A 70,821-nucleotide genomic window follows, 5' to 3' on the forward strand; every position below is an offset into this window, starting at 1 on the left:
AATCACTGAGGCACAAATCAAGTGAATCAATAATCGATACATCATCAGCAGCAGAAAAGTTGATGACACTTTTACTTACGCGATCCTTTTTGGCAGGGCTGAAATTCGCAGTAAGTAAAACAAGCTTGTGATTGGAGATGCCATCACAAACACCGACTCTAGTTTCATCTGGAAAATTTCCAACGGAGTTCTAGCACGCTTTCAGTGCTTTGCGTAACTTTTGTAGCTTCCTTGACAAGTTGGACGAGATTAAAGTTTAACATCAATTCAAGCAACAAGTTACAGTTGCCTGTGCCAATTGACCCAGCGTGGAGACTGTGCCAATCATTTGATGGTAGGTTGAAGTCCTCCAATAATATGACTTTTTGATTGGGTTTGTACTTCTGTTGGATATAAGACTGAATGTTTTCTAAAACTGTTTCGGGTAAGGACTACACCTACGAGCGCCGAGAACCCACGATAATCAATTTGGCCCCACACACTTTCATGGTCGGTTATTGCATGGGGTATGCTCGACAGACAAGGTCACGTAAGACCACATCGCTTATGCCAATCGGCCAGTGTTGTGTAAGACTACAAAGCAGTGGACTGCCGTGCAGAAGCATAGTGCGCCCAGCACCAACAGCAGTGCGCATCGGTACTTTTATGTTTACGTGTAGTGCTTTCGTAACTTGCACTCTACCATATGGTATGAGAGTGCCGCCACACACCATCCCTTGGCCCAAATCCAAATCCCTGATTTGAGCAGTGGGAGGGTTTTTGGTTGAGCAGCTCCAACCCGAATCAACAACAGCATCTGGTAGACCGGGCAAGACAGGCCGCCAAGACCCAGGACTTCCTGCAGACTAAGGAGCCCTGACCACCTGGTCACCACCTCATGGTCAACCCAACAACAGTGACTGCTCCATTAAATGTTTATTCCTCCTCCTCCTCATTGTTTACCCCACCATTCTTACGGCTGCAAAATGCATATATGCACTACACTTGGGTGCAAATAGCTTGTTTGGCAAGCTTATAAACCCTACAGCCATTATTAATTTGCGTTTGCCGGCCTCAGCCAATCTCACAAGTGGCCACATATGACATCATAATTGTTCTGTTGCGGGAAATGAGTGAGTGGGTCGCATGGCCATACCATTTTTTTCCTTGTTATATCGCTTATTTGAGCGAAGTGTGCATTAAAAGTGGTGTCAGTACAAGTCTAACGAGGCAATCTTTCCAATGAACTAAGCTTGTGTTTTGTCTGGATCGCCCCTTTAAGGCAATGACGGTAACAAAGAACGGCTTCGAATAAATCATGAACGTAAATTGTATACGTGTTTATACTACACTCAGTTCACGTTAAAGGCGGCCCCAACTAGGTTAATTTTGGGTGAGAACATGTATGCTTTGCTCATACTTCTTCGTGGGCTTGTTTTTGTTCTGTACCATTGGCCTCTGAAGAATCAATATGCTATTTATTGGAGCTGCTATCATTAAATTTGAACATTTCTTACTTGACGCAGCGTGAAAGCGACGCTAATCATACGGGTTCCCTAATAACAAAATCAGTTGAAGACCGGACATAAGATAATAGGCCAAATAAAGACACTGAAAAAAATCTTCGATTGTCGAAAACGTGAAATTTTTCGTCAACAGAAACACACCAAAGTGTTTTTTTAAAGCAAACGAAAGGAGCAAACATTGACTTTCAAAATAAAAATCGGTAAATGTAGGCGTTTTGAAAGACAAAAACCTTGTAACGCTGTTCCTTATTTACAACTGGCTAGGCTTTTTGTTGTAGCACCGCACCGCTTTTGCGATGAAACCGTTAAAAACACGTCGGTCAACGTCAATACCATCTCGTGCGTTATGTTCCTCTGGACCTTGGATAGTTGTGTATGTACGTGTATTTGTGTTTATTGGTGCAAGGGTATCGAAGACCAAAGAATGCCAAAACTATGTTACGTGGTCCTTCAGTAGTCAGGTTTGATCACAAAATATCTATGAGATCAGTGTGATATACCCGAAAATATTGTATATACGGGGGTAGAGGGCCCGTAGATTAAAACATGAAGATGTTCATAATGGCTGATGAAGGGGATTATGGATGGAAACGTGACTGCAATTGCATACATTGGCTGTTTGGTAGCATGTGAGCTGCTTCTACATACCGTTAGAGAACATGCTCTGGTAGAAGCACAACTATAAAAATTGTGTAAGAAGATGACTATAAAAGTGCACTCTTATGTGGAAACAGCGTCGTTGAGTAGAAACATATCCATGGAGAGATACTAATTTAAAAAAAATCACACCAGAGATCAGAACAAGAAAGAAATCTCGTCCAAGCTAAAAATTACCAAGTTGCTTCAGCCACATTCATTAATTGTTATGCTAGATTGCATAGACGTAAGGACACCCGAAAAAGAAAAAAAAAACACATCCGCAGGAGGTCGTCAAAGCATGACGCTCAGTAAAAACAGAACAAAAAGCGCACTAACAAGTCTTGGGACATTTCAAACGAGGTGAAGGAACCAAACAGCCTCGGAAGTGCCTTTGCGTGGTTCCTTGACGCCTGAAGCAGTCCGCGGATATCTGAATGTCGTTGGGTCAAGAGGAAAGCACGTCGCACGCTTCATCGAGGAACGAACTCTGGAGCAAATCCCTTATGTCCTCCGCCCTGGAGCGGACCAATTCCACGACATCGTCGGGACCTTCGCACGACACGACGGTGCGCCGGGGGTGCGGGGAGAAGTCGTCGTACGACAGGTCCAGCCGAAGCACGCCGTCGCTGCCTTCGATTGTCAGCAACATGTCCAGCCTCACGAAGGTGCAGCTGCCCGCTGTCTCAACCTTGCCCCCTCGCAACCGCGAGCCGTGTTTTCGCTCGGTGTCCAGCACCTGCTGCCGGCGCGACACGTACGCCTTGACTCGCCCGGGAAGACGGGCGAGGGCCTCCTCCAGCGACGACTTTTTGATGTCTTCGAGCAGGGACCAAGACATGGCGAGCGGCAGAGTCGACGAGCGAATCCTGCGTGGGTCCTGGAGTGTGCACTCGAAAGTGTCGTCGTTAAAGGTGTATGAAACTTGCAAGGTGCCGTCGTGGAAAGCGCGTAGCCTCAGGCCGTGTACCCACTCTTCCTTGTAATTTTTCTCTACGATCTTGCTCGTGGCGCTCCCATCACCCGTTGCTTCAGATCGGGCATCTTCCATGGTCTTCTACCACACGGACTACCCAGAGAAAATGCGCTACAGTAACGTGACGACACTGAACTGAACCTGAACGCACGCCTACCTGGAAGAGGCACTGACTGGGGCCAGCTGGGGCGGTATCGGCGGTATTTGAAAATGTCCCTTTTGCGCTCCTTTCATCGTGCCATACTTCCGGTTAAGCAGTTTGCCGCGCTTGCGTTACGTCACCTCCGATTGTTTGCTTTTAGCCAATCAGGGCTCGCCAAGCCAAAGGACAAGTCGTTTGATGATTCAAATGGTGCAGTGTAACCTCCCCGTTATGCCGCAGGGCAATCTATCGCATTTACAAAAAAAAAAGATTCAATGTCTGCTTTGTTCCGTTTTGTTGTCTTGTGCCACGCGTGTGGCGCGAGACGCTGCCTTGTTTAACATTATGACGTTGACGACCACACAAAATTTATTTACGCGCTAATGCTGATATACTTTTATACCTACTGTACAGTGTTTTTTAAATATAAGTTACAACTTTCATTAGCTCTAGCGAAGAAAAAAAAAGAAAACAGTTTGTTTTTGATAGAGAAAGCTAGCCAAACAGAGCCGCTACTCCGACTGCTGTCGAATCCAGAATCGCGGCGGCGGCGGCGGCGGCGGCGGTTTCGTTTCATTTCACGCGGCGTTCGCGGCCAAGTTGCGGGACCGCCACCCGGAAGCAGCTCTTGCACCGTGAGGTAAAAGGTATGCCCCTGTGCCGTAATTAAGCGTCGCAGCAAAGACGAGACAAAAAGAACAGACCGCCAGCGCTGGTCAGCGCTCGTCCTGTGTGGTCAACTTCTGTTCAGTTTTTGCTGATCTGCGTTTCACTGCTCGTGCAACGACGGAGCACTGTTGTCACCCAATTTCTTTTTTGCTCTTGTGAGTGCCTTCTAGCGTATAAGCTATATCGCACGAATTAAGACTGACCAGCGTGGTGCTCGTAATGAACTACAACACCATTCGTGCCGTCAGTAAGCTAGTACAGCGGGGGCCGTCATTTTTAAGACACCAGCCATGACGTGGGCTTGAAAAGTTCTTCCTAGTTCAATTAAGGATAAGCCGCAGGTGGCCGTTCTGAATGGACGTCCTACAGAGGTTGGGGCGACGCCTTTGGGGTGGTGGACCCAGATAGGGCGAAACGGGTCAAGAGGCTCAAAATTTGAGCCCAAGCAAATGAACTTTCTACGTTGTGCTAATATTTCTGCCGTGCACTAGCTTGTCGGTTTCATTCCCGAGTAATATGCATATCTCCAAGAAGGAACCGGCAGACCACTTCTAATTCGACCAGTAGGAAGCTTCTAGCTTTGCTCATGTGAGCTGCCCGGGTCATTTCTGCATTCAACGTCAAAGAGCGGCCTTTTTAGATTGCGACAATAAACTAATTTAAAATTTCTGCCGCGGAACGCCTGACATCCATAATTACCTCTTCTCATTTATTAGAACCATATCACTTTTAAATAAGTTATTGCTTCTTCAATGTACTGAAATTTACGCAGTCTGCAGCGTATTGTGTTCGGAGCCCATGAGAGAGAGGACCGACCCATTCAGCAGCAACAATGGAACTCTTTCTTCCCGACAGCCTTGGAGCACGCACTCCACGTCAGGCGCTCTCGCTCACACTTGTCAGAGTGGCCAGCGGCCCCTACATCTCCCCTCTTAGACCATAACAAAGGTGTACGCTCGAGCGCTGTAAGTTCAGTCTTTGCGGGAGCTGGACCACTCGGCCAGATCTCGTGCGGTAGCTGCCTGGAGACCACACCGAATCAGGAACAGAAACTGTCCCAGAAGTTGGCGATCTCCCAGTACTCTCTTCTTCCTCGTGTCCCGTCCACTCTTCTCCCTCGTGTGACGCCGAGTCCTGCGTTGCGTCGGGCTGGAACCGTACCCAGTGGCGGCGGTTTCTTTGCACGACGCCCCTTGGTGTTTCGCCCGCGAATGAACGAGTCCTTTGAGCTGGGCTGAGGAGTTTCGCCGGGCAGTTTAGGTCCTTCACCCATACACGGTCACGGGCTGTTAAAGGCGGCAACGGACTAGCGCGGTGTCGAGAGTTGAATGCCTTGGCTTGTTGGGCTTTACAGGCAGCATCCCTATCCTTGAACTCCCTATGACTTGGGGTATGTGGGCTCAGGCGTTCTGGAAGACAGGGAAGTCGTGTCTGAAGATTGCATCCCATCAGGAGCTGGGCTGGGGGAAACCTGGATGGTCCCGGTGTATCATGATAGGACAAGCTTCTTTACCACCCATACCGTGCGTTCCGCCTCCCCGTTGCTTTGCGGGCACCACGGGCTGCTGGTTTCATGGCGAAAACCATTCGTTTGAGCAAACTTTACAAACTCGTTTGATGAAAATTTGGGTCCATTGTCCTTCCGAACGACATCAGGGATCCCGTGCCACGTGAAGCAACTCTTGACCGCATTTATTACTGCTACGCTAGTCGTGGAAGTGATGGACACTACTTCGGGAAACCGCGAGTAGTAATCTACGACGACGAGGTGTTCACGGCATTTGCAGTGGAATAGGTCGATCGCAAGATGTTGCCATGGACGTCTCGTTGTGTCGTATTTGAAGTGGTCCCAGAACCAGGGTGACCTGCCAGTGAGTGCAAGGCCTGGCCTTTAAAGGTGGACACGTGTAATTCTGCCGTTGCTCGAGGAGAACTAGCCGTTGGCTTGTGCACATTTTATGCTGGGTCACACAGCAGCCATTGTGCAGCAGCTATGGAGTATTTCGAGAAAAGTGGAATGTGGTAGCTGACGTCCTGTCCCGCCTTACCTCTTGCACATGGTGCAAGATGCATGTTAGGCATGTGCAAATTTTATCTGAAACAGGGCATGTGCAGTGACATTTCGTCGCCCTTGTTGGCGCAAGTGAAACGACACAACAAGTCTCCGCCCCCCCTCTCTATCAGTGTGAGGGCAAAACCTTGTATTAACTAAGCCAGGCAGTTCACGGTAACACAGGTTATAAAAGTAAGAGCGCCCATGGATTGCCAGCACTGGAATGAAAAACAGAGGGGACAGTTGCAAAAAGATAGAGGAGCGCCATCCTTGCGGCTTTGACAGAGAATTGCACCGCTTGTGTAGAAGCTGTTATTGAACAAGCATATTGCGCAAACAGATCGAAGAATTGTCTCTATTCTATTGTGACATTAGCAGAGTCGAGCTATATTCTGCTCCCATTTCTAATGCTTGCATTTTTCGCATTGTTGTTAAGCTCAGTGGACAGATAAGGGTGTAGTAATTTTCAGCCCTTGTGCTGCGAGACTTGAACGCCAACTCTCTCTCTCTCAAAAAAACTTTTTGTAATAACGAGTAACCAAATAATAAGTAAGCACCCGCTGCACTTGCAGGGGGAGCCAAATGGATGTGACGCCTTCAGAATCGGGCTGCGACAAAAGCACCGGGCCAGAAGACCCTGCGAAGATGCTTGACGCCCTGAACACTTGTGCTGAGGGGGATCGGGACTACAAGTTGTTCTTCGAGCCGAGTCGCGATAGGCTGAAGCTGCTTCACAGAGTGCTCCTTTTCACAGATCGGGATGGCAGCTTCGAGCGCCGCGCATCCCAGGCTAAAAGCAAGGAGGAGATCGCCGAGTGCATCCTTAAGGATCTCACGAGACTCAACTATCAGCGGGCTAATGAGTTCGCAGCCTTCGTCCAAGGTGCGGCCAGCGTCAGCGACCAGAAGCGCATCTGGACACTCCTTCTGGAAACAGCGGAGTATGTGCAGAAGAAGCGCAGTTGTTCTCGTCAAGGGAAAAAGACTCACAACCTGACCTTTGAACCACCTGTGACCTCAACCCCCCTGCAAAGCGGCTTGCCACTGGAGCCATCGGCAGAGGTCGAGGGGCCTGATCGATTGCATCGTCCATCTAGCGGGCGAGGACTAAAGTTTCCAGCTTCCGGAGAAAAGACGGTACGTTCTTACTCTTCTGCAGATCTCTGGAAAGCAGCAGGTTTCTGCTGGTTGTTTCAGGCGATTCAGCACAGAAAAATATCCCGGGCCATCTCCACTAATGTGAAACCTGGGGCGAAGCATGCAGTGTAGAAGTGTATTCTTGGTGCCTCGGTGTTTTTGCCAACAGAGGTGAAACCGTTGGGAGGTAGAAGCTTTTCTGTAAAAGACTCTTGCCTTTGAAGCACGAAGCGCTCCAGCGCGAGGGGTAAACGAGTGTCCCGGTGTTTTAGTACTGGGAGTACATGAAATGACGATTATGACGACGCGAGGAGACTCCAACACCCCAGCCCCTAAGGGGGCTTTGCCCCTAAAAGAGTTACACAAAGGAGACGGAGAAGGCCGAGGGAGTCATGCACAATGATTAAAAAGCGGCTGCTAACTAATCGAGCCGAGCCGTACTTGTGTTGTGTGGGTGCATGTATAATGTATGTGGGGGACTCAATTGCAGGATTGCTTTTAAAAAGTTGTGTCCAGGTTTGTGACGATCCCACATTTCACTGCACTTCCTATACTTACATCTATCCCATGTTTGACCAAAGCTTCAGGCTATCTTGAGGCTTTAGTTAAAAGAGTGCATCGTTCCGTTCTTGCAATTAAGCTACTCTGTTAAACCACTAGACATCTTGAATTCTACCCATACTCTTGGCATTGTGTCGCTGTATGCTCTGACAAATTCAAACGAAGGGGAACCTATTTTTATCTCCTTCAACTTTCTTCTTGTTTTTTTGTTTGTTTGTTTCCATTCGTTTAGTGCACTATGCTTCTTACCACTGATCTTTCATGCAGCCTGCGTCGGTGTCTAGAAGCTCATCTCCTGAGCAGCTTACCACTGTAAGAACATTTATCGCGGCTCCCATAAGTCCTCTTCTTTCCCGTCGTGTTCTATTTCTGTTTTGGCTGTACTCTTCTGTGCAATTTTTTTTCCAAGTCTTTTTTTTCCCCGCTTTCTTTTTTTGCCCTTGTTCATGACAGTCCACTTCTCACCGCTTCTTCTTGCATGCAGGTGGAGTCACGGACGGGATTCTCGTTTTCGCATCTAGAGCCCACTGTGAGTATGCTTCTCGCGTTTTGTGAATACAGTATAGACTCGCGACAATTCAAACTCTGATAATTCAAACTTGGCCCGCTATGTTTCCAGTGTATTTTAAAGTGGCTCAATTCAAACTGCTCCACTGCGTAAATTCGGGTAATTCCTACTTTTTGCTTGTCGTTGCCAGAAAACATCTGCTGAATGTGCCGCTTCTAACTCCACATTTGCAACCTTTAAGCTTATTGCTTGGATCCGCAAGTTTTTGGCCAGTGCAGAAAACTCTCGCAAAAAACTGGCTTCCCCTTGCTGGCATCAAAAACTTCATTTTGAACTGCAAAAACAAAGCAGCCGTTCATTCGTGATGTTTTTTTCTTTTTCGAAGCGTGAGCGCCATTTCAGCATTGTGTGCGAATATTGTATTGTCAAATATATATGAATCTTTCATTGCAACACAACTTGGTATGTTGCCCCGAGTAATATTTATGAGAACCTCTGATAATTCAAACAAAGCCCCAATGTCCCTTCGAGTTTGAAATATCGCGAGCCTATTGTTGTAGGCCAGGCTTGCACAATAGACGCTTTGAAGTTCGTATGGGTCCGTGGTTTGCTACCAGCGTGAGACAAGTGTGGTGGAGCCTGTTTCCTTTGTAGTGCTGCCATCTGCTCGTTCCCATGAACAAGACTGGCATTATTGCGATTACTGTCAGATCGCTGTGGAAGACTAAAGAGGTAGTTCTCTTGACATATAGATGTGGCTTGAAGTATGAATGTTTCCACTCCTTGATTCGAACTTTATATATTACTTGGGTGATCCACTCGTTGCCAGTTAGTACAGGTGCCCTCGTGAGTAAATGGAACAAGGATTTGGGAATGTCACAAAATATTTGCCTTCCTGGCTTTATGACTGCCATTACCCATTTACAGGAAGCTCCGTCTATTTCGGAGGACTCTTTTAAACGCACACCAATGGAGCCAGGCAGTTTGTGGAAGAAGAAATTTCTGTAAATTTACAAGACCTTGTTCCAGTCGCTTTTGACGGCGCCTGTACGTGTGTGTAAATGTTAAGCCGTCTGCAACAGGCGTCCGTGTGCAAGAGATGCCGCACAGACATACATTTTGTGTTTTGCCCTCCTGCATGCATCTCTGGTTTGCTTATTAGGCTTTCAGGTTAGCTAGCATCAAGCTGCAGCCATCTGTCGTTTATGCCCAATCAGTGGTGTGAAATCATCTCCCCTAAAAATTGGAATAGATACCTAGGCCGGGGAGGGGATTGAATTGCCACAGCAGCAGCTTTTTTTCTACTGGGAATGTAGTGCGAGAGCACTACTGCACTGGAATGGGTGACAGTTGCAACTTGCAGGGTCTCATTTTTTTGCCCCTTACCGTATTTGCATCATTCTAACGCACCCCCGATTGTAATGCGCAGGTAAATTTAAGCAGGAAATTTGGCAAAAATAATTTGACGCCGATTCTACCGCGCAGCCATGACACCACGTACCTGGCAGAAGACGTTGTATTTGACGTGTGCAACTGTGGCAGCAAAAATCACTTGAGTTTCATAAACGTGCTTATCCAGCTCCTGCTGGAAATAAAGCTGGAGTGGGGAATATTGGAAGTGTTTCTGATTTTAAGTGCCGTGACCTTTCTAATTTTAGACGTGGCATGCTAGTTGCAGCAGCAGAAAGTTGTGCTACAGATAACTAAGGTATGCCCGTTGAGGTATGGGTGTGCCAAAATTTACTCACGTGAAGCTGGCGGATTGTTTTGATTGGGTTGATTTGGAATTTGGGCGGAGTTGTATAATGGCCGCTTTAAGGCTTATGTTGGTTTTGAGCCCGGTTATAATGCGCACACAAATTGGAAGGCTACTTTAGCAAAAAAGGATGCGTGTTGGACTCGGGCAAATACAGTAAATATCCTTAGCTTGCGACACCTGTGCTTGGCTGTAAACAGTTTGGTAGTGCTGCTTCGCGTGAGGTGGCTAAGCCTAACAGGTGGCTAAGCCTAGCTAAGCCTAAAGTCCCTGCTAACTTTAGTTTATGGGGTTGGGGGGTAGATGCGCATAGGCAGTGTATTGCAGCTAAAAAGAGCTGACTGGTACGAAGTTGGTTCGTGGCGACTTGTAGTGAATGACGGAAGCACAATTTTCAAACCAAGTGTAAAATATCAACTAATGTTTCTTCTCGCAGTTTTTTGACAACATGCCTTGTGGGCCACTGCAGCTGTAGTGCGGCTGAAAATTTCATCGGTTAGTCTCTTAGGCGGACGAAATTGGTGCCTTGACTTTTATCGCATATCGTGGCTACGCAGTGTCATCAATTTTCATAGCTACAGGAGAAGCTTGCCAATCACTTCAGGGGACACTGAAGTGAAATTTTTCACTCCTGTTTTGTCCACACGCTGTGTAGTTGCTTAATCCATCTAAGCATTTGTTTTTGCTATTTATCCAAAAACTTGTTTTTTTCAAAACCTCTAAAGACTAAACCAGGAACGCGTGGAGCCTACCTTACAAGTCCTCTACTTCCTTATGTACTGTCTCCCTGCTTCCTTACTCTTCAAAATACTATTGATGTCGGCCTTTTTCACAGTCAATACCATTTTTTCAGTTGTGCAGTTGCAGTTTATGCTGTATGTGCTGGAAATGGTTAAATGATGCCCTGTGAACTTGCCAATGTTGTTGTCACAGATGACTTTGCCAAAGTGGCAGGGAAGTTGGTGAAAGGAAAGTAGTCCTTTCGAACACGGTCCCTTTGCGTGCAAGAGTGCGTGTCCGTTAGCAAAGAAAACTTAAAACCTGGCCTGGTCGCTGTAAACATTAGCCGAACCGAATGATGACATTGTTTACCGCACACTTCTGTGTCCCGAAAAGGGGGCCATGAAGACAAACTACAAGTTTGGCTCGTTAAAATGGTGGCTTTGTACCGGTAACGACGATGTCAGTTTTATCGCAAACTTCAAATAAGTAAAGACATAATAAAGAAAAAAATCAAGCAGTGGCGACTCCCTGGCCACTTTCCAGTGATTTCTTACATCACAGAAACTTGTTTGTGCGATATGACTGGCTGACCGTAGTGGGGACTCTAGTTCCATTTTATCATATCACTTGGATGCTAGCGTGCAGTTAACACGCTGATGACTGTGGTTTAAACTACAGGTTTTAGAGCTACTCTTGGGAGCGTACACCACTGACACACACAACAGACACAGTGAAGTTACCCTGGCTCGATTACGGATAGGGCACAGCCATGCCACACACTCCTACCTGCTCACAGGGCCTTCAAGACCTCTGTGTACCAGGTGTGGAGAGGCCTTATCTGTAGTTCACATACTCATTCAATGCAAGGCACTTCACACAACACGACGGAAACACTTCCCACAACTGTATAGACTACACATCCCGTTACACCCAGCCCTTTTCCTCTCTGACCATCCCATGTTTTCTGTACAGCATGTTTTTAAATAATTAGCAGAGGTAAAATTTTTGGAACTAATTTTATGCCATGCCTAATCACAACCTGGCCTTCTACACCAGCCATCCTTATTGTCTTTTACTGATTTTGCTTTCGTTCTTGTTGAGTGATCTTAGTGTTTAGATCTTCATCCTCCATACATAACCACTGTTTTGGCGCTCTTTGCCCCAGTTGGCCTTGCATTATAAACATGCAATCATCATCAATAACTGTTTTCATTGCTGGGCCATACTAAGCCACTCGTGCCCATAATACGGCACTGTAGAACGAAATTTAGAAGTTTTTTGACATTTCGTGCATTTTCAGGGGTTAAAAATGTGTTTCAGACGATGGAATGGATGGAGCTGAGTGGGTTAGCAAATGCCAGTTCTCTCAAACTGAGCAAAGTTGTATTAAAGAGGATAGTCTGTTTTGGGGTACTTAAATGCGAAAATTTTAAACTTTCTGTCTGTCTGTCTGTGTGTCTGTCTGACTCGATGCAGCCACCTGGCCAAAGGGAAACAAAAGCTGCGCAATAGTCTTACATACCCACAGCCAAATCTCAACGTTTTATTTGTTTAATAAAAACAAAACATTACGCAAATATAAGGCAGAAAATAAATACATAATTGATACTTAGTGGGGCTCTTCGATTTACAGTCTCGGATTCACCGCGGATAGTCCGAGGGTAGTCCGAGGATTTCCCGAAGCCATAGGGATACATGGGAAAATCGAATGCCGCACTGCTTCTCAGGTAGTCCGCGGGGAGTCCGTAGCTGTAAATCGAAGAGCCCGAGTGTTACGGATGCTTGGTTTTTGTGAAATGATATACCACATCCAGTACAGAAAAAAAAAATCACTCCGTCGCCTGCTGTCACCCGCACCACTATAGGTGGTATTCATTGAAAAGTTTAGCAGTCAATTTCTTTGCTTGACAACTCTGTAAACGGACATGGCTGCTGTGCCACGAACATGGCGCGGCTTGTGCCACTGCACCCGCACACCGAAGAAAAAAACCAGTGGCGTGCGATGTCTGCTCCGTTTCAACCTGATTCTCAACAGTGGTGTCAACAGAGATGTTATTAATTGCACTCACACTGGACTCGAGGCTTTATTTTGCGTTCGGGGGGTAGAGTTTGGAACGTCCAATACAAATCATGTGCTTAGCACGGACAAGTACCGCCATCCCGTAGAGTCCAGCCCGACGTAACCAGTGACGGCGCACTCACATGGTTGCCTGCATGCGTGCCTCCCTGGTGAATACAAGCAACAGCTTCTGGCGGCATTTTAAGAAATCAAGCGGCAACAGTTACAAAAGGTTCCACTAGATAGCTTCCACGTTCTGCTTGAAACGCACGTGGAGAAGGGCAACGTGGATGTAGCCTTGATTCACGTGCGTCTCCGCCATACGGCAGCGCTGGCATTGAGGCACCCACGGTGAATTTAAATTAATTTGAGCGTACATCTAGTGTGCTTAGCTTGGGAGGAACAGCATGGAGCTGAGCGGGAAAGCAAAGGGAGGCATTTACTTGGAAAATGTCAACGGAAGACTTCCGTCTTTCGTCGACATTTGCAATGAAAGGAGCAGATATGCGGCCAATTGTTTTTTTGTCTTCGCGTTAAGGTCTGCAACCCTTGGTGCAGGTGATTTGTGCAGGAGGCAGCCTGGCCAGTTTGGGCGAGCCTGGCAGCGGCGACACCGGCTCCAAGGTGTCGCAGCGCAAGCAGGTCCCCGACCAGAAGCTCTGCGAGGATGTGATCGAGGCAGCACGCGGCCTCTGTCTGCATGCCGAGTCGCTAGTGGAAGACGTAAATTCCCGTCTGGCAGCGGATGCTGCCCAAGGTCCCAGAATCGATTTTAGCAGCACTGCCATCAAACGATTGTACGATGCTGTGGTGCACTTCGAGATGCTCGAGTGACGGGCAAATGCCGTCTGTGTGTCTCCTTCAGCTACGCCCTACCTCCTACCTTTTCCTTTTTTTTGTAAATATGACTGATAAGTTTGTTTGATTTCAGTCACTTTTCTTTTTTTTTTTACCTCGCTCCTTGGGCATAGAGCTTCATCCTTGTCGGCCGGTGTTGCTGGCACTGCTGTTGTCAGTCCACTTCTCGGTGTTTTGTTTTTGAACAAGTAAATTATATATAGATGTTCACCATTTTTGGTTTTTGTTTCGTTTCATGGACACGCTGTTTTTAATTAGTTTTAATGTACGTTTTAAGTTTTTTTGAGGAAATAAATACATAAACACCTACACTTGTTTTTGGAGGTTTTCTTTGAATGGCAAGTGTGTATTCTGGTTTTAGCGTTGCTGTTGCTGTGAAATGCACATTGAGAGGCATCAAAAATGGCACATTTGCTCATCAAACTTGAACAGCGACGCGAGGAACATGTACACAAATACAAGCGAGCAAAATATTTTTGAGTCCACACAGCAACTGCAAGTTTCAGTTGCGATTAAGCTACGATTACTTTTGGTGGTTATAGTAATGCACATGCATTTTCCCAGGCGTTCTCGGGTTATGCGTGCCCCCTCTGTTCTGTAAATCACCCGAAGTTTGACGAAGAGGGAAGTTAATGAAGCGAGCTGCTGTGGTACCGAGTGTCGGCTGATCAAATGCAGCCACCAAAAGAGAACCGGTACTATGCTTTCGAGCATATATCAGGTTTTTTTGTTTTTTTCCAGTTTATAGAATCTTTTTCGGGCTCTTTGTATCTTATTGTGCCTGCAATTGACACAGCTTCTACAGACGTAAAAACTTCTACAGAGGTAAAGTTTTTCACATGGAAGCAAGATTGATTTCATTTTGCACTCTGCCTCAATCAAAGTGCTTCTACATCAGGAATCTCCTTCAGTGCGTTCACTGCACTCAACCGCAAAAATGAAAAGGAGAGCTTTGGCGGTTGTAGCTGCTTGCTTCCACAGCTTTACAGATCACGCGTACATTGCTACCATGATCCCCTAAGCAGCCATTTTCTTCAAGTGGTTCCTTGGCAGCATGTGGTATTCAAGTAATTTTTGGTTCGTTGCACTTGACGCCACCTGCATTACAGCCGGCCTCAACAGTGAACTAAAGGTGAATGGCAACGTGTTTGAACTCGGGTGATGCCTTTCAGGCTCTCATAGCTAAGGTTGCTTTGATCTGATGTAAAACTGCCGTGACCCTCCCAATTGATACCATTTTTTTTTTCTAGCGTAAAAGCACGTCACTTTGTGGGAGATGTAGAAACTGCCACTTTATTGTGCAGTGAATGGCAACAGGCAGTTTGGTCACTTAGTTTCTGTCCCTAATACTAATCCCTCATTTCTGATGCTGGCTGCAAAAAGGGGCGATAGCTTGTTTGCCCCCATAAATTTTTTCACTGCATTTGTGTATAGCAGCAGAACACAGCTGAAATTGAAACACTGGTGACCGCTGGTAATAGCGAGGCAGCTTGAGAGGTCTACTAAAAAAGACGTCGGAATGTTTACTATTAGGCACTTACCATTTTCTTTAGGAAACACTTTGTCGCTGGGTGTAGATGAAGTGCATAATGGCTAATCGCCCCTTCTCCCGGCAAAGACAAACGTGTGTAGCGTGTAGCCGGGCTCAACCAATCTCGTGGCCGACATGATGCAAATACACTAGTATTCACATACAACAATCATTCGCCTGATTTTTGTCCTGCCACCAGGTAACAATATTTTACAAGACCTGCCAATCTCCATTTGGCTTTCGTGATTTGTGATGCAAATCGCAGGGTGGAGACGTGTTTGGGGCAGACCGCCCCACCCGCTCCCTGTTTAGAGCGCAGCTCTAAACCGCTTCTGCAGTTTTGCATCGCTGTCGGCCTCAGTGTAAACGAGTGTACGAAAAGAACACCGAAGATAGACAAAATAGAGAGAGCAGGAAAGTGGAAGAGGAAGGTATGGCAAGAGTGTGAGGAGAAGGGCAGTATGCCGGGGGTGGCTTGCGAAACGTTCTGCCAGTGGCGGCACGCTACAACAGAACTTCAGAGTACAGCATGCGTCATTGCGCTTTGGTTGATGAGGCGATCACTTCCTGAGACGCAGCAGCTATGCGACGTTGCCGAGAAGACTACAGTTCGCACTGCGCTCAAATTTCACATTAGGGAGTACCGTAACTGCCAGCCCGTTTTCTTTCACAGTTTTTAGAATTTTCTGTCAACAACTGGTGAAACTGAAAACACTACATTTGGATCTTTGCAGCACTTCAGTGTATTGGCACAAACCAATGTGTGTTCATGTTATAGTGTTCCTTTAAAGCAGGTTAGTTGATAGTGCTCACACACAAAACAGACTCCTTTTCTGTCCTCTGCGTCCCTGGTGGATCCAGTGACATGCACGTGCCGCCTCCCGCCCCCTCTACCCAGTTACAAGAGAGTGCACACTTGGTATCCTTGTCAGCAAGTGACCTCGGCCAATCCCCCCTCATGGCGATCACTAAGTGCAGTTGACATGAACATGTGTTAATAACGAAACTGTAGTTCCCATGAAGCGCGATTCCAGTCCCTTGTGGGTGCAAGCTCACTACTTCCTGTACGCACCAAGCGCCACCAACTGGTTCGCTTGGAACTAATCTTCTTCTATTCTATTCCACTAATATTCTTCTATTCTATCTACTAATCTTCTTCTATTATTCTATTATTCTTCTTCTTCTATTCTATTACTTTTATTCTACTAATAATCTTCTATCAAAGCGAATCTTTCTGTCTCACTGGTAGCGTACGTCACGTTGAAAACGCATGGCAGAAAACTTTCTCCGACGATGATCACGATTGTGGGTGAGGTGAAACAAAAGATGCTTCTTGTGGTGGAAATCGAACCTGCTTCCCTTGCGTTATGAAACCAACGTCTATCCAATTGCGCTATTTCGACGCAGTTGAAGCACAGTTTGGATTTGGAGAGGGGTGCATGGACGTGCATAAGTAGAATGAAGAATCACGCACCACTCTGTCTAATGATGACGTCGGCTGAACGCAAAGCTTTCTTTGTGCTAAACCAAATAGCCAAGAGTAAAAGTCAAAGCTGCGGCGATCAAGTCCACACTGTCTGCGAGTCAAAGTCCAAACTCGGACAACAACCAAGGAATCCCGCACAAGAAAGCTTTGTGTTCAACCATCATCGTCGTTAGATGGAGGGGTCATAATTTTGGTTCTCAATGACTGCTAAAACAGCCCTGCTATTTTAAAACAGCTTCTCAGTAGCCCAGTAGGTAAAGCCACGGGAAGTGGCACGAATGGCCTTGTTCAAGCCCCACCAGCGCAGAAAAGTTTTAGATACGTGACGGTAAAGAAATCCCGTTGGCTCAATTCTACGCATTATTTTTATGAATAAGGGTGGTTTGGTATCTTTTTTAGATCAGTTTAGGGGCTAGTGCTGCATACAAACACAATTAACATTCAGCATCGCACCGGAAGTGCCTGGAAGTACCTGTCTTGGAATGGAATATCACTTTCACGATACCAGCACCCATCCCAGCTTAGGAGCGGCTGTTTTTGACCCACTTTGCTTTTTTTTGTTGTTGACAGGCAGGAACTAGGTATCCCAACACAGTTTCGTTGCAATGCGCTTGTTCTATTGAGGCCCACTAAAGTTGGACGCAGCGTCACATTACACAGCCGAACAGTGCTGTCACGTGGATATGATGGCACAAGTGTAGAAAGCGATGATCGTGGTATCTGCAAAGGAGAGGGCCAATGGTATAGAAGGAGGTGTCAGCAGATTTTGTAGTAGGCTGCATGGGTTCGACAGCGCGGCAAAAAATTTTCACCGGTGAACACTACAAAAAAAATTACACCATCTTCCCATAGGGGAACGCTGAGTAGTGTGCGAAGCAGGCATGGGGTCGATTCAAGTGCCCATTAGTTTTCAGTTTGTCGTTTTAAGTGCGAATGCACTTTATAAGCGACCCCAAACCATCCACCGCCGGCGGCGGCGGCGGCGGCGTCCGCAGTGCTCCTCTATATTTAAAAAAATTCCCCCGCATTTCCCCGAGGGGGAGAATGTGAAAGTGCGAATGCACGGTTGTCGGCCCGCTTGCGGCGCTTGCGCTCGGCCCCCGCAGCTAGCCCACCGCCTCGCCGCCTTCTCTTCCATCTCTTCCATCGGGTTTGTAGCATCACGTGTACACCACGCAGTTATCAAGCCGCTATAACGCCGCTGAGTCGCCAACGCACGCCGCTGACGACGTAGTTTGAATGCGTTAAAGATATAAGGCGCGTCACTAACACTGATATCAGCGTCGCGTCCGTGGCTTGGTCGGTAGAGCGTCGCGCTGCGGCCGCAAAGTCCTCGGATCGAAACCTGGCGCCGGATGCTGTTTCTCTTTTAAATATAGAGGAGCACTGCGGACGCCGCCGCCGCCGCCGGCGGTGGATGGTTTGGGGTCGCACGCCGCTGACGACGTAGTTTGAATGCGTTAAAGATATAAGGCGCGTCACTAACACTGATATCAGCGTCGCGTCCGTGGCTTGGTCGGTAGAGAGAATGCACTTAAAAAGAAACAGCATAAGTCAATTAGTTACCACCAAGATAATTAGCCATTTTTGGAGGAAAAATAGACATGACATTTGTCAGTACTATGAACCCTGGTGAATGCAATGAGTATCATTTTTTTGATGCATCTAATTTTAACTAATTTTACAGCTCAATAAACGGTGTTTGAAATGGCCATTCGACATGGCTCCTCGACACTGGTGCCACCAACGTTTACTGAGCTGTAAAATTAGTTCCAAGCGCTGCATCAAAAAACAGATTCTCTTATTGCACTCACAAGGGTTCATAGTATTCGAAAATATAAAGATTACCTTTTTATGACCAACGCTGTCTTGTCTAGTGTTCATCCGAAAATGGCTACTTATCTCTCATTATCTTGGGAATTGGAAGGAAGGAATAGTACAGGAAAGGCAAGGAGGTTAACCAGGATGCTGTCCGGTTGGCTACCTTACTCAGGGGGGAGGGGATACGGGAAATGAAAGGGAAAGAAAGGACAGCGGTACATATAAAGGAGAAAATGAGAGGAAGGAAATCAGAAAAAACGCAAGGACTGACTAAAAAAATAATGCTGTATTTGAAATCGGTGGAAAAAAAGCAGCAAGGCTGACAAGTTTCACAGAGTTTACTTAAAAATTAAAGAAGTTGTTTTAAGAGCAGTGTCCCCCCTTCTTAGCCCACCCGTCGCGCGAGACCGTCTGCTACGCTGGCATTTACCCGCACCCCGATCATACGACGCTTTCGCGAGACTCCTTGAATGCTGTATATCAGGGTTCGACTGTATAACATTTTAATTGCAAGTGTGGACCAGCACCTTAATGTCTTCCTTGCACCTTCAGTAACAAGTATGTTTGTCTATGCGTTACATCTCTTGTACCACTTTTTTTCAAACCAAAGGTCTCGTTTTCCATGGAGACCTGGCTGCAGGGACACACACGACCACGAAAACAAAGTCAAGGTAGAAGAGAAGCCTTTATTAAAAAGAAACGTCTGCCATTCACATCCTATCGAAAATGACACTCGTGTGCGTATAAAAGTCTAGCTCTCGTCTCGTGCATAATACAGCCCCTTTTGTGGCTCAACACAAAACAGCAAGGTGTTGTCGTGTGGACACCAAATCGGGCTGCAATGGTGCGCTGCTATGCATTGGCAGCACGACAACTTTCTGGCCATCGACAAACCACCAACGCCACGCACATTCAAGCCCAACTGGAAGCAAAAGCTCGCGTGCACACCTTTCGATTCGTTGCAGTCTATGGTCGGAAGCTTTGCTGCAGAGTTTTTCTAGAAATTTGCTTCTGAAAATCATTTTCACCATGTACACCACCTCTCTAGTGTGAGCGGTACAATGTACAGCAATTCAGCTTATACGTCAGTCGACTTCGCAAAACGTCGCGCAAATTTTTGTAGCGCGTTACCACACACGTCTTGCATCGGGCCTTTTACAAGAAAAACGGGAAACATTACAGTGTCTGGAAGCGTATAAAGTAGTTCCTGGAAATCGCATTTATAGGCTTGTTCGCACAACCAGGGATTGATACGATTCTTCTCGCAGGTTTCTACCCTCATCCTCGGCTTTTTTTTCTGCATAAGCCGTCATATATTGCTTCTGTTTGTCATCTCACACGTACGCATATATTAAAACAACAAGGAGACAGCAAGCAGATGTGACACAAACGAAAAACACAACCACGATCACAGATGCAGCTTGCGTCGCTGACTACACTGGAATGTGCACCCCAAGATAGGTTCCCGTGACTGACAAGATTCATTCCTTGATAATCGCCGAACAGTGGCAACGTCAAATTCTTTGCCGAAAAAAAAAAAAAAAAAAAAAAATATTGCTAGAGAACACACGGCAGCCACACAGCCTCAGCATAACGTGATGTTAAAACCTTTTTCCCACTGCAATGCCGTAGCTAGGAATTGGGCAAGCGCTACGAGCCAGCAATAGAGCTCGGTGGTTTAGCCCTTATTGTCTCCACAGCTAAGTAAGGCCTCATCAGTTTTCACTTTCAAACGACCCCAAACCACTAACAATGGACTATTCACGAGATACTTTCCATAGTCACGCTTAGGGAAAATATCTTAGGAGTCGGTACGCAGACTTAGAAAGGACGTCTGGATGCCCCTTCCTTTCAAGGCGTTTTTTCCTTGGGGGAGAAGCAGCTGTAGTAGGAAACTAATATTTCCCCCTCTGTTTAAAAACGGAAAGTCGGAATGCTGTTACAGCATTGGAAACTGCGAGATTGGAAAGGGATCAAGTTTAAGGTCAGGAGGCCTACTTTACGCGTAGCTTTTCTGGCCAATGCAGTCATTGTGGCTTCCTGTCCTCAATTTTTCCCCTCGCCTGGCACTGTTATACACGATAGCTGTAAAGCACTCAGCAGAATGATCGTTCAAATGGTTACAGCCGAGGAATTGCTCTTTACATGAACTTTTGTTCTTGACTATAGCAAGTTCTTGGCCTATGTTTGGGGGGGCCTATGTCACGTGGCCTATGCCACGCATTGCAAGTGCTCTAGGCTATGTGCTGTTCACGGTTTGACGGGCTGCATAAATTCGTTGTAAATAAAAACACTTCCCGAAAAGCCAGCTGCTCACAATCCTACTCACAGAAAAAACAAAATGGCAACTAAAGCACTGTGAAGATTAAATGTAACGTATAAACGGGCAAATGGCAACGTAACCTGCTTCACGCGCATTGCTTTTTTATAAACGTTCACCAATACCTGATACCACCATGTTCACAAGTTTTGTTCCTCAAGAAAAAAAAGAAAAAAGGGCTGCAAACACAACCACTTGATTTTTCAACTAAGACTTCCTGCGTTACGCAATCAGGCAGTGTGTTATTTATATTACTATCGTTAACTTGTTTTGCATAAAAATATCTGCCTAGAACAGCCTGATATGCACATCAACCTGGAAGAAATTTGCTGTTCTTCCGGTCCTGGCTGCAGCATGCCAGCCAAGAGGGCAGTTCATAACATTGCATACTACAGTTCCACTGAACTCTTTCTTCACCATTCAAAACTCTCTTTTCGGAAACAATGCCCCAAATGCTGGGTATCGGTGTCTCGCGCACACCCTAAAGATGGGGACAAAAAACAAAACACAAAAACCTCTTGCCTCTCTCAAATGAATACGAAGGAGGCTACACTTATGTACAACGTTGATGAACAAAACTAAATGGGTATGTTTGTTCGACAGACTGGATGAACGCAATCTCGTGACGAATTTCGGTGGCAACGTCGGCGCTATTCTCGAACACCAAGGAACAGCCAAAAGGTAAAAAAACGAATCCAGCAACAGGACGAAAGAGAACTCGAAACGAACACCTAAACAGGTGGCAAGGTAGTAGGTAAGGTGCAAATGAGGTTGTATTGACTAGCCTGGCACTGTGAATCCGGCAAGCTTCTGAACTAGACTTGCGTGACTCAAAAGGGCAAAAAAAAAAAAAAAATACAGACCGCACGCACAATAAGTGCCTACTATATCAGTAGAACTAGAGCTATGCACTGGCTGGAGCCACTAAACATCCTGCCATTTGGCAACATATCCACCTTTCTCGCAAATGTACAACGTGACAGAAAAAAGGGAAGGAAACAGACCGACGTTGATAGTTTTCGATGTGCCTAGAGCTCCGTTCAAAAACTAGCTACCGTCATTTCAAGATGACAGGCAAAAGCTGGTACTTTCTTACTAAGATAAAGAAAACCTAGAGTGCAAGAACCATTAGACACTGAATGGCTGGAGGAATCTGACAAGAACGCCTGAGAATTTTTCTGCGCTGAAGACGGCACAGACATGGTTACTATATTGAAACGCAGGCTTTGCGTCAGTACTATATGGCAGTCAGAGACTAACGAAACACCATGTTGAGCTGCCTATTTGTTCGTTCAACTTACAGCCACAGTTCCGCATTAGCTGGACAACGCATATCTACTATATTATTTTCCTTCCTTCCAACTCAAGCCTTAAAAAAGAATAGTAATTCCGCAGAATGATTTACTGGCGCTGAAATCGCCAGGAAAGAACATACTGCTACTGCAAACAGAGAAGACAGCAATATTTTTTGGTTTTTCAAAGAGCACAACCGGCATGTTCAAACACAAAGCAAAACACAAACAGCCTACGTGGCACAGTCTGCAACAAAAGGTCCACCAACGAAGTCTTAATTGTCCATGCCAGGCACGTTGTCCACCAGCTTTTAAAAAAAATACAGCGCCTAAACAACGGCAAGAAAGGTTTGGGCTTTTTTTAGCACTGCACATTGTACGAAGCAATCTGCCTCCATTTGTGCCACACATTCAGTGGCACTTTCAGTCAAACTCATCTTTTACGGTTCAATTTCACCCCAAACAAGGATTTTCTGTCTTAATTTTGACACTGCAAGTGTTGCCTGTTCACCATGTTGCTACCAAAATAGCCAGCACACACACTTTCTACCAATCCAATCCAGAGGGTAGTCCAAATTCCTGGAACATGAAATGCTATGCTGTGTGAGGAGGAAAAGAAAAAGGAAGAAGAGGAAAAAAAAACGAACACGTTGGCAAAGCCACAATGCTCTACTAAGCAGCGCCAAATTTCACACACACAAAAAAAAGTCAACACAAAAAGGCTGGCACACCCCTGATACACACTTCTATCAAAACAAGCGACAAAACTAGGTTTTGGGCGACCGAAAGATGTTCGTTGCAAACGCCAAGCAGCTTACAGGCCTTTGCAAAACCCAGGGGGTGAATTTTGCGAGTCAGCTATCCAAGTCCTGACAAGTGTGCAACCTGTCCTAGCACCTACCAGTGTTTGATATCGCCAGCACTGCTGTGAAACCTTTTTCCAGTGACTCCACAGTTTTTATACGAGGAATTGTGCCTCAAAAGCAAGCTAAAAACTAACAAGAAAAGGAAAGAAAAAAGAAACAGCTCTCACAACAACACACTCAACCGCAGTGCAATTGTCGCAGCAGCATTGAAAACACGGAACGGTGTCATCAGCGGGAGGTGGGAGACCGATTGGCCGTGTTGTTGGCCTCAGCGGGCTGGCCGGAGGACGGCTGGTCGCCGCTGTTGACGATCTTGCGGAAGAAGTGGTCCTCATCTTGAAAGACGTACGGCTGCCGGTTGTTCTCATACAGCAGGCCCAGGATTATGTTCAGCGCCGACACATCGTACCTGAAATGGGCGAGAGCACGCCTCGATGACATGTTTGTGGACACCACGATCCTATCGACAGAAGGGGATTGGCCAAGACGTGATCAAACAAGTAATCAAGCACACAATGATGCCCAATTACAATCAATCAGTACCAATGAACCTGTAATTTCAGTACATAACCTTACCCGACACTGAAATTTGTGGCTCTCCTGCATGGCTGTCTCCCTAACATGCCCGGAGCAGCACTCTTCAACTCCTCCAGTATTTACTAGTTACTATAACATTTTGATGGACATAACAGAAATACAGGGAAACAGCAACCAGAGTAGCCTGTGTTTCACGGTGCAAAATGCCAGGGTCGTATAAAATTTAAGCTTTACGTGAAAGTGCCTGCAGTAGACCATGCTTCAGTTTGCACTGTGTAATTGTTTCACTCAAAAGTAAAGGTAAAAAAATCGACCCATCCAAAGAAAGGTGCAAACGAACAGTGCACAAGACTTAAGGCTGCGGCCACATAAGTGCGCGGTCACTTAGAACTACTGTCACAGAAAAAAAGAAAAAAGAAAAAATTAAAAGAAAAAGACATAAAAAAGAAGAAAAAGAAGCAAGTTGGCATTGGGTACTGAGATGTTGGTTGTGGCTTGATGCGAGCTCCGTAGTAGGTTACCATTGCTACATCGTCACTGGCTTTGAACAATGGTGCTCTCCAGATCAGCAACTGTTTTTAGGGGGAAAAGCGTGACGATAATATAAGAATGATTGCACATGTGTATGTGTGTGTGTGATGTTATGAATGTACGATTCTGAGTGTTTTCGTTACCCAACACAGAAAAAATACTAATTTTTTTCTCCCCGAAGCCTTCGCTTAAGTGAAACGTTCCAGAAAAAGTTTTGTACAAGGCACCTTTGTGCATTACCTGAACTTACAGCCAACTGAAGGGGAATTGCAAATCCTTCATTGAAGTGGAGTTTGTTGTAATGCCGGGGGGAAAAAGGAAACCTAACAGTTTGCACGATGCTTCAAGCCATGAAATTACAGGTGCTGGTAGAGCGCACGTTATGCCTCACTGTTTTTACGGCAACCACAATTTAGAACAAACTCCTTTAGACATTCTTTCCATTGGGAACAACGTCCCATTCCAAAGGAGCAAAAATCCGCTGAATCTCCCTGACCACCCAGCCACCCACCTGTGGCAGCCCGAGTATCGGTAGAGGGGCTTCTTGTCGAAGCGGCAGCCCGTGCTCTGGGCTCCGACAGGGGTGATGCAGTCGGCCACCAGGGCACACCGCACCCACGGCAGCATCAGCCGACCCCGCACCTGCACACAACAACGGGGCAGGCGCACCTCCGCTTTAAAAAACATCACATCTCAACTGCTGGGTGACAACGTGCAGAAGTGAACCATAACAAAGGTGGACAAGGGCCTGCGCTTAAAGGGACCCTGCAACACTCTTTGAGCAGCGCAAGTAAACCTGCGCGGCGTCAAAGTCCTTCAATGCCTCTCTGGTCATGAAACTTCGCCGTCACGCTATGGGAGAGCTTCGTACGCTGCCCCGGGAGGCCGCGCCGAGGCGCTGGTGTTGATCGGACAGCAGCCAGGGGCGTGGTCAGAGCACGTTTGGCAGGGAACGGACCACGGAGTAAGATAAAACAGACGCTCGCCGCCTGATCAGCAGTGCGCTTTCGCTTTACGTGTCGTGGGCCGCTCAAATGGACTTACCATTTTGTGAGTGGCAAAAAAATTTGGTGCGAACGGGCATGCTGCTACTGCGTTCCTGACTGCCGGTCTGGCTACAGAGCAGCGGCGGCCGCCTGGTGCCCTCCGATCTGCGGTGGCACCCCTCGCGGTCACCTTTGTCCCCGTACGAAACTTGGCCGGGAGTTTCATGACCAGAGAAGCATCGAAGGACACTGGCGGCGTTTAGATTACACTGCCAGGAATACTTGAGCCAAATATTACACGTAGACGTGAAGCGGTGAGCGCACAAATTGCTATGAAAGATGCGGAAAAGCCAACCGCGCTCTCATCAGTTTTCCTCAGTATGGACCCCTGGCGTGGCCTAAACGACGTCACTGCGGCCATGGCTGTCCTATTGGCTGTCACTGGTAAACTTCGTGGCTTATTCGTTGCCTTTCCTGTGACGACCCGCAGTCACCGGCGCTGTGTACCAACCTCTTTTATGCCTGATCCTGTACGCTCAGTTTTGGCGTTCCTTTTGTGTTCTGAGTGACGAACTCAGTATTCCCCTTTCAACGAGAACACTCGACAACAAACGTTTACTGCTTCAAAAACGCCCTACCAGCCTGTGTGCGTTTGTGTGCAGGCAGCCATGCCTGCTTTTTTGTGGCGCTAGACTGGAAACAGACCCCGCCACGTTGCAGCGAAAAGGAGAAAACTCCCCGGCCTGTGATATATCGAAGGCCGCTGAAGAGAACCCTGCAAGCCGCCCCCTTCTCCGGGAGAGAGCGCGCAGCTTTCGTCGCATTGTCCACGGTCAAGTTGAGAGGGAACAATTATGCGTGATTTCTCATTGTGCATAGTTTCAGTAATGGTGAACGGATTTTCATAATTCTTGGGGAGGAGATTGCTAGGACAATAGACTTTACCCGAATATACATTCCGAGTAGTAGATGGCAAGTGCTGCAGGGCCCCTTTAAGACCCATTCTTTGCCGAGACGACAGATGCGCCGTTCGCCACAGAGATGCGGACGGCCCACCGTCAACCATGTAGTGTACCTGTGGGGAGTCGAAGAGGAGCAGGACGGAGGGGTCGACCATGCGCTGGAAGAAGAAGTGCTCGCGGGGCACCCGTAGGAACTCGAACATGCCCAAGTGGGTGAGTGCCGAGGTGGGCTGCGGCTGGGCTGCCCAGGGGGCCGCCAGTCCCTCCCGCAGGGCACGACCCACCACCCGCAGGGGGTCGGGGGCCCCCGTCAGCTGGTAGTCCGGCTCCACCCACAGCAGCCCTCCCGAGTCGCGCACCAGCTCCTGTCGCATTTCGTCGCGGCAACACAAGCGGTTACCTTTAGGCTCCTCCTCCTTGAGGCTCAACAGCATCGTGTGTGCAACTCTCTAGCTCACGCACGCTGGAACTAGCGTAGTCTGATTTTATAAGAACTGACAATTACTTTAAAGGGGCCATGCAGACAAAATACAAGTTTGGTTCATTGGAAACATTTCGTGTTTTATAGTGCCGCCGGCGCTTTTCAGGAAGCAAACGATGCTTCATTCACTGAAAAATTAATCAGTTTAACTCTTTCGTTACGGCAGATAAACGGCCAATTTCGTGTGCTTCCACAAAACTATTTTTTTCTCTTGAGGTAGTGGACACATTTAGCATTGCTATGCATATAATCGTAGCTTATAGATTGCTCTTACAAACACATACCAGCAGTTTTGTGAAAGGTACAATTACTTACAGTTTATTAGTCAAATAATCAGAAAAAAATGCACAAAAAAGTATACACGCAACGTATATAGGCGATTGTAATGAGACTAAAAATTATTTTAGGAATTCTAAGATATACAAATTGTTCCTACGTTTCTTGGCTATGATTCAATATATATATCAACGCTGTACACCAAGTTTTGCATTTTTGTGGGCCCGTCAACCTAGCGGAACTGACGGCTGTGCCACTCCTCGAAGCCACTCGAGTGTAGTCGGTCATGCATCCAAGCACACTTTTTTGTGTTCTGACACAAAATCCTTTTCACTGTAGTGGTAAAATACCAAAAAAAGAAATCCAGCGCTCTTGAGAAGTGTCGCGCATCGCTCCGTAGCGGTAATCTGACACGAGTGCCAGGCTATCATGAAGGTGATAATGCAATATGAGACGCGGCACATTTGGCAAAATATCCCCACCGTACATTGTCCAGACCCTACACATCAATGTGTAAAGCCGCAGTCGTCAGATATGAAGCCCGTTTTGTTTAAAAATACAGCCCAAATAAAGCGGACGCCATTTTCACACAACTCGCCACTACAGAGGGTTCAAATTTCACTCTTGGCGCGGTCTCTGCATGCGAAATATTAACAAAACATAATGAAATCAAAAAATGAGTTGTCAATAAATACGCCAGATGGCGTTAGTTGTCCGACAGGCGCCGTTTTTAGCTTTCGCGGGACATTTGCAATCATCAGACACCGGCGTCCGATGGCTTATGGCGCCGCACTGAGAGAGTTAAAATTTTGATTCTCCCACCAAATCAAATGTTTTTGCAACGTCTGCAATGACATCTCAAGAACTGCTCCACAGCCGATTGGGGAGACTCGTTTACCATTAAAAATACAGCCCAAATGGCGCCACCATACCGTGAAGGGTCATTTTCTGCCTTTGCTTTGTTTTTGACCATATTTGTACCTGGCTTCTTTCTGTAAAGGCACAAAATAATCGTCTTGTGAAACATGGTGTTAGCTCGGCAAGCATGGTTGCGTATGACACCGTTGCTTACGCCAATTGGCCAGTGTTGTCTGAGACAACCCGAAAGCGGCGGAATGTTGTGCAGCTAAAACAAGCATGGTGCGCACAGTGCCAACAGCAGTACGCATCGGTACTTCTATGTTTACGTGCACTTTCATAACTTCCACTGTTTACCCCACCATTCTTACCGCTATAAAAAGAATGTGCCCTCAATTTAAGCGCAAATAGCTCCTTCGGCAAATTTGCAGGGGTGAGACAGCTTAATCAGATTTGGGAGCAGTTTTTGGAGCAGAAAAATCTCGATTTTGGAGCAGAAGAACCTTGATTTGGAGCAGAAGAACGACATTTCTTGTCACCTTATAGGGGCCTAAAAAATCACATTTTTGGCAACTCCGGGGAGAAAAGTGCAGTTTCTAATCGGTTTTGAACGTGCATAACACTGAAACAGCATTTCAAGAAAGTTTTTTTCTATTCCACTACCCTTTCAAAAACCATTTTTAAATTCTGAGGCTCTATGCATAGATAGCGTGGAGTGCCGTTGGAAATGTCGAATTGAAAAACTAAGCAATTGCAAAGCATTTTTATTAGCATGTGAATGCAGAAATTATTATTTTTCTAATCCCACACTGGCCTTTCCGCACAGAACCACGGCAAAAGTTGCGAAAAGCGAGGTGACAGTCGTCGCACCCCACCAGCCCTCCCATTTCAATCCCCAATGTGCACATTCACTACGATCGTAGTTTGAGTAATGTTGGTACATATAGCCCCCTCCCTCTTGGCATTAAATTTCACTTCAGATAGATGAACTATTATTACTAGCGTGTAATAATAGCCTGTCCCGCTATCGGACACTGCTTGAACATTTTGCGGCGATGTAGCCTGCTCCGCCACTTCAGCAGTGTCGATCGTCCCATTCTCGCCGCTTGAAAGCTCGCTGTCAAAGGCAGCAATAACTCAGCGTTTTATAACACCGCAATAAGTCCGAAATTTCCCCTCAAGCACGCACCGCGAATCACACACAAGGCCGGAACTCGACGATATCGCGTGTACCCCGTTGTTTTTGATGAACCCCCGTCTTTCGAGTCGCGCAACTTCCCGCAACAGACCAAACGACTAAGTGTAAACCCAGCCACCTTCATAACCAAAACCACGGTAGAAATCGGCGAAGAGCACTCTGCCTGAACCACGAGCAACTTCTTCGCTCGGCAGCCATGTTTCCTAACCTTCTCCACACCAAGATGGCGGCGCCCCGTGATGTCGTTCCGGAGATACGGCGCTCCGAAAATTGCCGTATTGCCGTTTTTTCATCAACTTGGACAAGTAGTTTGTCGCCTCAGTACACATAAGTATTTTTTCTTTAGGACCTTGCAATGGTTTTGGATGGGAAGACTTTAAAATCTCACAGAATATAACATGTGCAACCCGACATTGTGACTTTCAAAAAGACTATCTCGGGGAAAATTTATGCGGGTTTTTTATTAAATGATCAATCAATTAAACCTTTACAAACAGCATCACCATTGGGGTGCTGGAAAATTATGCCGTCAGTAAGTATTTTTCCCCACTGAAACTGACGGGAGCGTTAAAATCCTTGTCTCTCAGACTGTTTTGGAGCAGTTTGGCGCAATTTTTGCGTATTTCAAGCTTTTGGAGCAGCCCGGCGCAGGAAAACACATTTGTATCAGAACTGCGCAATATGCGCAGCTGTCTCACCCCTGAATTTGTAAGTTCTGTCTAATTTGCATTCGCATTTTGGCGGCCTCAGCCAATCGCAGAGCTGGCACATATGACATCATTGGTTCTGTTGCGGGAAATGAGCTAATGGGTCACATGGCCATTCCCTTTCTTCCTCATTATATAGCTTATTTGAGCGAAGTTTACGTCAAAAGTGGTGTCAGTATGATTCTATCACGGCACTCTTTTTAATGAATTAGACTTGTGTTATATCTGCATGGCCCCTTTAGTGTGGCACACAACACTCATTGACTGGCATGATATTGAGGATTTACGTTAAATGACACCGACTATGCATCGAAATCTGATAGGTGCCACCTCAACCTCCCACTAAGAAGACTGTGCTGCAGCCACTAGTATCCGCAGCCGTAGCCAGTCAAAATGCAAGAGACAGAATTCCATTTGGCTCACCCTCTAAGTAGTGCAGCGTTTTGCGCAAGCTCGCCACAATCATAAAAACACCAAGCTGGTGGCACCAGTATAGTGCTCCCACCTTCGAACATCTCTCTTTCGCTGACCTCACGCCACTGCCTCGACCTTCCTTAGGCTAGCCAAAAGACATGAGCAAGAGGGACGAAATGTACCAAAAAGCAAGAGGAATGAAATTAATAGAGCGGAGGGAAGACCAACGAAGGAACAGGAGGAGTGCACATCTCACCTGAATTATGATGGGCCTGTAGGCGTAAATCTTGAGGTTGCTCACATGTGCTGGGTAGAAATCAAAGTTGAGTGTGCGTAGGGTGCAGTTGCTAGAGTTGCACATGCTCTGGGCCTGTGGCGCACAGAAAGAAAGCGGGGAAGAAAAAAGACAGCAGACGGTATCGTAAGAGCTTGCAGTGGAAAAAGAGAAACAAACAAACAAAAAAGCCTTCGTTGGGCGATTGCTCTTTCCTCCAATGGACTACGCACGAAACGGAGGCCCTTATGGGGCAGACCAATGGGTTGAATTAAACCGTCATATTAGAGGGACACTAAGAGATGAATAATGTTTTGTTTGAATAAAGGGATCATGCTGCTTATATAGATCTTTTTGGCTTCATTCAACGACAAACGATACTTCATTTAGAAGCAAATGGTTCATTCCCCACCCCAGTTTTCCTCCTATACATATATACATATATTTTTTCGCAATGTGTAAGAGCACGTCACAAAGTGAATAGACAGAGTGCGGACCAATCTGAGCAAGCACAAGTATTGCTGCAGTTTAGCAGGAGAAGCACCTCAATTGGACAGTGTGGTCAGTGACTTTGCGGGCTTGGCTGCGCTAACTGCCCTGCCCATCATTTCCATGCTTGAGCTTGCTTGCAGGCAACACACACAACAGGTGTACCAACTCGTCAGACAAAGGCATGTGGAAGTACAGTGACCCCTCAGGCGGAGACGTCAGAGCAGCTACTGGTTGCGCTAGCCCAGTTCACTCGTGTTGCAAGGTGGCTCGTAACATGCTTAGTTGACTACCATATTTACTTACATAATGAACCCTCCCCCCACTTTTCTTGAGATTTAATAAAAAAATTAAGTGGGAATATGTGTTTATCTCAGCACGGCTGCTGATGCCGTAGGCGATCGCAGTAACTTGATATCACGCTAGTACGCGCAGCAACGCTAAAAGCGCATTCCAACAAAAATAAATATGTACAGTAGCCGGGGGCGTGAGCGCAAATGCCGTGGCTCCCTATTTAAAAATTGCGCGCTTGCGGAGCGCCACCTGCTGAACGCAAAACAAACCTTCTTGCGTCACGAAAACGTTGTGGCGTGCAAACAAAGCACAAAACGTACTCTGCACTCCTTCCCTGCTCTTTGCTGTTCCGGCTGGTTTTGGCTGCGTGCGACAGATGCACTAAACGTACTCCACACTCCTCTGCTCTTGCTGTTCCGCGACTTCGTCATTACGCTCTGTGTTTTGTTGTTCAGCTGTGTTCTGACCTTTTTTTGTGCTCCTGGAGCACACCATACAATGGGCCAGTACATGAGCTACACAGCCGGTTTTAAACTGAAGGTGGTGGAGCACATGCACATGGTTGATGCACATGGAAACCGTGCGGCTGGGCGGCACTTCAGTGTTGACCCAGTGCGTGTACGCTACAGGCGAAAACGAGAGGTTTTTGGGGTGGTGAGCGGGGATCGCTGTGTTTCGTGGGCCCAACGAAGGGAAGTTTCCTGATGTGGGAAAAGGAAGTTTTGGAGTGCCTTTATGGCATTGAAGACCCACACCGGGAGGCTTCCCTTCTTTGGGCCCACGAAACACAGCAATCCCTGTTCACCACCCAAAAAGTTCTCGTTTTCGTCTGTAGCGTACACGCACTGGGTCAACACTGAAGTGCCGCCCAGCCGCACGGTTTCCATGTGCATCAACCATGTGCAGAGGTGAGCTGTGTGCCGACAACGAATGTTAAGCCGCAAATGACTGCAGTGAAGAGAACACCTCCATGGCGAGTAGTAGAGGGCCATTAGCATGTTGGGAATAAAATAGAAATTTGATTACATAATTAACTACATGTTTTTACGAAAACGGTAAAGCTTTAACAGCGCTTCTCTCAGCAACTTTACTGTATGAAATTTCAAGATTAATGAACCCTCACCCCAAATTCACGCCGCATTAAAAAAAAAAAAAAGTGGGTTCATTACGCGAGTAAATATGGTATGCACGTCAACCAACGTCACGTGTGCAAACATTAATATATTCAGTTGGTACCACTGCCAGCACCGAACGTCTACACTTTTGGAGTACTCGCCACTGTGACGGTAGCGGCCACAGAAACCGGCGACGTTATCCTGCGGATTGGATTTAAAATGCTCGCTGGAACCCAGAACACAACAAATGAGTGTAGGCACGGCTTTCAAAGCTATTTGTACAACAACCACCAGAGCAAACACCAGTACTCTTTGATATCGGTCTCCAACTCGCTGCGGACTGCCTGGGAAGCAATCTGGAATTCGTTTATCACATATATCTCAAGGTGTAGTATCTCTGGCCTACCCGGGGACTGAGACTGAACTGGACAGCCCCACTGGCGGCAGGTCGGGCTGTGGGAATGGAGAGAGAGAAAAGCACTTTGTTGGTGAGAGACCGGGTTCAGGATGGGGAGCTGGCCTCAGCCCAAATGGCCAAATCGACCTGTAGCGCCCGTTGAGACAGGGTCCGTTGATCCATGAGGCAAGAGCTACCCAAGGCCTGCTCCCAGTGGGTGGGAGTGGGAAAAAGGGGGCAGGGGTCCGTGGGGCACTCGCACAAGGAGTAGTACAGCGTGTCGAGGTTGCGACATCTCGGACACTCTGCGGAGAGGAAGAGGTGTGGGTGGGAGTGCTGCAGTTGCAAGTGATGGGGGAAGGAGTGGGTTTGTCAAGTGCACCGCATATGTGCTTCCTCTGTGGTAAGTTCGGCGTTGGACGGGGGTAGTGTTCTGCGGGTGAGGGCGTACCCAGTGACCTCGAGTGCTCTGTGCGTAAGACCAAGAGCAGTGCTTGCCCGTGGTATTAATGCTCGGGCCTGCTGATTAGCCACCTTGTTGGTTCCCACGCCGGAGTGAGCCAGAGTCCACAGCGGCATCACGAGCTGGTCGGGAGTTTTTTTTTAGGAGAATTTTTAGTGCCGAGGTTGAAATGTTGCGCTTCTCATAGTTGCAAAGCGTCTGCTGTAAGTCTGATAGGACGACGGTCACTGTTGGCATCTTGGTTACGGCAAGAGCCAGGGCTGTTTCTTCTGCAGTGGTGGGGTTTGCCTTACAGATGGAGGCTTTGATTGTTGGTTGCGTTTCTGTGGTGGAGGCGATGCCTGCGATTGTGAAGGCTGCTCTGTTTGGGTACCATGTCGCATCCACATACTCGGTTTATTTGTCTGGTGGGTAGTGCTGCGAGTGGTATTGCACGCATGCCTCTCTTCTTCTTGCATGGAAGGTCGGGTGCATGTTTCTGGGGATGGGCTTGACCTTGATTAGGGCTCGGATGTTTCTTGGTATCCTGGCTGCAGTGGAGTCGGTTTTGGGTGGTTGTATTTGGATTCGTTGCAGTATGGACATGCCCGCCATGGTCTGCGCCAGCCTGTATATCTGTGCCATGGAATAGGCATCGATTATCTCATCTACAGTGTTGTGAATGCCCAGGTTCGCAAACCTGGTTGTTGAAGCAGAGTGGGGAATGTGCAGGGACGTGCAATGGGCTCTCCTTAGTAGAGCATCGAGCAAATCTTTGTTCAATTGGGTTAGGTTCGCGTAAGGCAGGTGATAGCTGAATCTGCTGACTACAATGCCCTGTATGATCCTGTCTCTCTTCCTCTGTAAGGCCACATTGCCTTGAGGTGATTTTTCTTAGCATGGAAATTGTTCGTACAGAGTGTGACTTTAGGATGCGTACTGTCTCACGTGTCCCTCTATTGGCCTGCATCTGTAGTCCTAGTATTTTAACTCAAGACGGTCGGTATGTTTTGCCCTCCAATGTTAACTTTGATGGGTGGTTGGGTGGCCGGTTTCGTCTTAGGGAGATGAAGGATCATTAGTTCAGATTTGGTAGTCTGTTATGTGAGGCCTGCTTCGAATGCGAGTTCCGTGATTATTTCGGCGCCTTTCCTTAGCGGTGGCTTGATGTCGCCGTCGCTGCCCCGTCGACCCAGAGGCTAATTTCATCTGCGTACATCATTGATCTTAGTTTTGGGATGCTTTAGAGAGCCCTGGCCATTGGTCGAATTGCGAGGTTGAAGAGTAAAGTCGAGATTGCAGCTCCCTTGGGCGTCCCCTTGTCTGGCATCTTGAAGATTTGTGTTTGGGATGTTCTTAGCTTCATCCTGGCTGTCCGGCCTGTGAGGAAGAATTTAACATAGGCGAATGTTCTGGCTCTTAGCCTGAGTGTGGAGATTTCTGTGAGTATTGCATTGTGCGAGAAATTATCAAAGGCTTTGCAGAAAAGAAGGTGAATGCACCGCCTGCACTTCTGATGGTTCCAGGTCGAGTGCGTAGACGACTTGTGTTGTCCGGCCGCTCGTAACAAGTTTAGTTAACGATGCACATTAATGCGTCACATGTGGAACATGTTAATTATTCAGTCAATACCAATGGCAACACTGGGATGCCCACACTTCTGCAGTAACCCTAATTGTGACGGATGTCACCCCAGGAATCGGACTTAGAACTCCCGCTAGCGTCTGAAACACACTGAAGGTTTGCGATTTAGAGTCTTGGACTCGCCGCCGACTCCTTGAGAGAAGCAGTCTGCCAATCGTTTTGTAAAGCCAAGCTCTTCAGCAAATTGTAATTTTTTGTGTCCACAGTTAAAATACCAAGAAATTGCCGATCGAACGCACGTGAGCGTGGGCCTTGCGACGACTACCCTGCAGTTAAAACCAAGAAAATGCCGAGCACTCGTGTGTGCGTGCCTCACGATGACCAGCCAGTGTCCCCACGTTTGTCAAGCCAAGCATACCTACTTAGGGAGATTAGCCAAGATTAGCTAAAAAAAAAAACTCCAGTGTTCGCTGTAATTGTGGCAACACTTGCTTGGAACGAGAAAGACACGTCACAGCATAGGACCCTGCAAGGTGACGTCCAATGATTATCTCTTCCAAATCCAAAAAATGAAAGGAGCTCACACTTTATAGAAAAACGATGCAGTAAAGGTCATTGGGACAGTGAAGAAGAAGCAAATCAACTGCAATCGTGGACTTAAACCGTTGTGATGGTCATGACGGTTGCGTACAGTTTCGCTACCTTCAAGTATTACGCGTTAGCGTGAGCTTCCTTCATTTTATCCACATATCTTTATGGCGTGCAGAATCCTTGGACTACTTGTGGACTATCCATGGCGAGTCCAACACTGTACATCGAAAAGCGCCACTACGTGAGTAAAGTGCAACTTTCACGGCTACTGCAATGATCGGCAGTAGCAAGTCAGGCCGGGAACGAGGGAATGAGCACGCACCGTTTGCAGTTCTGAGGGACCCAGGTCGAGTGCGTAGACGACGACAGAGTGGTCGGGGAAGTGTGCCTGGCAGGCCTCGAGGAATCCCGGCAGGCGTGCCAGCTGGTCGGAGCCCATGGCTGTGCCCACCACGGGGGGCAGCGGCCCACTCTCATTGGCCGCTACCGACAGGACCATGGAGGACGGGGAGGGGCCATCTCCCGAAGTGGGAGCCAGGGGGGACAGGCCCAGGTGCTGCAGGTACCGCTCAAGCTCCTGGGGGTCACGCTGCTCGGGGACAACGTCCTGCACACCGCCCATTGCACTCCTTAGCATGCTAAAGTGGCCACTGCCATCATTATCATCATCAACGTCATCACTGCCACCATCCCATTTGTGCCCCACTGCATGACAAAGGCCACCTTGTGATGCCCTCGTCCATTCTGTGCTTCCTAATTGTGTGATTTCACCCCTCCACTGAGTTAATTGTCTTCCTTTACTTGTAGTCCCTGGAAGGATAAGAATGGGGCGGAGTGCATTCGGCAGGCATTCTCAAATAATGAGTGGCAGCCTACCATTGTCCCTGAAGAAGAAAGTGTATGGCAGCTGCATCTTACTGGTACTCACCTACGGGGCAGAAACTTGGAGGCTCACTAAGAGGGTTCAACTTAAATTGAGGACGACTCAGCGAGCAATGGAACGGAAGATGATAGGTGTAACATTAAGGGAGAAGAAGAGAGTGGAGTGGGTCAGGGAACAAACTCGTGTTGAGGACATATTAGTAGAAATTAAGAAGAAGAAATGGACGTGGGCAGGGCATGTAATGTGAAGGCAAGATAATCATTGGTCATTAAGGGTAACAGAGCGGATCTCTAAAGAAGGCAAGCGTGGCAGGGGGCGGCACAAATTTAGGTGGGCAGATGAGATCAAGAAGTCTGCGGGAATAAATTGGTCGCAGTTAGCGCAGGACCAGGATAAACGGAGATCTATGGGAGAGGCCTTTGCCCCGCAGTGGGCGTAGACAGGTTGATCTTGTAGTCCCATCTCTCTACAGCCCCTCTGTTACCCCAATGGTCCCCTCGTTGTAAGTTCTCCACATTACATGCCCTGCAGAAGTCCCCTTCTTCCTATACTATGGGAGAGGGAATGCCAAACTGAAAGGCTGCACAGATAAGGTTGGCTGTAATGCCTGGGGTAGTTGGAGAAATGACAGGGATGGTGGTTTCTAGTTGAGGCGGTGAGTTGGGTTGGTCGCCGTTGACTTGGACCTTACAACTACTCATGGCCTAAACTTCCACTATGTTTTCGGTGCAACTTTTTCCATTCTTGCCCGTTTTTGCCAGCAGTTGTGGATTTGAAGCGGTCGTCACTTTGCTGAGCTAACTAGGAAGCTGACGTGGTACAGCAGTTTCAGAATGCTCGCTCTGAAGTATGGCCACATCGCAGCGAGTTTAATACACTTCTGTCCACTGATGCTGCGCAAACAAATTTAGAACGGCATATCCTTCTATGAGGTCATCTACACAGAGGCAATGAGAATGGGGCGCAGGCCAAAAGGCAGCATTGGGATTACTGGCCCGCTTTGTTCCAGGCAATACAATTCACCAATAAATTTCGAACAGCCTGCACCTTTTTCATTTTCTACGCAATTATCCTGAACAGCCTTTTTGCACGGCACTCAGCTTTAAGAGAACACACAAGGAGTAGCAGTTGTTAGCGTTTCCCTCAGTGCTTTTCAGTGACAGTACACAATGCAGCTCTCTACGCATCATAAAATACTTGCAGTAAAGCGCCTCAAATCCGCACACAAATTGTGCCCACCACTACGGTGGCAGCCACACCTGTTGCACAGAGAAAACAAGAGCCTGTCACGCAATTCACGCGTCATTTTAAAAGTAACACCACCGGTACGAGCTATTCTTGTTAACTTCAGTAGGACAAACAAAGCACGGAGAAGCAAAACCCACCTCGCAACTTCAACGAGCCATTTTAAAGAAGACACACTGGGTCACAATTCGGTGCCACCGAATTCTCGAACCTATCAAGCAGCTTCGCAACTTCAAACATCGTTCCAACACGCACGTTTGGGAGGGAGGTGTGGATGCTCCTCCGGAGAGAGTGAGTGAACCCACCTTGAGGTTGTTCTTGAGGTTGCTGAAGTGGCGGTGCGTCTCTGAGACGAGCCCGTCCAGGGCGGGCTTGGGGTCGCCATAGAGGCAGATGAGCACGCTGGTCACCACAATGCAGGCCACCAGCACCAGGAAGCTCTTGGCGCGCATCGGGAGGCATCCGCAGGCGCTCGCTCTCTCTCGGGCCGAGGGCTCAGCTCATGGACGCCCAGGGGCTGCCCCGGTGCCGCTCCTCCTCAGGCACGCATCCTGCAGAACAGCGGGGGGAACAACAGTGAGCCTTGGGGAATACCAAGTTCACTGGATGTAGCACCTGTCTTGCAAGCGTTTTCACGAATCCTGCAGAACAGCGGGGGGAACAACAGTGAGCCTTGGGGAATACCAAGTTCACTGGATGTAGTACCTGTCTTGAAAGCGTTTTCACGACCCGATTATTTTTTGGTCGAAAGTGCTTTTTGGATGAAGCAGGCGGGTCATAGCCACTATCAACGATTTTGGTGCAATGTGCGTGTCACCCTTCACAACCTGGGCTGGCTGTGTAAAAAAAAAAAGTGTGTCGATTATTCTAAGGGGTTATGCAGTGCAAGCTGAAGTGGAACGTCTTGAGAGCTAGCACACTCTGACCAGTGGCAGAAACAAGAATCGGCAACAGGTGCCACTCCTCTCGCGCGATTTAGTATGCCACTGCACCCATTCCGGAGGCCAGTTGAGGTCTAGTCCTGTGGCTACAATGTCCATACAGCTACTGCCAACACACAGGACGCACCAGAGGTAAAAAGATGCAGGCACAGGATGTAGGGGCAAATTTGCCACGCTTGCACCAAACTATTACTATCTCTCGCAAGTCCCAGATGACCATGGGATACCTTGTATGGTGCACAAGAAACATGGCTAAAAAGCTTCCGTTACAGCTCGCATTTGTTTTTTAAATTGGCTGACAACATCTACCACAACTATGACAGTCATTTTGGAGGGAAAAGAAGAGAGAACTGCACTAGCACATGTTGCAATGCAACGGCTTATCTATTTCGCTCGCACGCTAGCAGTCACAAGAAATGTTGTGGGTATCTTCCTGTTTTACGGATAGTCCGCTGGTAAGGTAAACTAATCTGCCTAGACCAAAAGAGCAGAGAGAACTGATAGCAAAGGGAGCTGAACATTTAAAGATGCAGAAACAAATATTTTCGTGCACCAGTTCAGTACACACACACACACCCATACATATACAGGGTGTTGCGACGATAATTGGAACACTTTGAAAATTTTTCCTGAGCGAACCGCGGCTCTGTTCGCACTCAAACTTGCCACTAAGGTCGCATTTTGTGGCCTATTTTGTTTGATACCGGGAACAACGATGGTACTTACCTGTGTATTCTGAAAATAAATAAAAACGATTTTCGCCTATGGGAAAACGGCAGCTGATTTGGATGTGCAAGCCAGCGCCAGTTGATGTTGGAACGACGGAACCACCTGGGGTATGCAGAGCGAAACGTACGTTTGGGATTCACGGTAGGAAGGAGCCAAATGGTGCAGCGGACGATCAGAAAATGCACCTAGGAATGAGCCAGCAGATGATAAGAAAACCCGGTTTTCAGCTCGCACGTCCAAATCAGCCGCTATTTTTCCATAGGCGAAAATCCTTTTTGTTTATTTTCACGATAAACAGGTAAGTACCGTCGTCGTTACCAGTCAAACAAAATAGACCACAAAATGGTTCGCTCAGAAATTTTTTTTAAAGTGTTCCAATTATTGTCGCAATACCCTGTATATTTGTTATAAGAGATAAATTTTCCTCTAAAGTTAATGGCAGTGCAGACAGGTTGGTTATACTGAAAAACGGTTAGAAAGGTGGTCTGGAAGTAATGTGGTTGAATTTGCTCGTCCTACCCAAGAAAACTATTAGCACATTGATGCTGCAAGTTTGCGATCTAACCTGACCGTGCCAGGCCTTCCAGCCTGCCGACCACCCCGGAAGAAAGACACTGTCATGAGACAGTACACAACTATCAGTTTTAACAAGGCTGCACATCACAACGCTTGCATTCAATTGACAACACGACACCATCAAGTTCACTCGAAAGGCACACTGTTTACCAACTGAACCATTCCAAAAAGGTGACGCTTTCTATACGACGTTTTACATTGAAAATATTTTGCCAAAATTTAAGAATTTGTTTAATTCACTGGTCAGAAGTTGCTTCACACAGAGCTATGCCTGAATGATTTCATTTCTCTGGAACTTGGCACAACAATGTAGTTTAATTAAATAATTTAACGAAGCTGTTACTTCCAATATTAACTGCGCATAAAATATTTTTGTACAACACCCAGGAACTTCTGAGTAATTAAACCAGGAAGAACTGCTACAACCGGAAAGCCTTAGTTGGAAGAGAAAAATATTGTGCAGGCTACAGCTGTGGCCCGAACAGCGCACAATGCTTTTCTGTTACGCTGACAGAAGCACACTATCGTGACGTGCAAACCAGGTCAGTACATACAATCAGCAGCGAATGCAAACACACATCTGTTCCTTGTGTAAATCACAAAAACAAATATGAACGTGTGTAGGGAGCCAGCTGACAGCCCCGGACGCTTTGCGAACATGCGGCCCTACAGCAAACGCACCTGTTGCGAGAGCAAGGATGAAACGGCGACGCTTAGCCAACTTCTTCCTCGGAAACTCGCTTCAGTTACGAAAACCAACGCGCTTCAACCGCGAGACCTTCACACGCCTCTTTCGGCAGCGCAGTCATGGATCGCGACAGCAGCAGCGCCTATTCGGCGTGACCGATACGCTGCGAACACCTGCTGAGCCCAGGGTGCCGTCGAGACACTCGAAAAACGCTCCGGCAGCTGTGCGCGTCTCCTCCTACTCGGGGCCCGAGCCCGGGACACCGTGAAAAGCTCCTAGCAAGACAGAACGTCCTTGGAACCCTCCCAAATTCTTCGCTCGCGATACAGGGCGCAAATTCCGAGTCAATACATGTTTAGAGAAAATAAAAGCACACAACAGCGCTGACAGCCAGCTGCTTCGTGGTGACGGCTTCACGCGCAGTCCTTGCCTCGTGCTACACTGCCACCGGTGTTAAGTTATAGGAAGTGGATATTTTGCCGGCAGCCGGCATTTTTTTCTCACGGGAATTATGCCGGCAGTGTCGTCCGATTGGCTGGCTCTTTCTTTGACGTCAAATTTCCGGTTCCGGTTTTTTTTTTTTTTTTTTGCCGGCTGTCCGGCTCTTTCATAATCCCGTGCGCGGACATCGACTACCTCTCAACTTAACCCGCGGAAATGATGTAGTCGTCGGGCGACGATTCTGTCGAGGCTTCCTCATCGGCGTTGATCAAGCCACCGTCGTTTGCCACTGCACCTACGGAAACGATGACACCGTCGGGCGAAGACGTCGCGTGTAGGTGATCGGTTCACAAGTTTTGCCGAGCTTGAAGCGAAGATAAAAGCCTACAGCCAGGCCCACTTTGTGCAGCTACCATCGTAACTGGTAGAGTGCCATCAAAATTACAGGAGCAGAAAATGACCTAAGCTTTCTGGTCCTGTTAACTGTGCCGGCAGCTGGCATTTTTTACGGGGATCGAGTGCACGTCCCTATACATGATACATGGCCGGCAGCAGGAGCCTGTTGAACTGACTGAGTATTTCTTTCTCTATGCTGACGGCAACATGTATCCCTACGTAACGGCTGCCGACACAGCCAACACAACGGTAGGTCCACCGTCGCAAAGGGTTAGTGCTGGCATTACATTTCAGGACTGCCGGATATTTTGCTACATCAGACAGTGCTGACATCAAATCCCGGGATTCCTGGGTTCTGCAGGACGGGCTTGTGCTGCTAAGGGCTCTAAGCTGCTTGTCCTGCTTTGGTGTCCTCCACATAACTCCTAATTAGTGGCATTATTACCACATGTGTGCGCTCACCAGCGCACGCACAAGAAACATGCGTGCGGAGCGCTTAACTATAGTTCAGACCACAAGGTACTATGGAGGCTATATTGTTCTCAATAGAGCTGAGGCACCAAAATCACCGTGAAGGGGGTTTTGAAAGGACCTTTCAGTCTCCTGTCTCGGCAGGTAGAACCGGAAGCCCCGGCCCCTATTCTCGCTTTCCTTCGCGGTAAGTTAGGCGCCCTCAGTGGGCGCTCAATTGACAACAATGTAGCCTATAGAAATACAATACAGGGAGAGGCATAACAGAAACCACATGTGAGCGTCGAAATGCAAGCGCCCAAGAAGAGCTAGGGACGCATGAGCGCCAACTTTCCGGAGCGCGCGTGCTAAATAGGACTCGCGCGTGTGCGAGAGCCTCCATGTGCGAGAGAGCGAAGGAGAGAGAAAAAAAAAATCCGAAGAAAAACTATAATAGAACCCACAGCAAAAAAAAAATGGGGGGGCGGGGGGGTATGCGTAGGGTTAGTGGACACGTGATATTTTTTCGCTCTTGCACTCATGCTCATGCAGATGCAGAAAGCCGCCCCTTTCACCCTAAGCATTACCTGTGGCAAGAAGAGTACAAGGCTGCTCAAATCAAGAGACTTGCAAATATTTTGAACGCAATTATTAGTACGGTATTACTACTTTTATCTGAACGGACAAAGTTAATAATATGTACGTTTACTGCTGCAGTCTTTGATGGTATTTTGATTTCAGTATTTTTTACGAGGAGAACTCACCGATTGCGCCATGTGTCCAGAATGAACTCTGCGAGAAGAGCGCGTCTAAACTTTGAGCAGACGACATGTGCACTAACGGTTTCGCCACCCTGCGTTTCATTTCAGCCATGTAGGCTGCATAATTTATCTGTGCTTGATTTATTTTCGTACATTTACTATTGTTTTTAAAAATTGTTTCCCAAAAAAAGATCTTAGGCTGCGTTTCGAGCCTTTGTCCCTCAGCGGTTTGTACGTGTGCTGTTCCCCGGCGCGCGCATATGAGCCAGGAGGCGAGTCGCAGTGATACAATTTGTTTACTTTTGCTGCGGACAACTTGCGCAGCTTCCACCGCATTGCACACTATAAATTTGAGGGAAAAGGATCTTGAGGGCCTGCCCACATAGCATTTTACGGCTCGTATGGCAGGCCTGCGCGCGGTGAGCTCCTGTGACCGGACATTATCAGCACTGAGTCACTGAATCTTTCCGGATTTGGCTCTGAATATCCTGAAATTATTTGAAAAAAAAACATTAAAACGTTAAAACTACTTTGATTCGTTATTCGTATCCGGCGTTATCCTGAAATGTAATACCAGCATCCAAACCTTTGCGACGGTCGGCATATTTAACAGGCGTAGAAACTGTCGGCATAATTAACGACATAGTGTGTCGGAAGCCGGTACGTGCAATCACCCGTAAAAAATGCCAGCTGCCGGCATAATTAACAGGACCAGAAAATGCCGGTTGCCGGCATAACTTCACAACGGGCGGAAAATGCCGGCTGCCGGCATTTTCCGCTTTTGTAATTTTGCCGGCACTTCGCCAGCTGCGATGGTAGCGCCACCGTTGTGCCGGCATAATTCCCGTGAGAATAAAATGCCGGCAGCCGGCAAAATATCCACTTCCTAAGTTATAAATAGGTGCCTCTGCAACATCTGTCACCCAAGCTAATCGGGTCCGAGGAGGCGCGCTCGGACAGCGATGTTAAGTATAAATAGAACTTTCAAGGGGACCGCCCGGGCTTGACGAACGTTGTGACTACTGCTTCGGCTGAGCACGGCCATAGCTATGGCACGGCAATGTAAATGCAGAGCGCCAGCGTATTTAAGAACGTCTAGCCGGCCTGACGTATTGATGTGCTCGCGTTGCCGATTGTTCGTGCAGATATCGCAATGCTTTGCACGCATTTCCTGTCGGCGCGCCGTAGAGTACCGAACACTGGAGCCCCCGATCGAAGCTCCGAGCGATCCACTGAACCGTAAAATGACGCACGTTTTTCGGTTGAAACCTCGAGCTAGCGCGCTCGTGAAGGCGTCGCCGCACATCCAAGGACAAGCACGGTATTATTACGCGCAACGAAATGAGACATGGAAAATGCGTGCGCCGGAAAACAAACGCGCTGTTTGGAATGCCACCGAATGGCTCGGAAGTCACCTCGACAGCAGCAGCAGCAGCAGCTAAGCGAAGCGGGGTTCGAGTCAGGATTCTCTCTCCAGGAACTCCGGGCCAGGATGCATCGAGTTCACGCAGCCACATTAACTTACACAGAGGTCCGGGCACGCCAAAAGTCACGCCTTTTCGACAACGTGAAAAATTCACCACCAGCACGGGTTGCTCGACGGACAAACCGGCGAGCTACGCAAACGCTCAATGCGCGTCTTTCACTGCAGGTGTCGCCACCGTAGCGGTACCAAACCCCCCTCTTGCGAAAAGGCGCGGGCGATACGAAATCAGTTAGCTTTCGATTCCGAACAGACCGCCGGGGTGATTACCTAGATTACCAAGGAGAACCCAATGAAGTCTTGGACGAATCCGTCACCATGCAAGAAATGAAGACTGAGCTTGCCAACATGAGGAAGGATACAGCTCCGGGACCAGACCTAATTACAGCGCGAGTGCTGCCTACAACCTAGGCGAAGCAGACATTCAAGCTTTGGTCGACCATTACGGGATTCCTGGTTCGTTACCGCAGCAGTGGAAAACAGGGAAAATTTGGTTTATCCCGACACCGGGAAAGGACTTGAAGGTAAAGAACCTCAGGCCCATCTCGCTCGCATCCTGCCTAGGGAAACCTTTCGAGCAAGTAATCAACAATCGATTTCAAAAATTTCTCGACGGCACAGACCAATTCCAGAATACACAGTTCGGCTACAGACCACATCTATGCACTTCCGATGGGCTTCTGCAGGTATACGGGGACGTACATCTTCACCCGGACCGCATGCAACGATGCGCGATGCTGGCCCTAGATTTGAAAGGGGGCTTTCGATAACGTCCTGCACTCGGCCATACTACGCACCATAGCGGAGACTAATTGCGGCTCCAGAACCTACAACTATATCAATGCACTCTTGCTAGATCGGAAGGCCAAGCTCACCATAGGGGTGCTTGAGTCGTATCTAAATGAGCTGTGATCGCAGCCCCCCCCCCCCCCCCCTCCCTCCTAAGGGTGCAGTCCTCTCCCCATTGCTCTTCAACTTCGGTGATGAAGAATCTGCCGCCCAGACTGAACCATGCAGGTGCCAGGCATTCGTCACGCACTCGGCACAGACGACATCACCATGTAGCCAAATCAAGGAACTAGGGCGACAGAAATCGTGCAGACCTTCGCCCGATCCCACGGACTGGAGTGTGCTCCGGATAAGTCGGAATTCCTGGTGGTACAGCTCAAGAAGCCCAAATGCCCCAAACAAGACCCGATCAAACTGCACGCGGATTTCATGCCTATCCCCGCCAGGCAGGAAATCCGTGTCCTCGGCGTACACTTTTCCAACATGGCACGAAACACCACAGCGGCGGCCAACCAGGTAGCCCGGATGGTCAGGCGAGTGACCTCCAAAAACCACGGAATGAACTGAAACCACTGAGCTCGTAAAAGCTTCTTCGGTCTCAAGATACACGTACCGTATTTATTCGAATCTAAGCCGATAGTTTTTTTGAAATACTGATATATCAAACTCCAGGGTCGGCTTAGATTCGAGGATTTTGAAATACGCGCCAATTTCCAAGTAAAGTGGCGCGCAGCTAGCGCCACCCAGAAAAGAAAGTATTGTAGCCATTACTAGACGAGCCAGTAGCCACTTAAGGGCCATAGGCCGCCATTTTGAATTGTGCGGACCCTGTGCTGTGGGACAGTGGCCTGCGTGCGGTGTGGCGTTTGGTTTTGACAGCGCAAAAAGAAGCGGTGCCATTATAGTGCCGCTTTTAAAAGAAAAGTTGTTTTAGCTGCGGAGTTGTCGTCGAACGTTCAAGCCGGGCGGGACTTCGGCGTGGATGAAAAAAATGTCCGTCGTTGGAGGACGCAACGGGAGAGGATTTTGCGTGCGCCGCAACGAGGTTGGCAATCACCGGACCACGAGAATGCCGTCACCATGAAATGGAGATGGCATTGGCTGACTTCGTTCAGACGCAGCGAGCAGCTGCCCTTCCAGTAACGACGGAAGTGCTCCAGGCAAAAGCAAGGGAGCTTTTAAGGGAACGAGGCTTATCGCGGGCACACTTCAAAGCCAGTCGGGGCTGGCTACAGAAATTCATGAAGCACTTCGGCTTTAGCCTCCGCCGTCGAACCTCAATCGCCCAGAAGTTGCCCGGTGATTTTGAAGAGAAACTGATTGAGTTCCAGCACCGCATCTTCATGTTCAATAAACGTGTTTTCTTTTTGTGAACGCTGGCCCTGCCTTTTTGTTCGGCCTACATTCGAGGTAAGTTTTTTTTTTTTTCGCGCCTTCGGACTTTCGGGGGTCGGCTTAGAATCGGGGCCGGCCTAGATTCGAATAAATACGGTACATCGTGCCTTTTCTGATCCTCAAACCCAGACAGGCGGACAGACAAGACCGGGATCTCCGTAAGTGCATAAAACTATCTTTGGGCCTACCGGTGCATACGTCCAATGAGCGGCTCATGGCTCTGGGAGTCCACAATACCACAGAAAAGCTCGTAGGTGCACAGAGAATCGTGCGACAAACGCGCCTCACGAGGACGGAAACAGGCAGAGCAGTCCTAAATAAACTGGACTGGACTGGACTGGACTAGACTACATAGACTGGACTGGTCCCCCGACCACGCTGCAAGATCAGCTCGACATCCCCCTGGGGAATAAGAGAACATATTCTCGTCCCCCCCTCCCCCCCCCCCCCCGGCACATGCATCCGGAACAGTATCAAATACGCAGAAAACTTCGAGCCCAGTACCTATCCAAAGCGTGGGACTCCCACCCTGCTACAATCTACGTGGACGGTGCCGGCCCCCCCAATGTCGTAACCATGCACAGAGGCAGCCTGCTGGTCCAGCGGTAACCCCATAGCAATATGGCATCCATCAAAACAACTGATCCAACTCGCGCGGAAGAGGTTGCCATCACCTTGGCCATCGCCTTGGCCACCTTTGCCCATCCTCGCGCAATAATAATGACCGATTACCAAGAGGCTTGCCGAAATTTTCTCAAAGGCAGGGCATGCCGCAAGGCCATTTGCATAATTGCGAATCACCCGCCTGGAGGGGCACACAGATCATATCGTTTCCGGGTCATCAGGGACAGAACGAGGGGGGGGGGGGACGTCACGAGTCGCTGCACACGCGTTAGCTCGCGACTCTTTACTCCTGGCGTTCGGCAGCCTTAAGTACGGCAGCCAGCCGATCGCCTTCATCAAGCTTCATTGCGCACCACCTACAGGGAGATACTGCTAGAAGCGAGGCTTGGCAGGAGGAGATTTCTAGCTCCTCATCCCTCGCTCACAAGAACGGAGGAGGTGTTACTCCGACAGCTTCACACGAACACACTTCCAACTCCCGCAGCCCTACATGGGTACTACCCGGACATCCACCCAGCACCACAATGCGTGCACTGCGATCAGACGAGAGATTTACTCCACACAATGTGGCACTGCACGCAAAACCACAACGTGAAGAACGTAACACCAAGCAACGGGTCCACGGAACACTGCTCAGCCCGCATCCAGCTTGCCAGGAATGGCTCACGGACCGGGCAGCGAGAACAACAGGTCGGCCAACGGAAGCTCCAGACTATAGTGGCCGAACATCGTGGCTCAAGAAGCACAGCGACACTGTAAAGCCTTTTTTTTTTTTTTTTTTGCTGCCTGTGTCCTTTATATGTGCGTGATTCTGTGAAAGCGTGCAAAATATAGGCTGGAAATCTAATCGACACTAAAGGAATGAGATGACAGTCGCCTAGAATACGCATTATAGCTATTTCAAAGTATAAAAGTTTGCCCCAACAAGTGTACCACACGTATAGTGGTGAACACGACCGCAGTTACAACTAAAATGAAAAAAAAAAAAAAAAACCAAGGGGGAGAGAGATAGTCAAATGCCTGTATAACGAAGCGTGTGGGAGCGCGATAATTGCTCGTTATACACGTCACGTCGTTATATGCGTCGCGCACTTCACTGACCCCTTACAAAGCAGATAAGCATGCTGAGAGAAACAATCATCAGATTTAAAATGCAAAAGGGGAAAAAGAGCCAACAAGTTTCTTCTGCCCACTAGTATGAAGTACTGAATGCGCAAGTATTGCGACATCATCAAGTACTGGTCGCAAGCTGCGGCACAAGGTCAGGGAGTGACGAGATATAAAATTAAAGCCGTTCCACTCAATGTGAAAGCTGTCGGAAGTGCAGAGCAGTCATTCGCCATCGGCGTTATCCGCTTACTGCTACCACCCCATGCAATTCAAATTTCCCGCCTTCGCAGAGCTCGCGCGCCTTCTGCCTGAAACTGCGCCAGCGGGAGTTCTGCTCTCTTTGTGCTTTTCCTCCCGCACATGCCGGCGTTACACTTCCTCATTTTGCATCGTATAAACCAACCCAACGGGCGTCCTTAACTAAAGGAACGCGGGCGATGCCGGTTAATTACGTATAAGTATTCCTCAAATGCACCTAGTTTTCTTTGGGCTAAACAACGCGAAGATGTATGACAAGCGCCAGCGTTTCACGAGTTTCGAACGCTTATGACTATATAAACCGCTTGGCTTTCGAAGCCCACGCCGCGAACAACAGCGTTACCCCGGGATGCCGCCTTGATGCTCTATATACTTGGGACGAGCGAGCGAGCTAGAACGACAAGGCGAGCGCGTAAAGTGCTCTGCACTTAATATGCAGCGTGTCAAATGCAGCTACCGCTTCACGGGTGGTCATAACGCTTGGCTCCTGTGAAAGCTCTTCACTGCTTTTCTGATGGAGGAGAAAAGCAAAAAAGTTTCCCATCCAGTCGTCGCCCGCGTCGACGCATTATGCAAACATCCCCCTCGCGAGGGGCACGATCAAATGCAGAGCATTTCCGCGGGGGGCGCGCCTGCAAGTCGTATGGATTACGTATTGGTTGTTGTTGTTGTAATTGTTGTCTTCCAGCGTAGACATTGTCGATGAAGTCGATGGTGAAACGTGAAACGTGCCGTGAACCCCCTGCCGCGGCTATGACGCAACGTGGAGCGGCTATGACGCAACACAATCCAACACAATCCACTTTAATCCAATCCAAATCCAAACCAATCCAAGCCAATCCAATCGAATCTAATCCAATGCCCCTCGCGAGAGAGTGTTATAGCGCCGAAATCGCGCCACCACACGAACGCGTGATGTTGACGTCACGATCACGCCACAGATGTTAGCGACCGGAGAGCGCACGAACGACATATGTGGTTTAAGCGCGAACCGACCGCGGCGAGAGAGCGCGATGCGAGCGCCCCCACCTGTTCTTGCGCGCGAACCGAACGCGGTGAGAGAGGGTGTTGCGAGCGCAGAGAAGGCGAGGAGGACGCGGGGGAGAGGGCGCACCTGTGGCCGACGGTTGAATGAGTCAAGGATATAAGGCGCGTTCGTAACCTTCTACTCTGTGTCGGCTTTGTGGCGCAGTGGTTAGAGCGACGTGCACCTTGCGTTCCGCCCGCAGAGTCGTGGGATCGAAACCTGGCGCCGGTAAGTATTATTTCTTTATATAGTGTAGGGGGAGCGATGCGGACTACGAGCGATGCGGACTACGGACGCCAACGCGGGTGACATCGTGAGTTACTGAAATGCTCTGCATTTAAAACGCCCGTGTGTACGAGATTTCGGCGCACGTTAAAGATCCCCAGGTGGTCAAAATTAATCCGGAGCCCTCCACTACGGCGCGCCTCATCGCCGGCGTCGCGTCGGCGCGGTAAACCCTTCAATCAATCAATCAATCAATCAATCAAGCTCCTCACTGCTCGCCCGGTCATTTGTGGCATATTAATATTCCTTTCCTCTATGACGGCCTCTGCCATGTTGTCAGATGTGAGGACAGAGCAAACCAGGGCCTGGGCGTTCACCGAGGCGTAATCGTACGCCGTCACAACCAATGCTACGCCGCAACACGCAGTGCTCATGTTTATCGATTCCTCAGCTCCGTGGCCGAACTGAATGACTCACGGTCATCGGCACACCTATCATCTGCGCGTTACCACGCGTGTGGAAAGGCGTATTCGCTATCAAACTACAATTCAGCGATTGAGAATGCAGGAATTTGTTCGTTAAACAGGCAAATTCGCTGTAGTGGTCTACGCTGTAGTGGCGTACACATTGCATAGGAAACACAGGAATCTGGCCGGGTCATGTGGCATGCTTGGTTGCATAGGCTATTTCGTAGTAAAAGCGTTCGTTGTACACTCTAAGAACTAAAGGAGTCCCACCAATTCCCAAAGGGAATAGAAACCCTTGGCGTTTCTATTTGATCGTTTGACCGTAGTGTTAACTGCAACCAGCTTACTTGAGATCGCGTCTGCTGATTAAGATCGCACCCACTTGCACGGCCTAGCTGCGAGTCGTTTTACGGAAAAGATTTCCCGCGGTGCGAAATAGGACGAATGACACCAGTGTTGCGCAATATCCACTCCGGAATTGGAATGTCTCCGGAATCTTTCCGCCCAGACCAGTTGTTGCAGGGCGTCCATGTCAGCGCTGGTCGGCCGGTTTATCCACCGAGTGGGAAGAGGAGAGTAAAGAGGTGGGTGGGGGAAATTCTGTTTGCAGGTCACCCCGCCGCATCGCCTACCTAAAGAGGATGCTTCAACGTAACATAACGTAACCCAAGTAAACCTAAACCCAACCAAACACTAATTTGAGCATAACCTACCCTTATCAAATTCAACCTAACCTGGCTTTCTTCAATATGATTTCATTCAAAACAGCCTGATGCGCGGGAACGACCTGCAAGAAGCCTCCCTCTCCCGTGGGAGGGCTCGCTTGTGAGTGCATCCGATGATGATGTGGGTTAGGGGGCCTGGGTGACAACAAAATTTATATTCTGCGGGGTATTGGGTTGGGTAGAAGCGCCGTAGCCAGGGGGGCGAGGGGAAGCGTTCATGCAAATTCGACGGAGAGTAATTTGTTCGTGTTCGAGTAGATCAGGGTTAGGATGCGGGAGGAGGAATAGTGTGAGGGGGCGGTGACACTGTGCGATGTCTTGGAAGGTGGCCAGGGGTGGACCGTCCAAATCGTCCTCGTTAAGGTGGAAAAAAAAAAAGGCGCGGGCTTGCTGGTGGGCTTATGCCCACCAGTGTCGCCGGGACCAGTGAGGAATGAGATTGGGTCCGGGCAAGGTAAATGTTCCGGGTGGGGTGGTGATGGCTGAGTAGCTGGAGGTGTGGTTGGGGCCACCTTACGGGACAAATGGCTACGACAGGGAGACCGCAACTAATCTATGACATAGTTTGGGTGATTGCCAGAGATATAGCGAATTCTCCAGCGACCCAGGAGGAGGTGCTGTTGAGGGAGGCGCAAGTAATGACCTTTATCTTGAATAGTGACCACTGCCAGATGTATAGACGGGTTTGGGTAAGGGCTTGCATCTGTGTATGAGAGGTCGTGGTGTTTGTCATGCCATGTGGCGGGCTTGGCTACGAGAAGACGTCGGCCTGGGTAGAGAGCGGGATGCACATTCTTGGCCATAGGGCGAACTTTAATGTGTTGTCGCCAATGGTGAGTTAGAGATTGACGGGCTATAGTTTGGGGAATGGTGATGCGAAGACCTTTGAGAAGGTCAAGCCCCGTGGAGGACTGAGAGAGTCGGAGACGTTGGCTGGAAAGATGCCCTACGATGAGCTCAGTAACGGTGTTGGGAAGTCCAAGACTGAGATGGCGCTCAGCTGATGTGGTAATCAGGAAAGGAAGAGCTTTCTTGAATGATTTGCGGACGAGTACATCGAGGGTACCCAGGTGTCCTTCAGTAAGTGTAAGGTAGGGGGTTTCTTGAGATGAGCAAGGCACTAAGAGTCTAATGATGTCCTGTTCCTTCATGACACGGTGCCGGTTAGAAATGCGACGGAACTTAAGGGGAAACTTGAATGAATGCGCTAGTGATATGAGCGATGGGTGGGTTGTTCCGAGTGCTGGCCTGAGTAGTCAGGCCAAGAGTACGGAGTGAAGGATTCGTCGTTATGAGGTGCCCGTCAAGTGTGACTTGTATAGTTTCGCGCATAGAGGCCGGGAAATGCTTCCGAACAATGGGTCTTATAATGAAACAGCCTGACTGCAACCAAAGCGGCTGACAGCTGTCGTCGTTGTCTTACCGGCACTTGCGCCTTCGTGGATAAAATTGACCCAAGCGGAACAATCGAAAAGGTTAAGTAGGCGAGTAAGAGTTTTCCTGGCGTGTCCCAAGACATGCTGCAAAAGCGGCTGTGTTGCTCGCAGGAGCTGCCGCACGCGCGAATGACCGCCAGCATGGCGCACACCCTGGGCCTCCGCTCGTACGCTTATCTCTTACTGGATAGTTTGAATGCCAAAACGTTTTGAATGGTGTATTGGGTGAAAAAGCCGGCGTCGCAGCGGCTCGAAAATTCCCATTGGCTACGACCATGGGCATTCGCAGGGGTGAAAAAGAAGAACTTACATCTCCCCCTCCCAAGCCACACCAGCACAATTGTCCCCTTACACCGCCCTCTCCCTCCCCCCTCCCCCCCCCCCCCGCAATCTAACGGGCCGCGGCTGCGTATATGCGTTTCCTAGTCAGCACAGCCAGCCGTCGTCTGAACTTGCTATTGGGGTTATATCATAGTAGAAACCTACCCCTAAAATGGATCAAATAACAATTGTAGAAAATAGCATACGTAAATGCACACCCCAGCTAGTTCAGCCAGCCCTTTGCTAACCTATACGAAGAAGAAAAACGAACCTAAAGCGTGCAATATCTCCAAAATTAAAGAAAAGAGAAAACAGTGAACCACCGAATAAGAAACCTCCATTATGTTCAAAAATATTCAACAGAAATAACCGAAACCGACCTTATAAAAGAGGCAGAAACCCCAAGAAACGTTCAAAAAAAAAAAAAAAATAGCTGACATGGATATAAAGATAATAGAAATACCCAAAATGCGATTTATAATGCATTAAGATCTCATAAATTGATTATATGCGCGATAAAAAAGATAAATTTTCATGTGTGACAAACCATAAAAAAAACAACAAAAAAATTCCCGCGCTTTCCCGCTAGGGGAACACGAGTAAATGCAGAGCATTGGGGCCTCAGTACTGATTGAAGGCAGTGTTGCTTCCATCGCTTCTTCCGTGATGCTGGAGTAGCAGACACGAGTAAACGTGGGCACGAGCGTCAACCAAGGAAGGAAGGAGCAACGCAGTGACTGAAACACGAGCGACCGCTAGCCGCTATATTTGCAGCGCGCGCAGTAGAGGGAGAGCAGTACGGGGGGGAGAGCGCGCATGCGCAAGCAGCGCGCGCCCTTCCACCCCCCACCGCGCTGCTATCACGCACCTGTTACGTCGAGACCGCGACGGAGCGAACGGGCTGACTACGACGCATGCGCGCGCCAGCTGCTATTGAGAGAGAGGAGGGAAGGAGAGGTGCACCTGCTGCGGACGCGAAACTGTTGACACCGTCCGACGCAGGAACAGGCGAGGCTAAGAAATGCTCTGCATTTAAAAGACAACTAGCGGTAATATGATTTGAACGGTGACGTGGTGTTTGCTACGCAGGAGCGGAACCACTACACTGAGAGACCAAACAGTTCTGAGTGATTCAATGGAGTGCCACAAGTCCATGGATATAGCTTAGAATGTCCTCTCGACGCCCATGGGTGTGACGCTTCAAAATAGTGCGCACTCTCCGAGGCAATTACTGGGGCCGGGCAGCGGAGTTCCAATAGCAGTTGTTAAAAAGAATGGAAGGAGTGTTTCAGGCGATCCAGCAGATGTCGCTAGGTGCGCCCAGGAAGCGCCGGGTGTATCCATCAGGAAACGGAATGCCGCACGAGCCTGGCTGGGTTTTTATCTTGAGCTAACCGCAGACATAAGGAATGCGAGGGCGCCCAAGCTGTTACGAGTTACGAATGCTAACGTCACCTGACGCTTTGCGTAAGGTGGCGTCAGCTCTGCAAGGACAGCTTCAAACCTCACGAACGATTCTTACTACCATGACAGCGATCGGAGATGCAACAGCCATCTCCTTGACCGTTGCCTCGACCCAGGCGAAGCTGCTCCAAGACGGCGATACGCACACTCCCCCCGTTGGTCGTCTTCACCACAATGCTCCGGAATAACAAATTGAGGCGACCAAGTGTGCAAGTTCGGTGAATAACGAAGCCCAACGTATGATTTAACAACAACAAAAAAAAAAGTGAATGCGCGCAGGGACAACACGCAAGGCGGGAATCGCGTTTTGCGTTGCGCAAAGTACCTGCGCAGATGCCCCTTTTCACTCAAGTGTTGTCCCAGTCATTAGTCGAATTTGCCAACTAGGCCACTTCGATTGGCCAATCTTCCCCGTAGGGCGTCTTCACACTGCAGGGCGAAGACACCCTGCGGGACTTTTTAGAGTGTAATTTCACCAAAGGGCGCACTCGTAACATAGCGCTCAATGTACTCAACAACCACGGAACTACAAACGTCAGAAACATAACTGGTGAGAGCCCCAGTACACTCTGGTCTGCCCGAAAATAAGAGCGCCTAGCTAACCCGAGGACTCGCAGGCCAGGCTAGCACTATCCACACCACCGAGCCACTCACACCCCGCAGAGAATAAAGGGGCCTCATGGTTGCCTATCAGTACAGAAAAAGAAAACTTTATTACCCAGAACACATTAAACACTCAAAACAGCCTGGAAACAGATTCAAACCCAGTTTTGCACAGCTATTACCCAGACATACAAGACGACAAGTGCAAACACTGCAAGCACAGAGCGGATTTGGAACACACCTCTGGTCATGCTCCAAAATTGATAACGCTCATAACACAACACTCATTGTCAACACAAATACATCCGAGCAGCGGGAGACGGCTTTGCTCGGATCCAAAGCTGATATCTAGTTACAAGTCGCTCAGTTCCCCAGAGCTGCCGCCAGGGATCAAGGACTCCTGATAGCTGGGGATGGGCGGGGCCTCCCACCCTTCGTATTTCAAACCCCTTACCGGGAAACTTTATATTGCCCTTGACAACAAAAAATGTCCACCCCCCCATCTTTCTCTATACGGAATGCGACTCGCAGCATTTACTTTCGTCACTTCAAGATTGGCAGTGCGTAGAAGACCATCTTGATCATACACCATCCAAGGTTACAGTGAGGTACTTCAGAGTCGGGTTCCCGGTCGGAAACGAGGTCACTATATTGCCACGTATCAAGAATAAGGACGGAATAGTCCAGGTGGGTGAAGGTAATTTAATAAGGCGAACTTGTGCCTCCTAGCAGCTCAGCGAAGCAGCTGGACAGGCGTTCTAGCTCTCGCGCACGTGCTGTCGCGCACAACTGCCCGAGACACTCTCCTCCTCCTCGTCGTCGTCGACAGTTCGTCGGCACGCGCTGAAGAGAGGTGGCTAGAGGCGTTCCCTTCGTCGTCGTTCTCTTTAAAGTTCTTGTACATGTGACAATATGCCGAGGCAGATAGGCTTACTCTTCTCCAGTTGTACGCTGTGCCTTGAACTCCGAAATGTGCCGCCTGGTCATGGAGGTATTCCAACCAAGGTACTCCACGAACGCATTTGCCGCACGCCTTATCTTGTCATGAGTGCAATACGATGCGAAGAGTATGTTGAATACCAGTAGCGCCTTGCCTCGAGGAGATATGTCATTGGTGTCCACAGTTGAGATCAGCTGGTAAACGGCATTGGCGTCGTCGGTCACGATGTACAGAGAAGCACGAACAAGTTTGGGAAACTCGGGCAAGATAAAAAAAAAAAAAAAACAACGGTTTCGCCCCCCTAGCCATCTATGTACAAACATTCAACACTTTTGCAGGAGGTCAGCGCTCGAAGGGATTCATCCGGGACTAGGCTGACGTCGATGTGGACGTGCTTTAGTGTCTCCATGAAGCCCAGAATGAGCTTACCAAATTGCAGTGCAGAACGTTCATGACCAGACTTGGAACGTCGAAGTGCTCCAGTAATGGTGGGGCCCCAAATTACAGATTCAGCCACCCTTGCCCGCAACCATGTATCACGCGTAGCGACCTGAGCTGGAGGAATCCCTGGAGAGCATGGGCCATGGTGATACGGCGTTCGTTCCACTTTGAGACTCGGGCAGCTTTTTGACAGGTGAATCAATCCGGTAGTAGGGCTTACGCTCACCGATAAAGCACGAAGGTGGACGAGGCCTCCGATGTAATCCCAGCTTTCCCAGTGAGCAATGTGCTCCGAGTTCAGGTCGTGACGTTCAAGTCGCGGGCAGCTGCAACATATCTGGCGCAGAACCTTGTCGCGAATCTCCAGGTGATCCGAGGTCACGAGCCTCTTGAGGGAGTGCAGCTTCTCTAACATGAGGACGTCGTTCGCTGAGAGCTCGTGCTTGCCCCAGAACACGACGGTTGCGAGCGACTTGCACTGTTCAAAAATGGTCGGCATGGCACGATGCGAGAGTGCGCTGCCCGGAATCGCCAGGGCGGCAGTCCATTTGACGTCGAAGCTAGGATTTCAAAGTCGGCGGCTTCCGTGGTGATTTGCAGGGTGTGCAGCATGGAGGCTCGCTCGAGGGTTTCCCGCATCTGCAGCGGGTTTCTAAAATGCCCAGAGTCGATGCAAATCGCGGTGAACAAAGACGGGTCGAATGCCAGATGCATCCATCCTTGGGAGACCCGGGCGATGACTTAGAGGATGTACTCGGGCTGATATGAAAATATCTTGAGGATAATCTCCGTCGGTAAGTCGTCAAATTCTATTTCGGATCCATGGAAATTCGGTGATAGTGGCACGAGGTAAATGCGGCGTTCGTGCTGAATCCTCTTGTTGTTGTTGTTCCACGTCTTAAGGCGCAGACCCACGCAGGGGATTGGCCAGGAATCGAGAAAGAAGGGGGTTAATTCGCCCGCTCAAAGCTTAAAAGTAGATACCTATCCGTTGGCATCCAGTAGCAGCGCGAGATTAGAAGGTAGAATTGGCTACAAATTGAAAGTGGCGGTTGAATTCCAGAAAACATACCCGTGATAATAAAGGCTAACAGGGCAGACGCCTGGTCTCGGACACATATGCATGAATGGCTGCAGCCGCCCCTCTGTGACAATAACCCAGTGATGTGGCCCCTAGCGACAGAAGTACGGGCATGGAGATAGGAAGTCTAATTCGTTGTAATGGCCTGACAAGGGGACGTTGTCTGATCATTGAAAAAACGCGGCAATGTAATGAGGAGTGATCTAGTGTCTCATGTTTACCGCAAATGGCACACAGGGCGGAGGAGGCGAGGCCAGACCTGTGCATATAGAAGTTCAGATGGGGGACCCTACATCTCAAGTTGGTTAATGTGACCCCGCATTGACGACATTAACACAAACGGGGATTCCAATTATGTTTTAAATGGGCATACTCTTCAAAATTAAGGATGACCCCTGCCTGCGTACTCATTAGGCGCTGATATCTACGGAACCTTGCTCCTGCTACACTAGCTGGAACAGGGCAAAGGTCAACCGAAGGGCCATCCAAAGACAACCGCGCCAAGGAGTCAGCCGCTTCATTAAAACCTTTGTGCCCGGGAACCCAAATGAGGCAAATGTCCCCCAAATGGGAAGGCACCGGAAAATTGAATGCACGGATCAGGGGTGAATTTTCAGACGATGCCAAAGCGGAACAGACCGATAAAGAGCCAGTAATTATAACTATATTCAAGTGCTGCCGAGGTACTCCTTTTAAAGTCAGTACTACGGCTAGGAATTCGACTTGAAATATTGGAAAGAAAGAAAATGTATGCGTCAAACCCGGGCATTCGGCTCAGGGCGTTCTCTGCGATTGCACGAAAGAAGTGCCACGGTGCTTCAACGCTTTATTTATGGAACGTACTCAGGTAAGAGAATATCCATGTCGTGTTATGGCCGTGTTGCATTTAATACAAACGGTTAAACGTTTGTTTAAACTTGTTTCGTTTGTCGTAAAATGTCCAAGCACTCCGGCACTCCGCCGGCAGATCAGCCGGCGAGCCGACGCTGAGCAGACGACTCATCTCTTTGCCGGAAGTGCGTGAAAAAGCCGCCCAATAGCAGGATGTCTAGCTCATGACGAACATCTGGGAATCGATTATGTAGACATGTGAAGATGGCGGCGTCCAAAAACACGAAGGAAAAGGTGAGAAAAAAGCGACAAACTTTGCAACAATAGTGTGAGCTTTCCGCTGCGCGTAAAAGAGTAATACTTGGCACAGATGACGTTGGCGACCCAATCTAACGATTGCGCTAGTTCATTTAGTGTGCTCAAAACGCCTTTCAGGGCCCCTTTAAGCTGTGGACTAAAAATGCCCACGGCTGCCCTCTCCTCACGTTGCGATGCATCAGTTTCCACAAATACGTAACCATTCAATCTTGCCAAATAGTTCAGGATTCCTGTAAGTAGTTTTGACGAAAACATTTTGGCGTTATTGGTAAAAATATTACAAAAAGTTAAAGGCGCTGGAGGGACCTCACAGGGCATTTGCATTATTCACGGAATGTTGATTTTCAATGGAGAAAGTAATGCCTGGGCGTAAACACACTGAGGACGAATGTGCCGAGGCCACCAAGAGTTGAAAAACAGTGCAGGCCGAGCTACCAGCAATGAAAGAAATCGGCTTTGTGGCGATTCAAAAAACCTCATAATAGTCAGCACAGTTAAGAGCTGAAACTGCGACTCTAGACACGGCATGCGTGCCTCCAGATACAAGATGTTGATGGCCACGCACCTTGGGAGGCCGAGGCACAATCTTAGGGCGCGTCGCTTCAATATACTAAGCTGGTTGCGTTTGTAAACGGCAGAGCCAGAAAAGAGTACGCAGCCAAACTCTAATATGGGACGCATGTGCCCCTTGTAAATGAAAAGTAGTGTGTACCTTCTCATTCCAAGGCTCCTGTTGCTGATTCTCCGCAACAATCCAAGTGCCCGTTCTCCTTTGTTCACGATATGATTTATATGGGAGCGCCAATCCAGTGTATATCATAAATGACACCCAAGCACTTCGAGGAAGCCACCTGAGGGATAGTCTCTGCCCGGCACGTCAGGCGTATATAGCTCACCGGAGCGGATACCGGGAACACGAGGACAGCGCACTTATTGATATTGATGCTCAATTTTATGTTTGCCAACCACCTTTCGATTGAACTCAAATAGGCTTCTTCTGTGTCTCGCGACACCGGCTCGCGAGATACTACACTCGTGATAACCACGCTGTCGATGACATTTTTGTTTTGCCACATAACATTTGGGGTATGATGTAGTAATATCGATCAGAAAGAAAAAAATAAATATGCGGACATTTCCAAAACGTCATGGAAAATTTTTTTCGGGCCCTTCGACATCTTTGGCGGGTGGGTCATCCCGTTCGATCTAATGCGCGGAGTTATGGCTCAGTGCGCCCTCTTCTGAAGTGCTTGAAACGCTCTTACACCATCTTCGTCCGCCAACAAATGCTTCCATGTTCCTTCCCTGGTCTTCGTCCAGGGAGGAAACACCCGACAACGCCACGGAAAGAGGCTTACTACAAGGATGCAAAGGGAGCTCTTTCTGACTAACTAACTGCGTAGTCCGCGGACAAGAAAAATGGAGGCAAAACAAGCACACCTGTGGGCCATATTGTTAGACGATAAGGCACAGCGTCGCTCTGGAACTGCGCGAGCTGCATTTTCCGAGTGAGTGACAACATTTATTTGTCCACAGATGGAAGTCAAGGAAGGAAGCTCTTGATGAGAGCCTCCCTTCCCCCTCCCCCCTCAGTCGTCGGCCAGAAGTCCTTCCCTGGCGGCGGCCTCAGCCATTTGGACCAGACGGACCTGCTCTCCCGGGTCCGAGCTGAGCAGCATGGTCTCCCACTGCTCAGAGCTTCTAATGTTTATCGCTGGTTTCTGACCTTTATTCCTTTGATTTCTGTATCCCTTGTTTGGGCAAGGCCAGACCATATGTTGCACGTCCTCCCTGTTTCCGCACTGATTACATGCGCTGGAGTAAAGCGCCGGGTAGCAGCGGTTGTACAACACCGGGTTGGGGAAGGTGTTTGTTTGGAGAAGGCGCCAAGCCACTGCCTGCCGTCTGGACAGAGTTTTGTCTGCTGCAGGGCATTTTGCCCTTCCCAGCCTACTGGAGGAGGGAGAACTCTTTAATGTGGGCTGGAGAGGTCAGCTCTGCTAGCGGCAGTGCTTGCTACGCCAGATGGGATCTCGGTAGGCGACCAGCCTGTCCCTATCCGACCGGCGGAGCGAGAGTGCGTCGAGGGTGTTGGTGACATCGGCCCGGTCGGTGAAGCCTCGAGCCGCGTCATGCGCGTTCTCATTCGCCGGGACGTCAGAGTGAGCTGGCGACCATATGATATGGATTCCACGGACTCGATCTCCATGAAAACCGGCCTGTAGGATTCTGAGGGCCTCAGACAATATGCGACCCCTCGAATAATTAAGCATTGCCGGCTTAGAGTCACTTAGTACGAAGTTGGTTCTGGAGTACGAGATCATTGCGAGTGCAATGGCCGCCTCTTCCCCGACCTCCGGTGATGTTGTGGGGACCGTGTCAGAGGTGATTGAATGGCCGTGTTGGTCAACTACTGATATAGCCATGGCGCGGCGTCTACGTAAACCACGCCCTCGAGGTGTGCGCGCCTTTTTTGTATTGCTTGCGCCCTGGCCTCTCTGCGTTCCCTTTTGTGCTCAGGGTGCATGTTTCTTGGCAATGGTGGGATGTATATATGTCCCCTGATACTGGCCGGAATGTCGTGTTTCTCCCCAAGTCTTCCTTTGTAGTTAATGTGCAGTGTTTGGAGGATGTGTCTGCCTGTCCGGCCCTTGGTGAGCCTTTCCAGCTGCGCTATCCTCTGAGCTTCTAGCAGCTCGTCGAGCGTGTTATGCAGCCCTAGTGCTTCAAAGCGTTCGTTGAAGGTCATAATTGGAATGCCAATCGCATGCGTGTGAGCTCTTTCTATAAAAGCTTTGATTTTATTGCTCTCATCCACCTTGAGGTTGAGGGAGGGAGCGACGTAGGTTTCTCGACTCAGGGCGAATGCCTGCACAAGCCTGATTAGGGTGTCCTTCATTCCGTGGTGCCGGTTGGCTATACGTGAAATGAGGCGGGTTGTTTGGTGCACATTTTTTTCCAGTGCCCGGATTGTCTCAATGTTGTGGCTTTTCTCCCGAGTTTGTAGGCCCAAGACCCTAATGCATTTTACTAAAGGGATGGGTCGCCCCCCACTAGTGTATAGCTGAATTCGTCGTTTTTCGGTGGCTGCTTTTTTTCCGCCCTTCCCGCGTCGGCCGATAAAGCAGCAGATGCGATTTTGTGGGGAGCAATCTAAGCCTTTCAGTTTGGCGTACTGCCCCACGGCATTTATTGCTTCCTGCAGTGTATTCGGCAAGTGACCGTCATGGCCGCCAGCTACATAGAGAGTAACATCTTCAGTGTACAGGCTGTGATGTAGAACTTGTATTTTCTCTAAGATTTTCGGTAAGCAGATCATAGCGACGTTGAAGAGGAAAGGCGAGAGGACTGAGCCTTGCAGCGTGCCTCTGCTCCCCAGCTCCAACTCACCAGACTCAACCCCTCCTACTCTTAGGGTGGCCGCCCTGTCAGATAAAAAATCTCTGATGTAGTCGTGCGTCTTTTGACCCACTTATAATTGTTCTAAATTTTTCAGAATTGCATTGTGTTTTACATTACTGAATGCACTTTTAGAGGTCCAGCCCCACAACGGCCTTGGTGTCTAGTGGGGAGCATCCCTCTCCATCTATAATTTGATGTTTGAGCCTCAGCATTACGTCCTGAGTCGAGAGCTTGGGCCGAAAACTTATCATAGTATGGGGAAAGAGTCCCTTCTCATCCATGTACGTATTTAGTCTGTCTAAGACTACGTGCTCCATTAACTTCCCCAAGCACGAAGTAAGCGACATGGGCCGCAGATTCTCTAGGTGGAGTGTTTTGCCGGGTTTCGGTATCATGACCACCTTAGCCATTTTCCATTGCCTAGGGATTTTGCCCTCACCATTTGTTCATGTACTTTACAAGAGCCTCGATGGAATCGTCGTCCAGATTCCTCAGCATCTTATTCGTTACCGCGTATGGTTCAGGAGCGGATTTAGTGCGGAGATCCTGTATGGCTCCCCGCACCTCTGCCGTTGTAAAAGGACGACCGAGAATCTCATTCGGTGCTCCCGCGTATCTTTTGAGATTATCTTTCAGATGCGTCCCAAAATATCTGCAACGGATTTCTTTGATTAGTTCGTCGTCCGAGGAATATCCTTTGTGCTGGTAACGAGCAGATCGCGGAGCCATGGCACGGCTTTTCGTTATTGGTTAGCTCTGCACAGCAGTCAATTGTTCAAAACAATAGAATAATTATTCCAAATTAACTAGTACGTGGCGCTGGATGCGGGCAGGAAGTCGTGGTCTTTTACTTACCGGTGTTGCGACGTTGTCATCCCACCGCTGACAACCCGTTGATGCATGCGGGAAGGCGTACCCGAGCCGAGCTCCGTCGCCTCCGACATGCGGGTGGTAGCGTGGTGAAGTGAGCGGCCAGCCAATGTTGCAGCCTTGAAGAAGATCAGAAGCCGAAGGCAAGCTTAATTTGTTTACTTCATGATGGCGAGAGATGGGCCGAAGCCAGACAAGAGCAATGCCCCGACGGGCGAGGTTACAGTACAGGACTCGAGCGTTCCCTCTAGATTGTGCACACGACACGAACGGCACAAACACAGACAACACTCTTTCCAGAGTTCGTGAGCGGTCGGTAGTAGCGGCGCACGCTGAGGCCGAGAGAGGGAAAAGAGGAGGTCCCCGCAGCGGCTTCCGCGTCCTTCGGACGAGTTGAAACATGCCTCGTCTGCCAACGCCGAAGTTTGAATCGCACCGATAGCCAGGCGCCAGTGATCCAGACGTGTAGCAGCTTGTTCGAATCCGTCGGCTGCAAGCGTGTGTCACCGACAGACAGACAGACAAAATAAAGGGCTATAAAATAAAATAAAAGCCCAACCCGTACCACATACGTATCACGGGTGACGCCAATTAAAAATAAACAAACTGGACCGAAGTCAAAGAGTGTTTTTACGAGAGGAAAAGAAGAAAGAAAGAAGAAAGAAGAGAGATCTATCACGCGAAACCAAGTCAAGGGAGGGGACGGGAGGCAATCAGTGGTATTTTTTAAACTATTATGTGGAAGCTCGGTTATGAGTCAACATGTCGGTCTTCATACATGTGATTTTGATATGCAAACAAAATGCAGTTTAAGTGCTTCCTCGATGGTGAAGTTTCATGCTCAACGTTGACTCTTCTTGATCTTCTGTCTTGATCTGCCGTCTTCGTTCTCTGCCGTGATCCGATCTTCATCTTCCCCTGTCCTGCTGTCCCTTGTGTCCTGGTAGCCCTTCTGTAAAACTCAGAAACTGATTACTTCCCCCGACCCCCCTTCCCCGTATTTTTCCTCCCCTTTACATCATATTGAATCTTGCTGTTACTGATGTTCCAACCTGAACTATCTTGGTTGTGGTTTCACCTTGTTTCTGTTACTGATATCCCTACCTGAGCTATCTTGATTGTTGTTGCAACTCGTTTTTTACGAAAATTTGTTAGACTTCCACTGCTTCCCACTCCTTCAACTTATACTCACTTTATAATTTGTACTGCCTACTTTATTTGACCCTATTGGTCTTATGTCGTGTTTATCGCTCATTTTCAGTAATATATGATTTCTTGCACCCCGTTACGCGATTATATCTGTCACCTAACCTCAGATATTTTCAAGCGGGTGCGGCCACTATATCTCTTCCTCTGTTCCTTAAACCTTACTGTACATATACAGTTGTACCCTTTAACAATATTTTTTTTTCCCATCCCCTTTGTAACCCTTCCTAATTTCCTGTGTGCATCTTTTTACTTGGTCTTCTATTTTTGTTATAAGAGCACTAAAACACCAATGGGTCCTCAATTGTAATTGTGCTCTCCTGAGTGACCAGCCCTGGTTGATATATTCCCGTTTTAGTCCCTGCCCACCCTGTTTATAATACTTCCCACCACTCTACTGCAATTCCGTGCAGGGAGGCCTGCTCGAAAGGCGCACGTAGTGGAGGCTTCGCCACACAGCCGAGGAGTGTTGCACAAAGCCCAAAGCATTGCGGCCCGCTGATTCGTAACAGCTTCTCCGCCGGGGGTACGAGATCCCGATGAATAAGGGTCTTTAACCGTTGTCCAGAGGGATGCTTTCGAAGAGAAGTGCTCGGCAGGCGCTCGATTTCAGGGCTGGGATGTACGACACCGTGCTGGAGCTTCACCAGGCCGGTCACTGGATGAATAGTGGCTCCCCAAGAACGTCTCTGGCTTGGTCAGGCAAGCAACAGAACAATACAGGAAGACACAACCGCATCGCCGGCAAGTGCGAATACAAATCCACACTGAAGCTCCACCAGGTTTTTAGTTGCGATAAAATACGCTAATAACTACCTGCACTGTTTTAGCCCACCAGTACTTTAGACAAGCACATAAACTTGAAAGGTGACATTTCGCGTGATTGGAAATGTCCCACACAAAAAGAAGCGTAATCGTAAAGGGCGAAACCTGCTTCAGGAAAAACAATGCAATTGAGAAAGTCAGGCGTCTGCAGGCCACTTCTCGCGCTGAGAGCGGCGATTTGAGCTCTCGTCATTGCCCTGAGCTTAATTTCCCCTTTTTGAATCGCACCTTAGGTGCGCCTGTTCTCTGAAAGCTGCTGCGACCGGTCGAGATGACATCGGCCTTCTTCCGAGACGTATCTCGAACGCGCGGAGAAAACTGCTCTAATTTCCACCGCTCGAGCAAGGCGTGCGCTTTCGTTCTCGGCCGCTCCGAGGTCCGCTGAGACCCGGCGTAAAGCGTGTGTGCGGCGCTGCCACACGGCAGGCGCGCACTGGAACTCTTGCGGCACATTTTTGCGACATTGTCGGTAAGTGAACACCGAAGGGTGTTTTTGTTCTCTTTGCCGGCTGCCAAGGCTACACTAGGTACGAACTGCCCGGTCTCTGAAGATGCCTCAAGCCCAGGCGACTCCGGGATGTCTACGGGCTTGGCTGGTCGTTGCTCGACATCGAGTATCTTGGTTGGAGGTGGAACGCTAGCGACTCGCTCAGTTGCGGCGTCGTCGTTAAGCTTAGCTGCACCGTGAATACCGTTCAGTGTCTCGACTGCCGGTTCCGCCCCAGCGTAGCTCGGTTCTGAACTCGCGTCCGGAGGAACACCTTTTCTTTCAACGGACTCGTGTTGCCTCCTTTCGCTAATGTCACGGTATAGGCTTTCCCGCGTAACGTCGTTAGCCTGCGAACAGCGCGCGTTCAGGTAGCCCCCCGGACACCCCCCGAAATATATGCATGCAGAATAATGACATATTGCTTGGGAGTCCGGCACAGCCTTTCTTTCTTTTCATTTTATAACAGCGGAACTAATGTTGCTGGCCGCAATGTGTGCGACGTCGTCACAAATCCCAGTCACAGTTACTCCTGCCGTTTACCTCCAAAATACAAAAGAATGGTTGCGTATTTGCTCCTTTTGTTGCCAATGTCGACGAAAAACAATAGACGACTGGTGCCCCTGCCAAGTAAATGCCTCCCTTCGCTTTTCCGCTCACCTCTCATGCTGTTCCTCTTCCGTCGCACTCCTCCCAAGGTAAACACACTAGAGGTTTACTCAGCCAATTTAAATTTACCGCGTTCTACTGCTCAAGGACGGGTTCTTCGATGCCAGCGCTGCCGTGCGGCGGAGTTGGGCATGAACCGAGGCGCCCTACTTTAACGTTTATAGAACCCCGCTGCCCTAATCCACGTGCGTTTCATGCAGAACGTGGAAGCTATCTAGTGGAACATTTCGTAAATGTTGCCGCTTGATTTCTTAAAATTCCGCCAGAAGCTATAGTGGCGCTGGCGACAGCAGGCGACGGTGGAGTGAATTTTTTTTCTGCAGTGGATGCATTATTTCATTTCGCACAAACCAAGCATCCATATATATATTTTAAAGGAACACTGTAAATATCGCTTTTGTATTGAGTTTCTGTCTTATATTAGCGTAACGTCTAGGAGTACTTTTCCCAACAAATACCGGTTTACGATGTAAGACCCCAAAGGATGACGTTAAGCCTAACGTCACATATTTAGGCTTAACGCTGCAAGTTCAGTTTGACGACGTACCATGCAATGTCATACTCATGCCGTACAGTCATACTCATTTCATACCAAGCGATGTCATACACAGGTTTGGGGACGCTAGAGGCAAAAGCATTGCGTAAGTTCGGCCCGTCACATGCTCGCATCGTCCCCGCCCTGTGCGTCGCCTTATCTTTGCCCAATAGAGTTATGAACAGGAAAATACGAGATTCCTCACAAATAGGCTTCGATAATCCGGCAGAGGTAGGCTAGTAGTGCCTCCGCATTACAATAAGCTGTGCGCAGACAAATTGTGCAAAGTCACGCAAAAAGCAACCGTTTATTACTATATTTTTGTATTGAGAAGGGAGGCGTCGCAACCATAGCTTATTTCGAAACTTTGCCGAGCTGAAGAGCTCACTATGAAGCCCCCAGTCCCTAAATTTTTCCTGCGAAGTTTTTTGCTCACACGTTGGCAGCGCACGCGCCCAGAAGTCAACCACAGCGATAGTGCATTTCCTTTCCTTTTCCTGTCACAAACCACAACCACCAATAGCGGCCGCCTCTTCGTGTCTCACGCGCTCCTCTGGGCTACGAAGTCGGGGCTGCGCCCGTTGCGCCTTAGCCCGCTTACGTCGAAAGACGACGACAAGAGTTCGTCGTGTCGCAATCGCATGTTCGCAATGTACACGCACGACAGCGGTCGAGTTATCACTCTGAATAAGCGCGCCGCTTATTGGAATTTCCTTCCCTGATCGTTTCCCCTCGTCCCCTGCCGACGCCAAACCTTCCCCGTCCCCTTTTCTACTACCCGTTGAAATTAAGGAAGGCCGACAACTATTAATGGTCGAGAATTCTCTAGCGAGAGCGCGAGTGCGTATGCCGGACGTGGTTCCCCAAAACAAGAAAGATCAAGGCTAACCAGGACAGCTGAAGATGGGGCAACTAACTGACGGCCACAGGCCCGCCACGCAACACGTGGCGGTTTGAACTCCCGTCTTCCATGTCTGCGTGTAGCAAGGGGCGCTTCCTCCCCTCTGCCAAGAGGGAAAGTGCGAAGCGTCAAAGACCGGTGTCAAAGACGAAGCCGAAGACGCAGCCGTTCCAATGGAGGGTAGCACGGCGCTCTGCTCGCGCCCTGTACACGTTGTAGACCTTACTGCATCTCCCCTTTGTAAGGCCCAAGCGCGGACAAAATGGAGGAGGAAATCGCAAGACACGAAGAGAAATAAAGGCGAGCGCGGAACGCAAGCTTTGCGGAGGGAAGCTATGAAGTTGAAGAAATGCCGCCATAGGTCCAGCGAGGGGGAGGGGGGAAGAAAGCGAGTGCCGGGAAGACTATCTATAGGGCCCGATCAAGAAGTATAGCGGGCGAGGTTTCCTCACAGCCCCGCTGGCGTACACCGTCCGCAGTTCCAATTGCCGTCCCCAAAACACTTCTCCAAATTTCTTCCCCCCTCTTCCCCAGTGGCGCTCAACGACAGAGCGAGACCGTGGTGGCGGCGGCGGCGGCGGGATAGTGGCGACGGCCTCCTCACCCACGTCGTGTCTTCCTCCTCGTTCAATTCCGTTTATGTACGTACTCGTCGCAACCTTTTTTTCCCCGTTTTTTTCCCCGCCCGGAACACTCACCTCCTCCACGCGCGGCCCGTTTTCATAGCCGCGGCGGCGCTTCAAAAGACAAAACCAAAAACACCCGTCCCTCATCTCCCATTCCTAGCCGTTTCGGCCCCCTTTCATCGGACCCCCTCCCCCACTCCCTGTTTCCCTCTCGACAAAAGGGGGCCCAAAGCGTCGTCCAATGGCAGGCCCCGGAGGGCCCTTCGCCCGTGCCATAGGCCCCGCCCGACTCTTACAGCTCTGTGCAAGTCTCGCTCTGTTTTTGCCGGCGCTGCTTGAGCGCGTGGGCTTTGCAGAATTACGTGTTTGTTCCGCACCTCCTCTTTCCTCGCCCTTTGACGCAGGGAGGGGGAAGGGGCGAAGGAGAGAGGAGGGGGATGTTCGGCCACGGTAAGAGCCGGGGTCCAAACTCTTAATTTCGCGGTGGCCAGCCAGTGGAGCCCCATATCGCGGTCCGCCGACACCCGGCTGCGGACTTGCTGCTGCTGACTCCGAGAAGCGGTGAGCTGGCCCCATACGGCATGCAAGCGTCACTTCTGCTTTTGCGCGCCTGTTTGGAGCTGCAACGCAATTGTCTGCGACAGCTCCTGCGTCGCCCGAAGCCGCTGTCATCGGTAATATCGAGCATGAAGGCGACGAGAGGGGACGAAAGCATTGCGGCCTGAATTTTCTGGCGCAGCGTGCGACGCTTTTCGGGGAAAACAATGGATTGGCGCAAGAGGGGGCTGTTTAAAAGACGGCAGATGTGTACATCCCTCCGCTTTCTGGCGTTCCGGTATACGGATGACTGCTCGGGCAATCGTATTTTGAGGTAACGATGACGGTGACTTTAGTTTCAGATTGACGAATTCGGCCTGCTGCAACGGTTTCTCATGTCCGCGCGAAATAGAGCAAGTGTGCCATCGTCATGTGACTTCTAAGTACGTTTAATGCGCAAAACTACCTTCTTCGTCAACGCGAAGCCCATCGTTGCTGCGAACCCGTGTTTCTATGTCCCGAAGAAAAACAAAAGGCAGTGTAGAGTGGCCTATGAAGTAGCCTGTAACGTATAGCCAACGCGGCTTTATCAAAATGCCGTGACCAAAACCGCTTTGGTAAAATTTTATGTTTTTGGAAGCGCACTACGGCTGAAAATGTATTGCGAAAATTCCGCATCAATTCTCTGTCCGAAGAAATCGGACGGGACAAGACAGCGAACGCAGGTGCGCATTCGCGTGCACACACACCTACCCAATCAGCTCATCCCTAAGGGGGATCATGTTCTCCATCCCCAGCACGCTATATGACGCGTCGCTGTCCGTAGAGATGAAAGATTGCGTGTCATTGTACAGTACTGACGTGAGACTGGGTAGCCTGAGCAGGTGGGTTTAGTTAATCTTTCCTATGGAGGCGCTGACACACTATGGTTAGTATCGTTACTACAGTTAGTACGACACGGGCCATAACAGGGACGATGGGTTGCTACGTACGTACTTCACGTCAACATCAGCCTGTTTTATGATCATCATCGTCATCATCATCGTAGAAAATAAGGCTGAGGAATCAAAGACGAGGAAGAAGTGAGGCCCCCTTAATTTATCTCCAGTCAGTGCTCCCTGATTAAATAACAACCTTTTCCCCACCTTTTTTTCCAATCATTCATGATTAACCGATTCCGGGATAGGGTATACGTGTCATTCCTGCAGGAACAACGACTACATGGAAATATTGGCAGCATCCCGCTTCTCTCTTACCTTTGCCCAACCTTCTAGCATTGGTGCCGAGGTCCCATGCGGCAGCGTATGCCTTGTACGCACGTTCCGAAGGGCCTGCCCTCTCGTCCACTGCGCGTCTTTGCTCCGTGCGTGGGTGGAGAATTGTCTGGCCGTGCGGTCCTGAGTCGTTGCGGCTAAGGAGAACAAACGCTATAACCTCAAACTCAATGGTGAGCCTTAAGATCAAGGATTGCGTTCGTAGATCGTACGAGACTGATAGATGAAGCCCTTTCCATGCTCAGCGCCGAAAACGTGGACATTGACGAACTCACCGAAATGCACGATCGACTTCTGGTCATCAACGGTAAGATTAAAAAAAAAAAAAAATGGGTGCGGCTTAGCTCAGAAAACCCTGGGTATGCGAAGCGAAAGCTTGGCTTAGCCTAGTTAGATCTTGGTTTCCCTTGGTTAACCTTTGATTTGAATTATTACACTATTTTTCCAAACCCTGCCTTTGTCTCCGGTTGTGGTGCTGCTTCCGCCGCTGGCCGACCACGGCTCAAAGCCTGCAGCTCCCGCGCAATGCCCATAGAAGACGGCCCGCGGCCTCGCTCTCATTCACGGCCTCGCTCTCATTCAACGAGTCACGTGTTCAGGCGCGAACCAGCTGCCGAGAGCGCATGCGCCGAGCCGACAGCGGCCGCGGCCAACGCTGACGTCGGTGGCGCTCGGCCCAGCGAGTCACGCGATGCGTTGCCGAGGGTACGACGCAGCTGCGGTCAAATGAATGTCAAATTTGCTTCAAAGGCGAAGCCACTGAACGAGATTAGTAAACCTTTGCCTTAAAATCAGCGGTGAGTTTGCAGATGCTATTGAATCAAGGCTGCAGCCGATTATACCAAGCGAGCTGCCAAGGCGGTAGCTGAAATTTCACCGGCTGAAGGATCACCGATTTTGAAAGGGTTTCACAAAGCACTCTGCAAGCGCCAGTCGTCAACCCAGTTGTCCCATTCAAACAAGAAAACTTTCCAACAACCAGTGAACTGCGACTACTCCTCTTCCCATCGGCGCCGGTGACACTGCCAGTGCAACGCCGACACTGCGATCTCTCGTCGGAGACACTGTCTAATCGCGCGGACTACCATTTGTCTATTGCGACACTCGGGTAGTCATAGGAAGCAGCATCGTAGCCCGACACTTCTGAACCCATCACATCTACGGGAAGTGTTGTACCCCTCGAGACCAGTATGACTGCGCTCCGCGCATCGTCGATTCGACGGCACTTTGGAGCCTGCTTGAACAAGCACGCTATCAAGGCTGCAAGCAAACATTTGTTCTGTCTGACTGAGATAGCGAGTAACTCATCTGCAAGACGCTCTCTAGCGCCATCTCACAAGATCCTCCCAGAAGCGCTGGACGTGTTCAAGTCCTAGTCACACTGCAAACGCAAGAAACGACCCCCGTCAGGCCTCAGGTGCGTGCTCCACCGCCCAACGACCCGGCCATGGAGGCGGCAGTCAACCATAGTATCCCACCCCTCAGGAAAGTGCTAAGCCATCCAAAACAAAACAAAAGAGTACAGGCACCTAACCAACGCCACCGCGAGTGCTGCAGCGAAAAAGTCAAGTGCATCAACTGAATAATCGACACCCGCTGCAGGACCTCAACGAAGAGAACAGGCGAACAGCGAATGGAGACTCAAAGGAATGTCATGAACGATGCTGCAGCCCAAGTTTGAACTGGAAAGCGTTTTCATAAGGTCCTAAGACAAGCTTTCATAGGGCCTAGCCACGGGGAGCGCATGACAACGAAAGAGCCAGCGCCCAAATCCCTACTGCTCTACTAAAATCGTCCGCAAGTCTT

The 70,821-nt window shown here is 49.0% G+C and overlaps 3 protein-coding genes across 8 annotated transcripts in view; 2 read left to right on the forward strand and 1 right to left on the reverse strand.

The window, feature by feature from the left end:
- Positions 1-3,809: 3,809 nt before the first annotated feature.
- Positions 3,810-13,881, forward strand: LOC144144593 (uncharacterized). Of its 3 annotated transcripts, none has more exons than XM_077676095.1 (5): positions 3,810-3,906; positions 6,554-7,118; positions 7,947-7,991; positions 8,164-8,208; positions 13,284-13,878. In XM_077676095.1, exons 2-5 carry the CDS (start codon positions 6,564-6,566, stop codon positions 13,557-13,559), a joined length of 921 nt encoding a protein of 306 aa, XP_077532221.1. In that variant the 5' UTR covers positions 3,810-3,906; positions 6,554-6,563; the 3' UTR covers positions 13,560-13,878. The 3 variants fall into 3 exon arrangements, with proteins under 3 accessions (XP_077532221.1, XP_077532223.1, XP_077532222.1); XM_077676096.1 differs by having other exon boundaries at positions 3,819-3,899; positions 13,284-13,881; XM_077676097.1 differs by lacking the exon at positions 7,947-7,991 and having other exon boundaries at positions 13,284-13,873.
- A 5,206-nt stretch (positions 13,882-19,087) lies between these two features.
- On the reverse strand, positions 19,088-43,790 carry LOC144146096 (uncharacterized). 3 transcript variants are annotated; one of them, XM_077678034.1, is made up of 7 exons: positions 43,671-43,790; positions 37,469-37,714; positions 35,358-35,642; positions 30,106-30,219; positions 26,029-26,280; positions 24,479-24,609; positions 19,088-23,308 (listed from the first exon to the last, which is right to left on the reverse strand). In XM_077678034.1, exons 2-7 carry the CDS (start codon positions 37,613-37,615, stop codon positions 23,128-23,130), a joined length of 1,110 nt encoding a protein of 369 aa, XP_077534160.1. In that variant the 5' UTR covers positions 37,616-37,714; positions 43,671-43,790; the 3' UTR covers positions 19,088-23,127. The 3 variants fall into 3 exon arrangements, with proteins under 3 accessions (XP_077534160.1, XP_077534159.1, XP_077534162.1); XM_077678033.1 differs by having other exon boundaries at positions 43,561-43,777; XM_077678036.1 differs by lacking the exon at positions 43,671-43,790 and adding an exon at positions 40,091-40,198.
- Positions 43,791-67,674: 23,884 nt separating this feature from the next.
- The window catches only part of LOC144146097 (aromatic-L-amino-acid decarboxylase-like), a 173,436-nt gene continuing 170,289 nt past the window's right edge, over positions 67,675-70,821 (forward strand). For both annotated transcript variants that reach the window (XM_077678037.1, XM_077678039.1), the window contains exon 1: positions 67,675-67,765. The gene's annotated coding sequence lies outside the window, so the exon portion shown is untranslated. The remainder of the gene's footprint in view (positions 67,766-70,821) is intronic.

This window comes from Haemaphysalis longicornis, unplaced genomic scaffold (assembly GCF_048455015.1).
Source record: "Haemaphysalis longicornis isolate Haplotype H1 unplaced genomic scaffold, Haemaphysalis longicornis Haplotype H1 scaffold_7, whole genome shotgun sequence".
NCBI classification, from domain to species: Eukaryota; Metazoa; Arthropoda; class Arachnida; order Ixodida; family Ixodidae; genus Haemaphysalis; species Haemaphysalis longicornis.

Excerpts from the sequence above, each read along its gene's own strand:
- LOC144144593 (XM_077676095.1), top strand. The coding sequence starts at position 6,564 with ATGGATGTGACGCCTTCAGAATCGGGCTGCGACAAAAGCACCGGGCCA. Across the intron at positions 7,119-7,946 it reads CAGCTTCCGGAGAAAAGACG|CCTGCGTCGGTGTCTAGAAG; the intron begins GTACGTTCTTAC and ends TCTTTCATGCAG. Across the intron at positions 8,209-13,283 it reads TTTCGCATCTAGAGCCCACT|GTGATTTGTGCAGGAGGCAG; the intron begins GTGAGTATGCTT and ends CCCTTGGTGCAG.
- LOC144146096 (XM_077678034.1), bottom strand. The coding sequence starts at position 37,615 with ATGCGCGCCAAGAGCTTCCTGGTGCTGGTGGCCTGCATTGTGGTGACC. Across the intron at positions 35,643-37,468 it reads ACCTCAAGAACAACCTCAAG|GACGTTGTCCCCGAGCAGCG; the intron begins GTGGGTTCACTC and ends GGCGGTGTGCAG. Across the intron at positions 24,610-26,028 it reads TCCTCTTCGACTCCCCACAG|GTGCGGGGTCGGCTGATGCT; the intron begins GTACACTACATG and ends TGTTGTGTGCAG.